Below are 72,089 nucleotides of genomic sequence, written 5' to 3' on the forward strand. Positions count from 1 at the left end.
TAAAGATGAAGCAGTGCCAAGAGGAGAAAAGATGGAGTTAATGGGCAATAGGCAGGGACTTGAGGAAGATGCCCATGCGATGCAAACACAAGACAATAGAGCTCATCAGAACAATTTGAAGGAACTCTGCCGCATCTGCGGAGTTTCATTTAAAACTGATTGTTACAAGAGGACTTACCCAGTGCATGGGCCAGTGGATGATGAAACTCTGTGGCTTCTGAGAAAGAAAGAAAAAACAGCAACCTCTTGGCCAGACCTTATTGCTAAGGTTTTCAAGATTGATGTGCGAGGGGATGTTGATACTATCCACCCCACTCAATTTTGTCACAACTGTTGGAGTATTATACATAGAAAATTCAGTAATACTCTATGTGAAGTATATTTTCCTAGGAACAGCACAATGGAGTGGCAACCACACTCCCCAAACTGTAATGTGTGCCGTACTACCAGACGAGGAGTCAAGAGAAAAAGCCAGCCCCCAAGCGTACAACGTGGCAAACGTGTCAAAACCACTGGGGAGCGTGCTCGGCTAAACAGAGGTGTAAAGAACCAGGCACAGATAAACAACAAAAATTTAATGAAGGAGATTGTCAATTGCAAGAATATACATCTCAGCACCAAGCTGCTTGCAGTTGATTACCCAATAGATTTCATTAAATCCATTTCTTGCCAGATTTGCGATCATATTTTGGCAGATCCAGTGGAAACAACATGCAGACACTTGTTTTGCAGAACTTGCATCCTTAAATGTATCAGGGTTATGGGCAGCTATTGCCCCTCCTGCTGGTATCCTTGCTTTCCTACTGATCTGGTAACCCCAGTGAAATCCTTCCTGAACATCCTTGATAACCTGAGTATAAGATGCCCTGTAAAGGAATGTGATGAAGAGATCTTGCATGGAAAATATGGCCAACACCTCTCCAGCCACAAGGAGATGAAAGATAGAGAGCTCTATAGCTACATAAATAAAGGTGGCCGACCAAGGCAGCACCTCCTGTCTTTGACGAGGAGAGCTCAGAAACATCGTCTGAGGGAACTGAAGCGTCAAGTCAAGGCTTTTGCTGAGAAAGAAGAGGGCGGTGATATAAAGGCTGTATGCATGACTTTATTTCTGCTAGCTTTGAGAGCAAAAAATGAACACAAACAAGCAGATGAATTGGAGGCTATAATGCAAGGGAGGGGATCTGGACTTCATCCTGCTGTCTGTCTGGCCATCCGAATCAACACTTTTCTCAGCTGTAGTCAGTATCATAAAATGTATAGAACAGTAAAAGCTGTCACTGGGAGGCAGATCTTCCAGCCTTTGCATGCTCTTCGCACTGCTGAGAAAGCCCTCCTACCAGGTTATCACCCATTTGAGTGGAAACCTCCCTTGAAAAATGTATCCACTAACACAGAAGTGGGAATTATAGATGGACTATCGGGACTGCCACTCTCAATTGATGACTACCCAGTAGACACAATTGCAAAGAGATTTCGATATGATGCAGCCTTGGTTTGTGCCTTAAAGGACATGGAGGAGGAGATCTTGGAAGGCATGAAAGCAAAAAACCTGGATGACTACTTGAACGGCCCCTTCACTGTGGTAGTAAAAGAGTCCTGTGATGGAATGGGAGATGTCAGTGAGAAGCATGGAAGTGGGCCTGCTGTCCCAGAGAAGGCTGTTCGCTTTTCTTTCACAGTCATGAACATTTCTATAGCACACGGGAATGAAAACAAGAGGATCTTTGAGGAAGTAAAGCCCAATTCAGAGTTGTGCTGCAAGCCCTTGTGCCTCATGCTGGCTGATGAATCAGATCATGAAACTCTGACGGCAATCCTGAGCCCCCTCATAGCAGAAAGAGAGGCTATGAAAAACAGTGAACTGCTGCTTGAAATGGGAGGCATCCTGAGAACATTTAGATTCATCTTTAGGGGTACAGGATATGATGAGAAACTCGTGCGGGAAGTGGAAGGGCTGGAGGCCTCAGGTTCCACTTACATTTGTACGCTGTGTGATGCAACCCGCTTGGAGGCATCCCAAAATCTGGTCTTCCACTCCATAACCAGGAGCCATGCTGAAAATCTGGAGCGATATGAAATATGGAGGTCCAACCCATATCACGAATCTGTTGATGAGCTCCGTGACAGAGTGAAGGGTGTTTCAGCCAAACCTTTTATTGAGACTGTTCCCTCCATTGATGCATTGCACTGTGACATTGGCAATGCAACAGAATTCTACAGGATTTTCCAGATGGAGATTGGTGAACTTTACAAGAATCCTGATGTGTCTAAAGAGGAGAGGAAGAGGTGGCAGCTGACTCTTGACAAACACCTCAGGAAGAAGATGAACTTGAAGCCTATGTTGAAGATGAGCGGAAATTTTGCTAGAAAGCTCATGTCCAAGGAAACTGTAGAGGCCGTATGTGAATTAATAAAGTGTGAGGAAAGGCATGAAGCCCTAAAAGAACTAATGGACCTTTATCTGAAGATGAAGCCAGTGTGGCGATCCTCATGCCCTGCCAAGGAGTGCCCAGAACTGCTGTGTCAGTACAGCTACAATTCACAGCGTTTTGCGGAGCTCTTATCTACAAAGTTCAAGTACAGATATGAGGGCAAGATTACAAATTATTTCCACAAAACACTTGCTCATGTTCCTGAAATCATTGAAAGAGATGGGTCCATTGGGGCCTGGGCAAGTGAAGGAAATGAGTCTGGAAACAAACTGTTTAGGAGGTTCCGAAAAATGAATGCCAGGCAATCCAAAGTCTATGAGATGGAGGATGTCTTGAAGCACCACTGGCTATATACCTCCAAGTACCTCCAGAAGTTCATGAATGCTCATAAAACATTAAAAAGCCAGAGCTTCACCATTGATTCAGAGGGTGGTTTAGATGACTCGTTGCCACTGGAGGTCTTGGAAAACAATGATTCAGCCGAACTCTAAAGGTACAGCACCTTTGGCTGGGTTTGTGATAGTGTCTTCCTGAAAGGAAGCAGATTCTCTTTCAGACCTGTAAAGGTACAGAGAAGTCTGAAATTTATACTCCCTGTTAAGGTGCTGAGAGGAGTTTATTTAATAAACACCATGTGTGCAGTTTCCAAGAGGCAATGCTCTGGTGCATTTACCAGTGGTTATATGAGATGAAAGCAGAAACAAATTGCAAAGAAGGGTCTTCATTTTGTTCTGGTCATATTGTTTATAAGAGATAAAATCAAAGCAAACAAGGCTTTATAGAAAGTTTTAGTTTGGAGGGAATATGATTCTGGAGAGTTATGACAGTTGCAAAAAAGGGAGCATGGCTGTTTGTTTTGTTTGCATTTTTAGAACTATTTTGCTCTTTACTTTTCAAGAGGGCTTGATTATTTTCTTGATGGTTCTTTGGGTTTTATAAGTAAAGATTTGTCAGTGAGACACTTGGATAATTGTTTTGGGATTAAGTGCAGTTATTTTTGTACAAAATACTTACTAAAGATGCAAACTTTGATGTCCCATACTCTAGAAATATTATTATTTAACATATATATTATAGTACTGCTTAGGAGCAGATGATGGTATCATCATGCTAATTTACTATATGAAGATATAGGAAAGGTAGCTGAAGTTTTTTAAAGTTATTTTTATCATAGCCTGTTTACTCTGAAATGCAAACTTGTGCTCCTAAATCAGGAGTTACAGTGCCTTGTGGTTATCTCATTATATAAAATACATTCAAGCTCTGCTGTGTAGCTTGTTATTTCATGAACATTTTAGACTTCTACGGTAACTTCAGTATATAGTACCATTTGCATTAGTACAGTTTTATTGAATGAGTTCCTGGCCTCACTGAAGTCACCAGTAAATCCTCATTAGTACTGACTGGTAGGTGCACAGTTTCACCAAGTGACTTTAGTCACAGCAGTCCCATTTCTCAGGAGGTGGTTATTACCTTGATCAGATACATGCCAGTAGGATATTTCCCTGACCGCTGCTGTATCTGAAACCAAACTTTTTCACACCTGGGATATACCACATGCACAGCCTAATTTTCAAAATCTGTAAAAGAAGGATCATATTTATTAACCTCAAAGATAGTTGCTTACATGACTAGTTAAAAAGCAATAAACTCTCTTGAAATTTCTGCATACTATATTTTTCACTATTACAGCAGTGTTTAGTTGGTATTTGTCTTTCTGAAGTGATATTTAGTATATTCATAATTCATAAAATTATGACTTTAATTCACGGACATATTCATAAAACATACTCAGGTACCTGAGATGCCTCCAAATCATCCAGCCTTTCAGATTTGCATCTGTGGCTAAGAGTAATGTTTCTGAAACAAGATTAAATGCAGAAACAATCAAAGCACAGATCTAAAAGAATCCACTTTTTTTTTTTTCATTTTGATGTGGCAGAAGTTGGTTTCTGAGTGTAAGTGCACAATGAATTTAAAAAAATTAATGGTCTGAGGTTTGTTTTGTAGTATCTTGTTCATGTTGTTTATTATATTCCTAAAGGTCTGGCATTTACCATTTATGGACAATTAAAAAATAGAGTTAAGTGCTAGTAATTAGTACAAATATTAATGTTATTCTAATTATGGCTTTCTTTTGGTTTCTATTAATTAAGTCACTATTTAAAAAATAGTCTGTAATTTAGGATTTTGGTTTAACATGATTTCTTTAAATATAATTTAACACAATGTCAAAATCTGCAGTTGGAAATAATGTCCTTTTTTCTAAGCAGTCACAAGGACTACAGCATCTTTTCTATGGTATATCATATATACCTGCACTTACTGAGTGTTCATTTCTAGAATAATTTTTTTAAAATTTCTTTGAAAATAAGTATTTTCTATATAGCATAAAAACTAGTTTTACATAAGTATCATTCTTTACCAATAAATGTAGACCTCAAATAGAGCTGTTTCCCAGGGAGTAAGAATAGCAGGTATAAAGAACACTCTCTAGGAGTTACAGTTTTACAGACATAGTTTTCATAGTTGGTAGCATATATTTCATTATACAAATAGTTGCACACTTTTATTTTTTCTCTGTATGTGTATTTGGGATAGGTGTTTTACCTTATGTTGTAACCTTGACTTTGCTTGAATAAATTAGGGTTTTTTTAACAATTAACTCATCTTACAGTGATTTTCACTCCATTTAAGTGGTATATATAGTTTTCATTGCTTTTTGCACAGGAATGAATTTCCACTCCAAATAATCCAAAGTCATCCATAGCAATGCATATGTGTCATGGAGTGAGGGACCAGACTTTGTTAATTTTGCACATGTACTTTCAGTGACTCTAGCTGAAACACTGTCAGATTCCAAATTCAATTTAACATACTGCCAATATAACAGCAACTGATTTGTCTCACTGTCTTCGTAAGGGCTGAGTAAGTTATCCTTGTGCATATGATTTCTTAAGACAAGCCTTATATCCTGGGGTAACTCATCAAAGTGAACAAAACCTGAGTGGGAACAGAGAAATGCAGTGGCACGTGGCAGTATTCTTTTGTGAAATATTTTAAGCCATAAAGACGCATTTCACACACTACCAGCTCTGGGCAGGATAGCTGACACAGAGAAATGCTACAGTTTTTTTCCTTTTCTGTTTTTTCAGACTTGAATCTAGTTTAATCTTCCATTTCCCCATTGCTGACATCTTCTGTAAATCAGTTGAGAATTTTGAGCTCATTAGAACAAACAACACTGAAGGGGTAGGTACCTGCAAGTGAAGCATTTGTAAACAGAGCTGAAATAACAATGCTGCACACACAGAGCCATGCACTGGAAGGCAAACAAATTCTGACTGCAGACAGGTGCATCATTTGCTTATGCAGCCTATTGTTAAGCCTTCTGACTTTGAAGAGGCTTTAGAAATACAGAAACACATCTATTCATGGTACTCTTTCAAACCTTCACATTCTCTTTTTTACATTAATTATTGGTACAAATGCTTCAGTAATTCACAGTAAATAATTACCACCTTGTTCTGAAATGGTATTGACTGTAGTTTTTATACAATCATATTATGTATTTTGTTTTGTTTTGTTTTATTCAAGGGCTTTGTATTGTGAATTGCCATGTTATAAACAATGTGAACTATGTTAGAAGCCATGATTCTGTTATCACATATTTTTTTTCCTCACAGGAATAATTCTATTGTCTTTAGACAAATCAGCTCTGACTTGTAGTCAGGTAGTTCAGAAACAAACTCTAGATACTTACAGGATCCTAATTTCTAACTACACTGTGTTATTTGCTTTGTTTCACTGCATGGCTTCATAATTTTACTTTTTCTTACTGTGTTACAGTTCCTTATTTCATTAAACCAGTTTAAAATAAAGGTCTTATAAATATTTAAGTTTCTGTGTTTTTATTTCTTACTGTTTTTAAACGATGCACATAATTTCCTGGTGGCAGTCTTAGTTTCATTCAAATTATAGATGCTTTTCCCAGTTAGACTATTCTAATACCCAGAGGCAGCTGAGATTCCAGACCTGTCCTGGAAGTCACTAAATTAACACAAATGAAGATTACTCTCTGAATCTCCGCAGTCCTTTCAGCACCCCTCCTCACAGGAAACTGTTTGACAGAACACTAAAGTGATATAAAACCAGTTTTAGTTAGTCTGTAAATGTCTTTTGGTTCATTTAAAAATACCATCCCAGATTTTATGTAAAATCAGCCTTGCACTGTTATCACCATGCCAATACATTGTATCTTTACTGGTTTCTGTGCATCCTTTGCATCAAAGTTTGGCTCCTCACTAGAGGTTGAGCTGTAATGATTGGTTCCAATCTACCTTTCAGTCCACTATTTGTAGCTTAGCTTTATTCTACTCCAGAAGAATCTTTCTTTCTTCCCTACAATAATATCTACACGTTAAAAGATTTATGTAAACCAACTGGTTTGAGTGGAACTAATGACAAGCAAATTAAGCTACCTGGTTTCTTGTGTAATGAGATAACCAGACATCTAATATCTGGACTTTATGTCACCAACTTATCTTTTTCATATGACCTCAAGTAAAAAAAAATGTTGACCTCAAGTAAAAAAAATGTTGGATGGAAAAAAACAAAGCCCATATAAAAGCAAAAAACTAAGCCTCAGAGAGTTTTCTGGTAAATTAGGATGATTTAATTCCTTTACTCCTAAATCTGTAACAAGCGACTGTATTTTACTTTCCATGTACTCCTATGGGTTAAGATGAAGAATAATGAGGCCTGTCACTGCTCTTCTTCTGAGTACTGTCTTAGGGGACTGAACATGGTGTAATTGTCAAGCAGTTGACCAGCTGCAACTCCTAAGTGTTTCCTTAAGTGTTTAAAGAGCTATTCTACCTTTTGCATTAAGCTTAATATGGCCCATGATACAAAAAGACACATTAGAGAGGATTTAATTAACAACTTTTCCAGCAGCATCAGGAGAGAGGTCCAGAGGTGCATTTTTAATGCTCTGCCTCTGGAGATGGGCATTCTGAGTAAGTGGACAAGGAAATACACAGTAGCTACCACCTCCACAAAGGAGGTCCTGCACATCTGTGGAGTGGCCAGTGCCCTGCTCTTCCTGTATATGCTTATGTACTGAGAAACTGGAGAGTTTATAGGGTTATCGTCTTGCTTTTTTCAAAGTAAAAATGGGCTTCAGTGACACAGTTTTTGAAGAAGAGTAACTTTCCCAAAAGTTAGTCTTGTTTGAAATGGAATAGGGTAGGAAATCAAATATGGAGGGAGCTACAGCCACCAATCATGAAAAAAAGTAAGCCAATCCTTCTGTCTTTATAGAATACATAGGTTCCAGGAGTAAATAACAAATTCCTTTTCAATCTGAATTCAATATTTTCCTTCTGCTTTGGGCTCCCAGTTGCGTTATGTCCACTCCTTTCAATGGTCTATTGGTGCAATGAGTCACTCTGAGCTATAACACATGCTTTAGTGCTACCAGTAAAGTTTGTGCTGTGCCTTTCCTGTAAATTAATCAAGTACTTCAAGGCCCAAGAACCTTTCAATAGCAGTAAAATCTGTATATTATTTTCATAGAGGCTGATAATAGCAGTACAGTGTTACTAAAATGTCTGGGAACCACGATGCTGCTTATTGTGATTACAAAACACATAGGTCAGTTGGATGCAGATACAATGGAGATTTACTTCTGAACTCAAATCTACTTCATTTTATCTGTTAATTCTAGCCTGCCTTAGGAAGAAACATCTTGTATTGATTAGCTGGTTTTAAAGACAATGAATGTGTTTAAAGTACATGACTCAGGAAATTAGGTACTTTCTGTAGTCTTGAATGCTATGTCAAATGTCTTCTTTCCAGGCTGAAGTTTGTATATCTCTTTATGTTCAAGTCCTTTCAAATGTTTTCTATTTTACTTACCATTTCTTTTTCCTGCAGTAGCTGCAGTCTCTGAGCTGTGATTTAATGCTGCTTGTTCAGCCTTTCACTGTGAAGCTGGGACATGGCTTAACCAAGCAATTTTCACCTCCTACTCAAATAAACCATACATTTTAAAAAAGCACAGCTCAAATACACAATACACTAATGTTATGGGCCCAATGAGGTATAACATAAAGTCTGACCATGAATTGCTTTTTTCATAGTCACACTATTAAAGTAAAGAACAACAGCTCAGGTAAGAACTGGAAGGGGTCACAATGTGTGCTTGTGCTTGCCTCTTGCTGAGCATCTGTTCTCACCTCTCAGGGGCTCAGGGAGTCACTGCAGCTGCAGCAGTCAGTTCTGGAAATTCAGAGTTGCTTCCAACATGGTGCAACCAGACCACCAGTGCCACAAGGCTTTATCTCAGGCTGAATGTCCCTTCTGCTAGGCCACTGTCAAGCTTTCCCTTGGCAAAATGTTTCCATCCTTTTATTTGTCTGCAGTAGCAGACAAATTTGTCATGCAGTGTGCTGTCCAAGGAACTTGAGATAATGACAGTAACTGAGAGAGGTAACGGGCAAAAACTCAGACTGGGTGTTGCCAGGGAATTCAAAAATTATAGGGAGCCCAGTAATTGTGGGGAGTCCTTTGTTGTTGTAAAATGGAAACAGGGTGGAGATTTTTTGTGTGAGTATATTGTCTCTTTTTGTTGGTGTTGTGATGATGTGGCTTTAATGTTGGTGTGAATTGTTTTTGTTGATGTAAATAAGTGCATGATGAAGATATATTTTAATGACAATTCAGATCCCTAAGATCTATGACTAACCTACAAAAGAGGACATTGACCATTGAATTTCATCAGCTTGCAGGGACTTTACATGAGCATGGTATTAACTTACTCCTTGGAAAAACATATAGCACTATATACATGAAGTAGCATGACAGCTTACATAAAGTAACAGGAAAAAGGAAATGGGAAGCTGGCATTGAAATCTATGAATTTATACCCATATCAGGCTGTAGAGAGGGGAATCAGGGTGATACACTTCCCATTTAGAAGCTCAATCCAAACTTCAAGCTCCCTCAGCACATGAAAAGGTTGTAAATGGAAACTTTGTATGGCTGCCCTTTACTTTTCTTTGCTGTTGACTTGGGGTGGTAAGGTTTTAAGGGGAGTAGCGTGCAGACACGTCTGTGTTGACAGGAATACTGTACTCCACACACTGCTTTGTAAAGGAGTGGCTGCTTAGGGTCTGCACACAGTGATCAAATAGCTGATAGCTGCTCCTGATTTTCTTTTTTTTATTCAGGCATCCAGCATGAGAGTTGGACTATGAATACTGAGCTGTTATTGTTGGCTCACAAATGTTGAGCTGCTGGTATTGATTTTCTGAAAAGATGTCTGGAGCAGTAACACAAATAAAAAATAAAGTCAAGAATGATGAGGCTTTATAAATAGCCAATAAAAGAATCCACAAAAAACTTAGTAAACTCTTGGGCTATTCAACCTTGACAATGTCCTTTTCAATTTGAATCCAATCTTCTCCTCATGTTTTGAGCAGCCAACTGCATTTGTTTCTACCCTCACAATGCTCCACTGGCTCAATGAATCACTCTGAGCTACAGTTTGCACTTCTAAGCTCTCACACTCTACACAGTCACCCTGGGAAAGCAGAGAAAGAAATGGGTAGTGGAGGACCTGCAGTAAATGATAAAAGTCCTGTTCATCAGAAGGAATTTCTTCTGAAGTCAATGGGAGTTCACAGCATGGGGTGGCTGTGAAGCTAGACCCCTTATCAGGCTTCATATGGACCTCCGAAGCATACATGCTGTCCTTTTGTAAACTTTAGGATTTACAGTGTTTGATTTACCATGAATACATGAAAAAATGCAGTCATTTTTATTACAAACTTTATTACCTTACTGAATTTTTAAAAATACAAACACAAAGCAGTTGATGATCACAGTAGTTTAAAAAAAGCAGTTTAATTTTTGCTGTAAGATGATATTCCACAAAGGTAGCCAAAACTGACATATAATCATTCCATAACTTTCAAAATAAAAAATTAATTATCCAGAATTAAATGCTCCATATGTAAGCTTTCCATAAATGAAGTCCCTGAAGAAAACTGACCCTCAGTGTCTGAATATTTCATTATTTCTGACACAAGGGACTTTTTTTTGTGTAAAAGCAGAATAATTAGTCTCATTTTATTTCATTACACCAACATAAAACTGGAGTAATGCAGCTATAAATTAGGTCAAATATTTCTAGAACTACTGACTAAGATAAAAAATTAAAATGGGCAATATAATGTTCTTTATGGACAGATGGTAACAGCACTGACTACATGGGATAATGTCTTATCCTAACAGCAGTTCCATTAAACTTACTGGGGAGTAAGTTATAGCATAAAATACAGCACACAGTTTACCAATATCTGGCTGTGTGTTTGCACAGTGCCCTCTAGGATGGGTTCCCTGTCTGGATATTACAAAAATACACATAAGGGACGGAATAAATTAATGTGCTTTGAAATGTAACAAAAACATTGAGATAACTGGAATAAGAAGACCTCTTTGAGCTCCGAGAGCCCACTTTCCTTCAACCATTGCTGCCTTTGCCTGGGATTCCATTTTCTCCCAGGTGAATACAAATCAGCACTGTAAATCTATTCAAACAATCTCCGAAGAAAGGACTTTTTCGCTGATGTTGATAACTTCATGGCTTTCTTTTTGCGCAATGGTTTCATGGGTTGCTTTTTCAGGCACGCCACCTTTTGGGGAGTCTGTAGCCCTTTATTAAGGTCAACGTGGTTGTTGCAGAAGTACTTGACATTTGCTTCTGAGAGATGGAGAAGCATGGTCTCTGAGAGATCCATACACTGCGCGTGGACCCAGTGGCCAGCCCCACTGGAACACAGGATCATTGCAGGCTTGTTGAGTTCTGTCGAATAGAAAGGGACCCAGGTGTTAATGTCAATAGTGCAACTGGCACAGCAGGTGATCCAGTAGCCCGTTTCTGATTCATCTTCTTCATCATCTTCATTGTAAGTGTCAGCATCGTCAACGTCAAAGCTATTGGCTTCAGCGCTAAAACAAAACTCCTCTGAGTCTTCAAATGGAGTGGAGTCTCCAGGGTCTTCACTTGATGTCTGACTGCAAATTTGTGTTATTGATTCTTCTTCCTTGTCCTCTTCTGCTCCTTTGCATCTCAAAATGTAAAAGTAGTTTGCATCTGGGCTTAATTGTTTGTTGGCCCCTGGAACGCCCAGCAAAATAGATCCTTTACCCATATCACAGCCAAACCACGTTCTGCAGTGTTTAATATCTGGTGTCCACTCTGGGCTCACACTTTCAACAATCTCTACCTTACTATCTTCCAGAACTATGGTGTTACACACCAACCGTTTCTGGTTGTCAGAATGGTAGCCACCGACAAGGACGAATTCAGTATCACTTATCTGTGTCACTATAGCACTTGACACAGATACCCCCCCTGGCAGGATGCTGCAGGTCACAGCTGGGCTGCCCAGGGGCAGATCAATTTTTACCTTGTACAAGTTGGGGGACCTGGTGTTATTTTGAAGTGAGTGGCCACCCAAGATGTAGATTGTATCATCTTTGGCAATTGAAACGTGGAAAGAAAGTCCATCCTGAAGCTCTGGAAGGATGTATGATGTGCAACATCCAAACTCAAAATCAATGAGAAACACAGATGGCAAGCAGTCAACTACACTGTTCCATTTTTCAGTGGTTCTTTGTGCAAGAGGAGTATATGACCTCCCTCCAAACAGAACACTCATGCTTTTACCCCGGCTATGAACTACATTAATTGTATGCCCATATCTAGCTTCAGGGACATCTCCACCCAGGTCTTTCTCAATGCATTGGAATGTCATTTTCTTGCTAGTTTTGCTTACGAGACTCATAAAGTAAATCTTATCAGACAGGTCATTGTTAGGTGTTTTACCACCATGGATGATATACTGGTACTCATCAGCCTTTGCATCGCTTCTGAGCATGCAAAGAGCAGGATAGCGGAGAGGGGGAAGGTAACACGAGTCTTTAGAGAAGAAGGCGGGTTTCATTTTCAGCTCATTTTGCTTTATATCGAGGAGGAAAACACCAGTGGGGCAGGATCTCTTTGGCCATCCTTTCTGACCAAAAAAGAAAACATGCCCATCAAAATTCAGGAGAGAGAAGCCCGGCTGAAGCAAGGATGAGTTACTGACGGTGGATACCATCTGCAGCGACATTTTGTCTGTTGAGTGTGCCATACTGTGGCTGATAAAATAAAAAACAAAACAAAACAAACAGATCAAACATGCATTAGATCCTATCACAATTATTTAACAGAACTTGAATAAATCGTATGTAAGTTGCCCTGCAGTTCGCACTCTGAGACCCAAAAAGACACGCTTGTCTGTGACTCGAGAGATGAATCAAGCATGAGGTTTGCACCGGTCCCGCGGTGTTTTGGGGACTTTGTGCACACTACGGGCTGTCGGCACATGCAGCCCACACACCGTGCGGCCGCAGCTCTGCGCCGGGGCGGCTTCCCGGGCCGGCTCCTATGGGAACGCGGCCCCGCGGGCTGCTGGGGCCGGTAGTTCCTGCTGGGCTGCCCGGCTCGGCCCGGCACGGCCGCCGCTTGGCTCGTCCCGGCCGCGGGGAATCGGGACCGGCGCGCTCAGAGAGCCGGCGGCGGTGAGTGCGGCCGCGGGGCCGGCGCCGCTCTGCTGCCGGCGGGGTTCGGCCCGGGGCGGCCGGGGAGGAGGGAGCAGCGCCGGGGATGCCACAAGCCGGGATTTCCTGCCCGTTTGTCGCCTCGAGGCGGCCGGGAATGCCGGGCTGGAGCCTCCCGGACGCCGCAGGCCCGGGGCCCCTCGGGTGCGGGAGGCGCATCCGCCCTCGGCGCCCCTCGTCCCGCGGCGGCGGCTGAAGGCTCCCGCCCATCCGCGCCCGGCCGGGAACGCGCCCGAGGGCACCGCAGTCGGTGCGCTGGAGGGCGGGCGTGCGCTCAGACTTCAGGTTGCACGTTTTGTTTACAGGGTAAACGTCAGGATGTGTTGACTGCATTTAGAAGCAGGCGGTGCCCGCTGCCTCTCCAGCCGTGCAGGGCTGCCTGGAGAGGCACAGGCCGCGGGTTCCAGGGCGAATCTCACGCTTGCGCTGAGCAGCCTGCTCGGGATCGGGGGCTTGCGAGTCCCGCTGCTGCGGGTCTTCAGTGTACTCGAATTGTCTTTCATCTCTGCTCTTTGCTCATGCTTTCATGAGTAGGTTTCAAGGGGTATCTTTTACTTTTATAAACCTGTTTGTTTGAAGACCGAAAGGAGTTTATGTAATCAGCCTGGATATTGACTGTGAAAGAGCTTTGGAGAGCACAGACAGCAGGGAGGGAAATTAACTGGCTGATTCATTGGCACTGGCCTTTGGTGACAGCAGACTTGTGTCCTTTAGTAAATGTCCGAGGTCTCTGTCCCAGCCTTTGCCAAACCCCCAGAATTTAAAAGTATGAACTGAATATTAGGAAAAAACCCACTAAATCCTACATTTTAAAATGTAATTACTTTTTTTGAAGTCTTTAGGAGTCATATTTTCCTTGTTCCTGCTTGTCATTTTGCTGTAACAACAAAAACAAGACACACAGAGTTTCTTTTTTAAGGGAGGATTGGGTGTCTTCTAGTTATGTGACATCAAAACCTGGGGGAATCTGAACAACATCGTGTACAGGAAGAGTCGCTGTAAAAACAGGGGAACTGATGACACTGACTACATCAATTGCCTTGTTGTATCATATTGCTGCACTGCCTGCCCTCAAACTGGAGTGCAAACTGGTGTGCTAATACAGGGATCTGCCATGGAATGTTTTTCGAAGGTGAGATGTTTTCAGGCCAGAGCACACGGACAGAGTAGGCATAGCCATTACTGAGTCTGTTTGAAAAACAATCCATGGAATGGCTGTCTTACATTGTGGAGTCATCCAAAGATCATGGTTGGGTTCTGTTCACTGTGTTGCCTAATACCTTTGCCCTGAAGGTGGTAGTTTTTTCAACATTTAGATTTCTTTTCAGAAGTACTGCACTGTAGGTGAAATTCAGTTATAAGTTAATTAAATTAGTGAACCCTTTTCTAAGCATGTCAGTATACACAGCAGGTTTTGTCCTTATTATGCATGAAGAAAGACTCAGGAAATTATTTACCTTCAGGTGATATGCTAAACAGGAATCTGCTGCTTGTTTCTTATAAGCATTCAAAAACGGCATCATCAGAGGAGCTTGCACTAAGTTGGGTTTACTGGATTAGATGTCATTTGTCTCTTCTTTCATATTGTCTGGTTACTTAGCTGCTTTGGTTTTACAGGATCTTTGGAAAAGTACAATGTCTTCCATACTGAAGATGCCATGAGAAAATTTCTGTTCTATATGAGAAAATTAAAGTTCATTGTTTTGTACCACTAGTGTTCTACATTTGACTGCTGGTTTATATTTGAAGTCTAATGAGAGTATTAAAAGTGGCAAACAATTTAATTAATATATTGGTATGCATCTTATATTTTTGCATACTTAAAGAATCTCCAAATATGACAATTATTAGTGTCCACAGTGCCACAAACTGTTTCCCAAATACTGAGCAGTACTCAGTTCTGAGGAGTTTACTGTCTGAAGAGTCTGCAGATACAGAGAAAAATCAGTGAAAATGATTTGATTGATAGACACACAGAATGTACTGGTTAAGCACATTTAGACACACTTCCTTGTCATCTTGTAATATTTCTTGAACTTTACATAAGCAAGCAGTTTGGTAAGTATTGGAGGGAATATTTATCTGAGATTTTTGGACAGAAGTAGCTGCTTAGGCACTGACTGGAATTGCTTTGGCTTTCCATTTTTTAATTTTATTTAGTATTTTCATGCCAATTACAGTGTGTTAATACAATGTGGTTGCTCTTTGGCTACGCTGACCTCCACCTCTAACCTTCCAATACCACTGATTCCTTTGGGCCATGGCTCATCTAACCCTGAACAGCTTTGGGGAACCCAAAAGGTAAAGATCTAACCTTATAAGCAAAGAGTTTAAAGTATTTTTTTGTGGCTTTATGCTCAAAAACTGTCACTGTGGAGTTGGATTAGCATTTCAGCTAGTGCAGAGGGTAACAGACAAATGCCTTTGTTGTGGTGCAGCACAAGATACTGGGGAAGAAACACTACAGGGAGTAAAGATGAATAAAAAGAGAGCGGGGGAGTTACATAAACAATTGCCAGTTATGATGACTTGAGTCATGCTTCATCATATTTGGTGTTTCTATAAAAGGTTAAGATGTAAGGATTATACAATTAAATGAGAATCTCAGCATTACCTTTATAAGCCCCCTATTTGGGAAGCAGTAGAGACCTGAGCTTGAAGCTAAGCTAACAGAAAGAAGAAAACTAATATTCTCCTCGTGTTTATTTTGAAATCAAACAGTATTTGGAGCAGGTTTTTTCAGGTAAGAGTTGTTTATATGTCAAGAAGAGATGATAAGGAATTCAGATTTAGATAGCTGCATTGGGAGATGCATGTATTCTATACATGTATAGAAGGATCAAATGAAGAGAGAAGGTGTTTTTTAAAAGCAGTAGCTAATGTAGTTTGACATGTGCTTACTGTGGAAATATACAGACATAGTTACAATTTTTGGTGGTGTACCATTTCAGAAACCATATTAAGTGTTCACCGAGAAGTACAGGAGGAACATCTTTTAGAGACAAGGGGTAGCACTCAGTGACCTAAACAGCAAGTGACATTACATACACCTCTGGATATTCTTCCTTCTAGCTGCTCCTATGGAAGCAAGTCTCCCATTGGTTTTGTGTCCTAGGTTCTAGTAAATCTAGGCTTTATAAAATGTCACTAGATGACAATATTAAGGCACTGAGTCACTCTCAAACTGTGTTTATTACTTCTTGTCCTCTTTGACTGTATGCAGAAATTATTTATTCACCTATGTGGTTTGCCTGTTACCCAGTTAGGCAACAAAAACATTCTAATCAGGAGAACAATGACTAATCAGTGCTGCTGTTTAGTGTGACATCTCATATTTTTCAACACTGAAAGTATTATTTGTAATAATTTCACAGTAATTTGAATGCTGTGAAATAATGAATGATGAATGAGTTGATCTTATGAACTGTAGCAACCACAAAGAACCTTTTTTCATTTACACAAAAATAAGATTTTTCAGCTGTACTGATTGGACACTGAGAGAATGGAATGCAGGATAACATGGAGGCTTAGCTGGTGAACAACCATTGCTGACCATTAAATTAATTAGTTTGCAGTTACTTTGGCGAAAAGTAAATTGATTTTGCAGTATTTTTTTTCTCTGACAGATCTGTTTTTTCATTTCCAAAGCAGCATACCCCTGAAAAGCAAGTGCTGTTTCCAAATTCTCCACAGTCAAAATCATATCCCGACACACAGAGAGGTTTGAAGTCCTCCATAAAGAAGCTTAAGGAAGGCAATTTTTTATATAGTATTTCTCAAGGAATTTTCTAAGTGTATCAACCAAGTTTGTTTTGGGCAAAAGAGTAATTTAGACATACCTGGCTGATAGCAGTTTTTTGCGTCCTCCGTAATCTTTCTGTGTAATTGGGATTCAAATGTGAGCAATGTGAGGAGTCTTCTGTGACAGCACAGGGGGCTCGTGGCATGGAGAGACAGCCTGATGGAGGGGAATCTATCTGCTTAATTTGCAGATGTGCTCCTGAGAACTCGATCCACTGTGGCTAACTGGCTGTGACTGGTTTTTTTTCCTTTCCTCTCTTGTCTTCAGATGGCACAACAAGAAACCCACCAGCCTCCAGAAGCTTTAACTCTTTGCAGTAGAAGAAGCTCAGAGTGACAGCAGATGCCTCTTAAATTGTAAATATCTGCAGCATACACTTCTTTATGGTTGAATTTTTTTACACTGTAAACCTATCAACCTTGTGATCATCTTCAGAATTTTGCAGTGCTATTTTAAAATGTAATTTAAAATATATTTTGAGTTAAAAGAAAAAATAATTTCAATAGGTAGCAAAAGAAAACAACTCTTGCTGATTGGCACACTACTTTCCCCAGGAATGCTCTGCTGCAAGCGGGCAGTAACACTGAAACAGAGCAAAGGAAATGACAAATGCATGCAGTTCACTGAGTGAGGGCTGACTAAAAGTCCAACTCAAAAGTCCACTGAAGTAATTAGAAATGTCTTTTTTTCTACTTCAGTGGCCTTCTGATCAGACCTTGAAAGACTAATAAAACTTTGCATCCTTCTGTGACATTTTTCATCAGTTTCGCAGTGCTTTTCTCCAACAAAAAATAATGAGACGCTGGGAAGTCCACTGGGAACATATCCTTTCAACAGCTAGCAGTGCTGGGGCACAGAGGATAAGCCACTTGCATTACACAGCACAACAAATAAGCAGAAAAACCTGAAAACAATTTACTCTTCATAGCTCCTGCTTTTGTTTTCCTGGCCCTACTTCACCCACTCCTGAGTTACAACATCTGCTGCACAGTATTTTAGAAATGTCTCAACTCCCATTTGAAACTGCTGTGAGAATAGAAATAGAAGGAACTTGAAATGGAATTTGATTAGTACAGCAAAGCAAACATACCAAATGTTTGCAAGAATTGTCTTGAGACATTGAATAACTGTAATGCAGATAGGATGTGGTGATGTTTCTCATCTGAAATACAGCAGTGCTAAGGCACTGTGCCCTGTAGCATCCATATGGGCCTTTTACTTCTCTACTGAAACAAAGAGAAAGGGAGACTGTAGAGCAGAGTTGAATGCTGAAGAACTTCCCACAAATTTAAGGGCGTTCAGATCACATTTATTTGTATTTTCAGCAGGGCCTAGATAATACTTGACAGCTTCTTATCTAAGTGTTTGACATATTCTGACCCTCCTTTGGGTCTGTGATCAAAGATCTACTGGCAAAAAAGATACAAATATTTAAGTGAAAAAGCCGGTCCCCCAGTTGTGTCACTTTAATATTTTACATTCATTTTACTCTTTTTCTACCAGTTGACATGCCTTATCTTTAGAAATTCTTTTTCCAATTATGTGGTTGAGAAGATGGAGAAATTGAAGTTTTTTGGCAACAGCATGTCAGTTTTGGATGAGGACATGGTCTGTCCAAGCTGCTCTCTTTAACTGTCAATGACAAAGTGCTTTGGAGAAGCTGCAGCAAATAGCTTCAGAATAATGTATCTACACGGTAGGGAAATTATGTTCAAAACTATCCAGGTCGTAGCAAGAAGATCTTGGATTTCCATCCTGAATTTAACTGGCAGAGAACCCGTGTGGAAAGGAATAAATAGACTTTTCCTTCACAATTTCTATTTTAATAACATTGACATAGGTAGTATGTTTTCAGCAGATTGCTCACTGTTACGGAAATGCTTCATTTCACTTGGTTTTCTTCTTCTATAATTAATTTCTTAAAATAATATGTTGTTTGCATCTTCTTCATCCCAAATCATTCCAAATTGCATTGAGATATTTCCAGGCTTTTCAGCATATTTTCTGCCAGTAAAACACAGTCATCTCTGAGCTGAAATGTAGCTGGCTTCCTGTGGGTTGCAGTAACGCACTCCAGCTCAGCAGGGAAAGGGAAGGCTGCCTTACTCATTTGTGTAGTATTTGCCAGCCAGAATGCAAATATGCTGGATATTTAGCCAGGACGCACAGGCTGAAATCTGTAAAAAAGGGCACAGGGAGTCCAGCATCCTAGTCTTCAATTTTCTGTCTCATCTAAAACTGACAGTAAACAGTATTTAACTTGTGAGGGAGAGGGCTTTATTTAGAGGTCTTATCTGAAATATCTGATTGAGTCCAGCTGTGCTTTGACTGTCAGCTCCCAGACAATCACATTCCAGGGGGCAGTGGCTACTGTGGTTCGGATGAAATGTTACCCTTGCTGTGGGCCTCCAGGTTGTCTTTAAAGGGAGCAGTACTCTTGAAGCCATTGGAAATTCATTAAAAGAAAATTCTGCTCAGGTATGGGGCTGGCATAATAGCACTGAAATCCAAGAGGATCAATATGCTTGCTTGCAATTAAAGCCCTTGGATATATCCTTTAAAAACTCATGTGAGCTGGGCATGAGAGGCACATGTTTTTGTCCATCTAAAGGTCAGCTCTCAGGCTCAGTAATGCACTCAGGGAAGCAGATGCAGCTCCCATCCACACAAATTGCTGATGCATTAAGTGTGTGCCTCCTGCTGAAGGCAATGGCAAACATCCAGTTGATTTTAACAGGATTAGCTGTCGTAGATCACATTGAATTGCAAGATGTTGGAAGGAACCTCATCTGAAAGTTTTTGTCCTTTGTGACTTTTAGTTTGTTCCCCCAGCTGGGTTGACCTGCACCTGCTTGAGGCCAGAACTTGGTGCCCTTGGGTTTGCTCCTGGAGCTCTGCCTCCCCACAGGTGGTGGTGGTAGCAGGGAGGAGGAGGAAGAAAAGTAGGGCAGGAGAGTAAGGCAGGGAGGGCTTTCTTCTGCAACTGTAGATTTGCAGATGTCTAGACAAGCAGGAAGCAGTTTTCTGCCTTCAGGAAAATGGGTAACCTTCCTCTGCTGTCTGACTCAAAATGCTTTATGTCTTTCTCGAGTGGCAATTCCCAGAATCACTCCTTTCACTTGGCCTACTTTTAAAGCGCCATCCTGGGATGTTTGTTAAGGCAGCAACCATGGTCCATAGCTAATAGCAAGCACTTGTTAAGGCCAGGCTGGAGTTCCAGCTTTGCCTGCCTCTTGGCACCGTGGGGGCTGGTGAGCTGCACTGCAGAGTCCAGCTCAGCGTGGTGGGTGTAGGAGTACCCTGCTGCCATCTGCTTTTGCAGTGTGGAGGAAGCACAGCTTTCTGGGCCATTTGTGAGGGTGTTTCTGATGAGGCTGTGCTTTCATGATTGCATAAGCAACTATGACAGGGTGCCAAAAGGGCAGTCCTGTATCCTTCTGTTGCTCCCACTGCACGGTCCCACTGTCCCCTTGTACAGGCAATCACAATCATGCAGCTGTAAGGCGTATTAGAATACATGTCTTTAAAACAGCATGTATGCATTTGCTCTGATTACTCTCAAGTTTTGTACTGATAGTTTATTTGGTCTGCCCAAGGCATGGACTGGAGTGGTAAACCAGGACGTGAGGAGGAAGTGAAGGTGGTGGTGGTGGCCTTTTTGGGAGCAGCCAGAACCTCGAGAGACTTAAATTGAGTGTGCTTGTCTGATAAAATCTCATTCTTTTTGCAAAGGTGCTACCTCATTCTTCATTGCTGTAACAATATTGTTAAAGGTGCAGTTACTGTGATAGCTCTGTGGGGAAAAGAGATGGGGCATTGTCCAGTAGTAACAGAGTATAAGATTTAAAGATAGTGTATTTATGTTCAATCTGATTTTTGCAGACATAGATTATAAAGTATTGATAACAGATATACCTGATGGATATTTTCCATGAACCTATAGATGAACTATAAAAAAAAACATTTATTAATCAGCCTCTTTTTAAAATTGAGAATGATTTCTAGGAGAGCAAATTCATAGTGTGAAAACCTGACTGGAACCTATGCCAGAAATGCTAGTGAAGTTTTTTTTTATTGCTGAAAAATTAAATTACATAGGATTTTATTGAGTTTGTAGAGGGGATTAGGTTATTGCTCTTTCCATTTAAAAATTCATAATCTTGATATTTCTTTCATTGCCTCTGTTGTATTTTTAAAAAAAACATGAAGTTCTTAAAAATGCAGCATAAACCAGGAAGTCTATATTCCACCACATTTTGTGTTGTTTAATAGAACTAATCACTGTATAATTGAAAACATGCTAATACTCACTTGACCTGCTTCTGCGATTCAATGCAGAGATTTCTGATTTGTCTTAAACTGCTTGGAAGAAGACAGCATTTTGAGAAATAAAATTGATTTTGCACAATCTGCTGATGATCAGCAAGGCTTAATGAATGATTGCCTCAAGTAACCTCATTAAAGTCATTTGGATGGATGACCAGGAGTGAAATGCAAAAAGAAGAAAGCGTAGTTGCTGCTTGAATGCATCACTTACTGATATTTGACTCTAAAAGTCTCCAAAGCCAGAACAAGGAAAGGATCAGATACCCTTGCTTTACTTTCCTTGAGACCTCCAAGTTAGTTTGATTCCTTTTGGGAAAAAAGAGTGTAAGCTTTTGATTTTAGTAGTAGCTATTTTTTAGCAGAACAATGCAGTAATTTCCTTCCTAGAAGTGTCATTGTACCCACTTCATAAACTGTGGAGGATTCCGATCCATTATTGTGTATTTTTTCATTTTCTCAGGACAGTTTAAAGAAGTCATTGCCTTGAGGCTGTGGATTGGGTGATTGCTGAAGCCATTTACTTTCATAGAATCTAGTGGTTAGCTCCTTAGCAAAGGTGAGAGTCTTCTAGTCAGCCTGGTTTCAGCTGTTCACCTCACTAAATTTCTCTGCAACTGACACAGTGTGGTGATTATTTAAGAGAGACTCTGAAATAAAGTAGGTGGGAAGCAGCAGAAAACGAAGTGGAATGAAAATGAAAAATACCAAAACCTTGATGGGTTGAGATAAGTTTTTGAACACCCCTCTTGTACCATCTGTCCTAACCACATGTTCAGTTTCAGGGATAGTAGGTATTCCCCACATACCATCCTCTGCACTTGCTTTCATTTAGGGCCATGTTACAGCATTGGGCAGTTCTTCAAAGTAATTGCAAATGGGGGGACGGGTAGTTCTGGCTGCCAGTCTCTCCTCTCTGTTGTTTGAGAGAGTGGCTGTTTTTCTGACAGAACCTTGGCTTTCATTAGGACCTAGCTGGTTTTTCCTCTCTGTGAGGAGATGATTCTGTAGACCTGTAATAATAACAACTGTGCAAGGGAGTATCTGAAGTGAAGTTTCCCAAATTCTGTAGGAAGTAGAAGCTGCACAACAGAGTAAGAATTGAGATACATGATTTTGGTGTGACCTGGTCTGGATGCTGAATCTCAGGCTGATGATCTGGTGGCTGTAGAGCATGGCATTCACTGAGAAAGCTGTCATGCGGCTGGTTAAGGATACAACTATGCCCCCAAACTGCATATTAATTTTCTAGTTTCCTAGAGCATTTTAGAGTGAATTAATCTAAGATTTGCTGTCAGCCCTCCACTAACCTGTTTTTAAATCATTTAAGTTCTTGGTGACTGGATGTTTTAACCTGTTATTGGCAATAATATTTATTTGCTCTTCCTTTTGGGAATATTTTTAAGTTTATTTCGTTAGTGTTTGTAAGGGAGTTGGATATCCTAGACACCAGACTCCAAAGAAAAACAAAAAGTTTTTCTTGATTAGATATATATTTTTTTCTTTTACAGTAGGCTTACAAATCACAGCACTATTTCAAATACTGGTTTTAATAACTTAACCATAATGAGGAATAGAAGGCGCTGCTTACCTCTCAAAGCCCTGTAATATACATTATCAACTCTGAGAGTCTGGTGAGTTATATTCTGCTTGGCCAGTCCACAGAGATTAATAATGGTTGAATTTTTGTAAAGCATTAGGAAACTTTAGGCCATGTGGGTGTGCTTGTATTTTGATATCTTCAGAACATTAGTCTTCTTGGAAGCAGGCAATTCAACAAAATTGAGGTTTTATGTTAGGAGTCACACTTTATTTTCTTTCTGTTCTCTGAACAATTCTCTTTCGATCTTACTTAGCTTCAATATCAGGTTGGCAGCTTTTCCTTAGAATAGTTGATTTGAAGTTTTGCTGAAGAATTAAGCTTTCATTCCCAAAATCCACTTCTTAGTGTTGTGGTAAATCAAGAGAGGAAACAGAAGCACATGCAAATCAAACACTTAGTGTATAATGCATTCTTGCATCTTGATCAGGTTTATGTGTGCGAACTGATTCTGTTAGTGTGGACCTATGTGTATAAAAAATAAGTAATATGGGTAAGTGTTTAGGATCATGCAGCTATTAACATGCATTTACACAGCTTTTATGAGTAAGGGGCAAGGTTAACTTCAGCAGACTTCACTGAGGGATGCTTCAGGGCCAGGCTCCCATAGAGCCTGGTTAAGTGATGAAGGTAGTTTGATTCCTTCAAAGCTGTTGCTGTATGACTGGAGAGTGGAGCTTCTTCCTTCAGCTCTCAGCATTTGTTCCCTTCTCAAGAGTGGGCCTCACATTCCTGTGTGGCTGTCCAGCTCCAGCATGCTCTGCCTGTCCTGTGTGCTGCCTCAGAGTACACACACACAAGTGCCATTGTGATTTAACGTGTGGTCCAAAATCTGGGTTTGTGGCTTTGATGGTACAGTGAGTAGTGCACCTGGAGATGATGGATTCAGTCCAAGTTTTGAGTGTACAGGTGTGTCCGGGTTGTCAAGTACAACATGCTGATGAGGGGTGTCGCTGTTTCTGCAAAGAAGGCAGGGGTTGAAAGACTGAACAGCTTAAGGGAATGAACACCACCAACAGAAGCTGGCACTTCAGTGGCCCATATTACCCAAGGTCATAAATGTCAAGCATAAATGATCACAATTCCTCCGTTTGTACTTAAAAGTTCTATGTCCACCTGAATTTTTGGAGAAATGTTGAATAATGTTCCATAGACAAGATCAGAACTTCCCAAGGAGAGAAGAAAAATTTTACTTTCTAGTGCCCATCTATGTGAACTAGAGACTTTTCTGTTGATTTGGTTTCTGCCTGCAGATATATATATAGCTCCTTACTTTCTATTGCAGATATACCTGTTCAACTCTCAAGGTGTGGATGATCATGGGAGAACAACTGTTAAAGAACAGCATCCTTGATCAATTTATTAATAGCCATGAGCAGTCATATGAAGAGTTTCTAAATACGTTCACATATCTTTTGGAAGGTACGTAATTTCCCAAATCTCTTGTTAGGTACCATAGACAGAAGGGAAGGTAAAAAGAGAAGCAGTAGTATTCAGTGTCTTTGTGCTACTCACCTGCTTTGTGACTTTAGGCAAATCCTTGTGATACTTTTGTTTTTCCACTCAGCAGTGGGAACCCTAAGGACAACTTTTTACAGATTGGTTCCCAGGCTGCTGTGTCTCTACAGGTGGTTAGCCATTTATGCTTGCTTTAGGGAGGAGGGGAAACATGCACTGTTTGGAAGGATAGATGTTTCCTAAGTACATCTTGTACTGTTTTGCTTGAGAAGTCTCCATAAAAGAAGAGCCTAAGGAAACTACTGAATAGTGATGCCTTAGGATTTTGGCTTTTATATTTTTCAGATCCTGTACTGCTTTACTGTGTAACTCTAAGACTCCGTATAGCCTGTTAGCTACTGTTCTCCCGTTCTGGTCAGAAATAACAAATCCTCTCTAGGCCTGGATTCAAGGGCCACCTTACTGTCTCAGGCCTCGAAATATGTAAACTAAGGCTCTGAAAAGGGGGAACAAACCTGGGGTAAATTACTTCATTACCTGAAATTGTAATTGGAAAATTAACCCTGATATTCAAATGGACCAAACTTATAAAAGTACGAGAAACTCGTGAGTGTGTGATGGCTTGAGATTAGGAGTGTGCAATTTAGGTACTTTCACAGGTTTTCAACACTAGCCTGCTCTGCTATGCCTGTGTGTGTGCCTTCTACAAAGTGATTGCCTTCTATGATGAAACAGCTATCTGGAGGGATTTGGATATTGTCTAAATCGACTTCAGCAAGGCTTTCAACACTGTCTTTCACAACATCCTTGTAGGGAAACTCAGGAAGTGTGAGCTGGATGAGGTGGATTGAGAACTGGCGGAGTGGCAGATCCCAGAGGATCGTGATCAGTGGCGCAGGGTCAAGTTGAAGGCCTGTCACTGGTGGTGTCCCCTGGTGCTCAATGCTGGGCCCAGTCTTGTTTAACTAATTCATCAATGAGTTGTAGGAAGGGGCAGAGGCCTCCTCAGCGAGTTCCCTGCAGACACAAAGCTGGGAGGAGCAGCCCATACCCCAGAGGGCTGTGCAGCCCTTCGGCAGGCCTCAATGGCTGGAGAGATGGGCAGAGAGGGACCTTCTGAAATTCAGCCAAGGCAAGCGCAGCCTCCTGCTCCTGGGCACCAGGACAGCAGCTCTGTGGAGGTCCTGGGGGGGGTCCTGGTGGACAATGAGCTGTCTGTGACCAGCAGTGCCCTTGTGGCCAAGAAGGCCAGTGGTGTCCTGGCGTGCATTAGGAACAGCACTGCCAGCAGGTCGAGGGAGGTGATCCTGCCCCTCTACACACCCCTGGTGACACCTCAGCTGGAGTGCTGTGTCCAGTTCTGGGCTCCTCAGGACAACAGAGACATGGAGCTCCTGGAGTGGGTCCAGCAGAGGGCTACAGAGATTTTTGAGGAACTGGAGCATCTCATGAGGAAAGGCTGAGAGATTTCAGCCTATTTACCCTTAAGAAGAAATGAATGAGAAAGGACCTTATCAATGTCTCTAAGTATGTGACAGGAGGGTGTCAGAGGATGGTGCCAGGCCTTTCTCAGTGGTGCCAAGCAACAGGACAAGAGGCAATTGGCAGAAACTGATGCACAGAAGTTGCACCTTAATATGAGGAAGAACTTCTTTAATGCTGAATGAGCACTGGAACAGATTGCCCCGAGAGGTTCTGGAGTCTCCCTCACTGGAGATATTCAGGATCTGTCTGCATACAATCCTGTGCAAGGTGCTCTACGATGACCCTGCTTGAGCAGGGAGGTGGGACCCACTGTGGTCCCTTCCAGCCTGATCCATCCTGTACCAAGCTAACAGGTAACTTGGATGAAGGTACATACAGCAGGACATCAGATAGATGATTAGGCTGAAAAGATCTCATGCTCTGCAGATGAAATAAAAAGTGGAGCTTAACTTTGATCTGAGCATTGCTGAATTACAGAATTCCAATTCTGCAGCTCAGGTTCAGTTTTTTTAGCCATGGTAGGTCAGGTGCCATAAAAATGAGTGCAAGCTACGTGTTACTCACAATTCTTTTTACCACTGCTTTGCACTAAAAGTTGTATCCTCCTATTATTGCAGAAGCACTATATTTTTCAATTACAGCATGTGGCATGCCCCATTGATTGGCACTCAGAAGTCTGTCCTGTCCTTATCCTTCAGGCAGAACTAAGTGTCAGTCACAAGCATTGGGCAGAAAACCACTGGGGGAGTTGAAGCTGCCACAGAAATAATCTTGTGGCAACTTTCTCTCTCTCCTCCCTATAAAATATAGAAGAGGAAGGAAACACTGGGGGATTAGATAAGAGGATTGAAAACCCAATCTGGTCTTCTTATGTATGATTGATACACTGGGGATAGCTCCTATCTTAGTAGCATGCTGCATATCATGATGCTACTTGCAAAAAGCCTCAGTGTGTATTTCAGTCACTTTCACTGTCACTGTAACATTTGCCACTAAAATCATATAAAAGGTAGAGCTTTACCTGAATCAAATGCTTAGAAATACAGGTTCCTATGATGCTGTGAACTGAACAGCTCAACTTGTTTTCCTCCCACTTCCATTTTCCTTTGAAAATACCCAAAGTGCTGGTTTGCATTATAAACTAATGACCTGCAAAATATTCTACTTAAAGCATAGCACATACATTGTCATCTGATAGACTTTTGTCTGTCATAACATTGGAAACAGAAAAAAACCAAAACTAATTGGGTCCCGTTGATTTCACAGAGTAACATATTTACAGCAGGTGATTTTCACTTGTGCATGAATTATACTAGGTGTGTAGTTGGCATTGCAAGGATATTTTCACCTGAAGTTTCTATGTTATCCTTGAAAGCATCTCATAAGAATCTGATATCCTAGTGATTTTTTAGTTTTTATTCATACGGTAAATTTACACACAGTAAAGCTGTAAAGAATGTACCTTGAGTAGAAAGACCCAAGCATCCTTGACTGTTCTGGCCTAGCTAAAAAGAACCCTTTGAGGCTATAAATAGCCTGGTATGACCCCCTGTGAACACATTAGGATCTTCTGCTGAGAGTATAGTTTCATTCTTACAAATGTGGGAAACAGGATTAATGCATTTTTACGTTCCTGACTTCCATTGGACTTTTTAAGAATTGCTAATATCCTAATCAAGAAAATCACATTTTTAGAATGTTGTCTTTTTATTATATCTGAATGTGTGATACTGTGTTTGACTACTTCTATTCTTCCTTGTGCTGCTTGAAAAGATATTCTCTTAGTTCACATAGAACAAGATCTGGAGTCAAAGTAAGTCCTTCTAAATTCTGTGTAATTGGTTTTGTGATGTGTGTTTGGTTTTACTAGCACAGAGATATGTTATAACTTAGATGGACCATAAAATTACATCTTTGATATGGGATTTTAATGTTCCAGATTTTAGTATTCCTAAAAATCCCAATGGTTCTGTTTTTTAAAATATGGTTGGTGCAGTGAGAAAAGGAGAGTTCATAGACTAATTGACAAGTAAATACTGTAGTAAGACTGTTACTTCATGTCTACAGATCTGATGGAAAATGGATAAACATACATAAGTATATTTTTAAAACTCTGACCTCAGCATTTAAAACATACCTCTCCAACAGAACGTGACCTATATATATTAAATAAATAATATTCTAAAATTATAGGAGTACTCCCTCCATAAGTGGAAAAATTTTAAAACTTTTTTTATTGATTCTGTAATGGACGGACATTTGAGGGCTAGGTTAAGATTCTAGCTAAGTCTCTTATTTTTCCTATTTAGAGCATCCAAAGTGTGTTTTTTGTCATAGGGATATTAACAAGACAAATATATAGGTGAAAGGGCTGGTGAACTCATGGGAATGTAATTTGGCAATTAGAGCACGAGTCCAGAAAGATGGAATTTTTCATACTTGCTGTAAAGCTTTGCGGCTGAAGGAGCCTCAGAAGAGCTAAATTTACAAAGGAGTGGATGATACAGATTTCTGTAGATGTGGTCAATGAGTGGTATGTTCAGAACTACACACTTCCTAGAAAAACTTTGGACAAAATCTCATGGAAATGCATCCAACCCCGCTTTTGAAAAAAATTGCCACGGAGGACAAAAGTCTCTTTCAAATCTTAGGAAGAGTGTTTGAAATCTGGTGCGGAGAGCTATGATGCTCAAAATTAGAAGGCAGCATCTGCTCATTTTTTAAAACTCAGAGAAAGAATGGGAAATTTGCTGGAGCACAAAATACCTCATTTGCCCTTGTATGAAAAATACAGGAAAAAATCTCCAAATGGTCCAAGCTTCAAAATTTTGATCTAGATTTTAAATTACTCCTCTCCCACTTCTAAAAATACAGGATTCTGGATCATTCAGCTGCATACAAAAATGCCGCCATGAATAAAATTCTTACCCAAATCTAAGTTAAGATTTGTATTTCTTTCATGGTTCTGGGCATTTTACCACTGGGATTAAAAGAGTTCCATTCCTTCTGTTAATTTTCCTCTATTTCATAGCCCTCCCACTGCCTGGCAGTGTGTTGAAGTCCAGGGACCTTGATTAGACCCATCTAAGCAAACCACGCCTGGGATCGAAACTTCGTAGCCTCAGTGCTGTTGTTTTGATGCTTCTGTGCTGAACAAACTGTCAAGTGGAGGAAGTTTGGAAGTGACTGATCACTTCTGTGCTTACAGGTGGCATGCAAGAGGCGTATTCTGTGTTGTGATCAGATGAACTTAATTCCCCAGTGAAAGCTGGGCAAGGTATTCAGTTCACAGTCCATTTGACTGTAGCTGTCTGCTTCCTTTTTCATTAACCACATTTAGGAAAAACAACTTTAAACATCCCATATAAGTGTCAGTGGAGGCACTTTACAAATGTGAGTCTTCACAGCAGAAGGCATAGCAGAGAACTATATAAAAGTGACAGTAAATGAACTTTTATTTTAAAAATGGACCAGTAGGACAATGCTAACCCCAAAAGGAATTTCAGCCTATGAGTAGATTTGCCAGTAAAAAGCAACTAGACTCAATAGAGTTCAATAAAACTAATCAAATCAAATTAATCTGTCATCCCCAGGGAACTTAAACAGGGCATGAAATAGGCAAACAGCTTCAGAGCTTTTTATTGATGTGCTGTGGTGGATCATTTGATAGAATTGGTTGGGAGGCAAAATTTGCAATTTTCTATTGATCATAAATTCAGTAGCTATCTCTATGTAGCCTTTATTCAATATAGAATAAAATCAAATATCATAGAGAGCCCCTAAATGTAGAAAAAATCCCAGTCATAGAGATGCAAACTTAATAGATTATTCTTGAAATAATAATAACTGATCTGTTTTATGGATATTTGTTGTCCTGGTATTTGCTCTGCAAGATACTTCATCTCTATTTTATGGACAGAAAAAAATAGGCCTAAAGAAGGGAAATGACTCGTGTGCATTTGTGCAGTAGCTCAGTGGCAGCACCAGATAAGTACAGAGGCACTCAGACTCCTGGAAACTTGGACAGCCCTTCAACAGTAGTGCTTCCCTGACAGCAATTCCTTGTTCTTTCTGTGATGCCTTTCTTATTAAACAATTTCTAAAGATTATTTCAGATGGGAAAGAAAAAGTATTGTCATTCTGTTGCATAACTTAGATTTTCTAGAACATAGGGAAATGCTTTGTAATTTTGCTGTTGATACTTTGGTACAGGTTCTATCCTCTGGTGGCATATTGGCAGTGATTGGATTGTAGTGCTGTAAAAAGCAGTAACACAGAGTCACCTGTGCTGTACCTCATCACCTTGTCTAAAAAGGCATCGAAGTGCACTAAATGCAGCTGTTGGCTTAGTTTCATGCATTGCAGTGGGGTGAGGAAGCCCTCTTTCCATACGTGGGAATGACACAAAGCAAATAATGTCAGAGATCAGAGCTGTGTGTGATTCAACAGGACAGTCAGAAACAGAAGTCAAGTGACCTCACTTCAAATTTGTACTGAGCTCTTTGTAGTACTGGGTGCTTTTTAGTGTTCAGTATAAATAGGAAGGCCTCATTTAAAGAAAGTATGTATTTTCCTTAAAAAAAAAGTCAGGCTTTTAAAGGATGCCTTAATGTTGTGATTATAATGTCCAAAATCAAGCATTTTAAAAACTCTTGGGCTTTCTGACATTTTATTTTGTTCCCACCTGCTGTCATCTTTTTATACTACTTGTTAAGAAAGGAATACTTTGTATGGAGATGTCAGATGCTTTTAATTATATACAATTTGCTTGTTTCTTACAGCACTTATCTACCTGCCTATTAGTGCTGAATTCTTCTAGGATGCAAGCCCACAGAAAGTTTTCATAATTGATTCTGCCCTGATTTATTAGTATATCACATGTTCTTTTAAAGTGCTCCCAACATACGTATTTAATGTAGTTTCCTTGTGTTGAGGAGAACTTTAAGCATATTTGCAGTTTCTTTGACTGTAAAAAAAACCAAAACCAAAATCAAGTATTTAAGAAAGAAATTCAAGTACATTCTGTTTTTCTTAGCTAAGATTCAAAGTATGGCTTAGTATAACCCAAACTCAGAAAGAAGTCTGGAGTTCTTGTACATCTGCTAAAAAAAACAGGATTTTGCTTGTACAAGCTACTGAAATGATGAAGTGCACACTTGCCTTGTTATTTAACTGACAGCATTAGTATTCAGATGGAGAAGGTATCCAGCAACAACACTGCTGAGCTGTGAAAGAACCATATGAATTTTTAAATGATCAGATGGGGTGAATGAGGAATAAACAGGAAATACTGCCCCTTTCCTAACACTGAGACTATCAAAAGCACAACAGAGACATAGATACTGATACAGATAAACACTACATAAAATCAGAACACATAGGTCCCATTAAGTAAAAAGGGAGAGATACAGTAAAAAAACAGTTGAACTTTTGAAAATTAAGAGCTGTTAGTTTCAGAGAAGTATTGCTGTACATTAAGCTAGAGCAGGTGTGTGAGAGTGGCTGAAATATACTTGAGAGTAGCAGTTATTCGTCCTTCCCCTGAAGGAGCACATAAAAAAAAGTCCTTTCCTGATTTATTTTTAAACATACTACAGTAAGTATCCAAAAATGGCAGTCAAAAGTGACAATTGAGATGTAAGAGTTTACCCTTTTAGATTAGAAATAGTGCCACTGAAATTACTTGTCCCAGTCCATGGAATATGTATTTATCCTAGCTGAGGTGATGATATAGTGTAATTTCCTTAAGAAATTAGTAAATTTAAATTAAAGAATCAAGCCCGTGTTACTGATGATAGTAGAGCTTGACCTTTTTTTTTTGAAGGGGGAAAAAAAAGCTAAAAAATCCTTTGTGCTGATTATTTGTCATTTGATCAGGATAAGATCAAAGACATTAGGGAAAAAGGCTGCACCGGCTGTATTTTTGTATTACAAATACTAATTTGCACACTGAGGTAAGTGTTTTAGGCAAGTTATTTTCTCTGCTGTAGAGGAATTCTGCTTGCTCAGTGCTACTGTGAGATCACTGCCCTCGAAATTAGTGTGGATTTTGCTGGAGTAAGATTGGAATGGGCCTTACAGGAATTCAGATAGTTATGGGATAGACAATTCAGATGCTGAGTGTGGGCAGATATGGTACACTATCTTTAAAACATCCACAGCCTTTTTGGGTGGCAGCAGGAGGCTAAGCCCTTAGACTCTTAAAGCAGGACTACATGATGAAGTTTAGGTGCCTGAATTACACCTGAATTGCTCTTGATTTTGGATAGGCGTAGGACTCTAATACTAAAATCCTCTAGATACATACTGTATGGGATAACTGGACCTTTTGTGTTGAAAAGTTGGACAGACTTCATTTATTTACAGCAATTTATACATAAAAATACATGGAAACAGAAAGGTACCTGGTGAGCATAAATCAGAATGGCTTTTTTGGGCTAAGTAACTTTAAAACTCTATGTTATATCCCCACCAGGACAACATACAAGCAGAGGGAGGCTGCAAATTTTGGTTGGATTACTGCAGAAAATGTGGGAGTTGCTTTGGTTGCCAAAAATTAATAGAAGGCTTTAAAAATTATCTTCTCAGTAAACTGGATTTTCAGCCTTGAAATTTCTTGTTTTCCTCTTACAGCTTGTCATTTAGGGTAAATGAACTCAGCGTTGTACAATGGTTTACATAGCTGCACAAAAGTAAATACAGGTAGTCTAGAGTATGTTACCACCTTGTGAACATGTCAGAGTGGTATTTTGTGGAAACATTTCAGTGACAGCCTTTTTTCTTGTTTTAAAATGTTTGCTGACAGTGTGTTTGAAGAATGGAGAAAGTGAATGAACATGACATTTGTACTTGTGACCTCTGTTCAAGACAGTGATTATGGTACTGTGAGTAAAATTGGATTTTTTTCTTCAGGAGTCCTGCAGAAAGTCGCTGTAATATTTGAATTCCAGGTTTTCCATCAAAGCATAACTTGGAAGAGATTTAAGGGATTCATGGGCCTTCTGCTGGCCCTCAGTCCAGGATTTGAGGACAAAAAAGTAAATTGGAACTTCAAATAGTACCTTTGCTATATGGGTTTTTTTTTTTATTGTTGTTTTATAGTTAAAGGGGCCTGTTTCTAAGTGTCAACCAGTTTTTGTTTTTGAAATGAATTAATTCAGTTGAAAAAAGGTGGGAAGTACCTGGTAGTTTGAATTGTTTTGTCCAGTGTATTATCCCAAGCCGGGTATTCTATGTTATGTTATTGATTGCTGTGTCTGGTCTGGCTTTGAAATGTTTCAAACCATGAGAATTTTATCATTCTTCTGGGGCTACTATGTCCTCTTAAGAGATTTCACTGACAGTAAGTTTTTCCTGATAATACAGGTAGCTCTCTTCTCTGGTTTTGTGATAAGTGACTCCATTATTCTTTGAAATATGTGGGTAATCACTAGACATTCTCAAAAAATTCCCTTTCAAACTGGAAGATAAAGAGAATTTTAGGCAATATGGAGGATAGATAGCAGGAGTGAAAAAAATTTATCAAGTTGGATATCCTTTCTGATTGAAACACGTTTCTTAAGTCTGCACCATACTCTTAGTGACACACAATTATGATGGATACTACTCGTGAGAGACTCAGATGTACTTTTCTAGAGACCTAAGTTGGCTTGTTATTTCATTTTTAAGATACTGACAGTGAAATGACTAAAGAGTGAGACAAAATCTGTCTGCAGAATAAATATGTGAATCTTTCCATCATTTCAACTTTCTTCCTCTGCTACATTTTGTTGTGTTTGTATCCCTTATTTTTGATTTTTATCACATACTGTGAAGGCCAGTGTTCTACAACAGGATCTTGGCAGGTTGAGAGCTGTGACTGTGAATAATGAGTCAATTATCACTTAGTCAGGGGAAAGGCAGAGTGATCCTCTTGCTGTCTTGAAAGTGATCTTTCCTTCTTCCCCTTCTCTTTCAAAAGTGAGGACAGAAATGGTTGAAATTCAGAACACTATCAAAGAAATACTCTGATACTTGTCTGCAGATTGTATTTCTTTAACTTCAAGACAACTTATGTGTGTTTTTTTCAATAATATTTTAAAGTTCATTACAGATACTGCTTCAAGGGAGCCAGTTACGTGATGCATGCATTGGGAGACTATGGGTGTCAGTAGCTACTTTGGGCAGCTGAAGTTGGCTCTTACTGGTCCTGAGGGACTGTGCTCAAGGCTGGCAACATGATGTTTAAATCACCTGCCCCCCTTTAATTTATATGGAATGGCCTCATTATGCACATGGTTGCATAGCTGATATTCTGTCCACAGAATAGCATTTAACAACTGCTTTGGGTTGCTTAGACATTTTTATTCTGAATTTTTCTTCACAAGCAGTCAGGAATCTAGTGTCACATTGCAGTGGTGAATGTTTCATCAAATGTAAGAGGGTTTAATATTCTCTAACCCAATAACTCTGCAATGGTCTTAACCAGGAAAAGGTTTCTGTCAAAAGTTTATGACTGATCTCTTAGGAAAAGGGATAGTGCTTCTAAGCTGTAGTCTGGAGTTGGTAAATGGCACATAAGTACTACAAATGCACCAGATTTCTTACTAACTCATTTAATCTGTCTAGGTTTTTAGCTGTGACAATAGCTCAGGTTTCTTCAGCTCCAGAAAATATATAACCTAATAAAGCAAGTTTGTCAGCTCATATGTGCTGCCTAATTATAACTGCTCAACTATGTGTCATAGGTCTTTTGATGCTAAAAGTGGTATTATTTTCTCTGGAGAATTCAGAACCTGTATTTTTGAGAAGGATGATCTGGTTTATATCCCAGAAGAATGACCACAGTGGTATACAAGAAAAGCATGGGCTAGTGCAGGAATATCATGTTTATTCAGAGTGTATTGGCTGTATGATTTATGCTTCAGATCATTCCGGTGATGATTTCTTGTGTCTCTCTGTTGGTCTGGTGAGAATCTTTTTATCACTTCTCATATGTAAATGCTCCTGATGTGCACAGGGAGGATACTGGGTTGGTCCTCAGGCCCTGTTGTTACTCTATAGGTCTGCAGGTGTTGGGCTGCATTATTTGCATGTACACATTTACCCCAAAATACATTAGTGTTCTTTTGTGGCTTGTCAGTCTTTAGGATAAAACTTGCAAGTTCTTAGGGTAAAACAGGAAGCCCATCCTGTTTTACTACTAAAGTAAAAAAAGATTGAAGTTTTTTGAGAAAGCCATCTAGTTCTTCCTATAAAGTAGGGTGACAGTAAAATTATCTTCAAATATTGGGTGACTGTTTTACTGGTCAAGAATTTAAAAGAGGGTTTCATGTCTAATACTGCTTCGTTTCCATGGCTTAAAAAGAGAGTATGTTGGAAAAGTGGTGGCTCAAATGTACTGCTGTATCCAAATACTGTTTTAGGAAGGTACTTGCTAAAAAAGCAGGGAGAAGCAAGATGTTACAGAGACCTGGGATTTAGGAGTTATTCAGAGGATCCATCTGTTATCTGAGCATTAAAACCTGTTTGCTAGATTGCTCTGGTGTGGTGCAGTTTGCTTTCTATGAGCCGTGATTCTTGTAAGTGTGGACTTCAAGTTATGTCCAGCCTGCCAGCCCCTTTCTGTGTGTCATAGTAACTGCAGCACAGAGCTGTCCCAGGGGATTAATAATTCTTTGCTGTATGGCTCAGTGTAGTAACCCCAAAGGCATCATTAAAACTCTCCACAACAATTACTTCAATGCTTATAATACATAATTATGCTTTGGAAATGCAATGTGGTGTTTCTTATTGTTGCAAAGTAAATTTTTCAAACTAAACCCAAAAAGCTTCATTAAATGAGCATTTCTTTTTCATTAAGAACATGTGGTGCAAAGTTCATTTTAATTGATTGTCCTATGGCTGTTCCTTATTTGATAATGGGACTTTTAAAATAAAAAGTACTGCATTTTTATTTTGGTCTGATTACTGTATTTTTTGCCAGTGTGAAGGAAAAAACCCCTGCCATTCAGCATGGGTTTGGAAATCCATACTTCCATGCATATACTTGTCTGTAATTAGCTTCTAGATTCTGTCTGTATTGTTGAGATTTCAACTGATGATGACCTAGCTGTATCCTAATTCTGCTGGCTGCTTTGTGCTCCATGATCCTGGCTGGTAGGATAGTCAGAAGCACTTACAGTTGTCTTAACTTTGCTCTTGTTGTCCAAGGAGTTGTTAAAGGTCTGAAAGATGTCAAAAGCTATCATTGAAAGACTCAGTTCTGTTTCTGAATAGTTCCCTATTTTCAGCGAGGACTCAATATACCACTATTAATGTACAAAATAAGCCCAAGAGAAGTTATTCTGATACTCTATCAATACACTGGAAATGCGTTTTTCCAGTTAGTCTTTCAAGACCAAAGGAATCCCCTGAGGGAACAAACCCTGCTTGAACATCTGTATTTATTCTTTAATCTCAGATCCTAAACTTTGGGCAACTCAATATCACTGGCATACTGCTGTTTGTTAGTCTGATCACAATAAAAAAAAATATTTATTTGCAAAATTTTCTCACTCACATTGTCGACATGGGGAGGAAATCAAATTGGTGATAAGGTAATTCAAGAGCATTCTATAGCTGCTAAACACTGGAAGCAGCAGTGTGTAAAGAAATCAGCTCAAATGAGGTGTTTTACCAACTAAAAATAGGGGGGTGAGATTATAGGACCTGTCAGTGCATCTCATCACGTGGTCCTGGACTGGTGGAGGTTCTGGGAGTGGTGTCTGTGGACACCCAAGGGCTCTGTGGATGCTGGCCCTGGACCAGCCAGTATCAGTATCAGCTCTGACAAGAACTGCCAAGGCTCACTTCTGTACTAGACAGCATGGGCATTTGCTCTAGTGGTTGTGGTTCACACATGGGGCACGTGTTTGTGCTGATAAGCAGTTTGTGCTGATAAACAGGGTGATACCAAGATACTGATGTACAAAATACAAGGGTTCCTCCATTTTTGGCCCAAGTCATCACTGTACTGTGATCAAAATCCCAGCCCTTTTTGACAAGAAGGTACACCCTGGATTAGGTATGTAAAGGAATAGGTGTGCTTGAACTCCTTGAGATGTTGAGTGATTTTGTGGGCACAGATCCCATATAAGCACAGTTGATGGGCTTTTTAAACGAGAGCTGCAGTGTTGGGAGCGTGTGTTGGTGTTGGGGAATGAGGGTTATTTTCTGGTTTTAGTGCTAAAAGTGTACATCCAGAATATCTCTACTGACTGGGCAGTTGCTATTGGGCTCCTGTGTAGTGGTGTCTCAAAGAAGAGACTTTCATCATATATGCTGGTGTTTGCAGTGTCAAATGAAGACATGGGCACAAATGTTATGTGCATTTTCCCCAGAATTCAGAGAGAATTTAAACAAAGTTTTAAAATAAAAGCTAAGGTGCAACTTACTCTCTCGCTTTTTGGGGTATTTCAACTCTTGGTTGATTTTATAAAGTTTTCTTTATATTGCATAAGCTTTTGTGATAATGAATTCTTCAGTATTGAGGAATAGGTGGAACTCTGGGCACTTGAAGTTCAAACTGCATATTCAGTTTTATGGTAAAGTTTGCAAAATGCATGTATATTTTGTACATGGAAGCTTTCATGAGAGGAAACATGAATGTGTAAAAAAGTCAGTATTAGATCTAATGAAAAACATGCTTTTCTTTTTCTTGGATAGTGCATTATGTTTTCTGATCTGGTGCGGTTCTCCTTGCAGAGAAAGAGGGGAAGAAAATCCAGGGAAGTAAAGTGGACTCCTTAAGAAAAACTTGTTCTACCTCTGAATTACCAAACAGAAATAAACAGGATGGCTCACCTGAAAGAAGCAAAGAAATGTGGGTGTCATTTCCACCAGAGATGCCAAATGAGAATGAGGTAATGAGTTAACATTTGTCCTTGTGGACAAGCACCACATTCAAACAGATGAAATATGGAGAGATACACTGTCCAAATGTTAGAGGCTAGTGGTATTTATCCAATTTGAGGCAAATATTTAAAATACTACCTAAGTGTCAAACGCTTAGAGGGGCACCTGCAGGGATCATGTTTGGCAGTGGCATTTGCCCTGCTGAAGAGCTGCCATAATCTGACTAACAAATAAGGCACCCTGCAATGGGCTATGTAATGCTTTCACTGGAGAATGCAGTTAGTGGTAGAGGTTGGCAAAAGGGAAAAAAAATCCTGAGAGTATGAATGCCACCATGGACAGATTTAGTTTGTTTCTTGTAGATTTTAGTAAGTACAGAGTTCTGTGTTACTGAAGCTATGTTACTGCCTGAAGTAAACAGTGGGCAGGCCAGGGGCATTTTTGATCTTCTGAAACATAGGGGATTAGGGATTTAATGTGTAGGGACAAGAGAACAGCAGACATCATCTGGAGGGAGTGAGATGGAAGTCTGAGTCAATTTGTTAAGAACTTCTGCCTTCCTGCCTGAATAACAAATAATTGAGCTGTGATCTAACCTGTACTCAAAATTTCCCTTCATTAAACTTTTATTAAAAAATAAGTAACAGGTCCTTTTGTGAAATACACAGAGCAACACACTGAAGTGCTTTCAAATGATGGGCCTGCCAGGCCTCTGAGCACAAGCTGCCACTCTCCTCCTTACTAGGACATGTCTTTGAGGTAGCATCAAGCAAGGCTTTTAAAACAATTTCATTCTGTCAGTTGATTGTATAATAATAATGAGAATATTTTTGCCATTTTTTTCATAAAAGGTATTGTTTCCTCATTGGTATAATTTGTCTTTGTGTCTCTTACTTTATCCACATTGAATTGTCTTTCTGCCACATAAGGCAGTGTACAACTTCCATTATCCTTGTAATGGAACTTCCACAATCCTTTATGTATGTCTTTGTTTCTAAAGAAGAAAAAGCTTCAGACACGGCTGCACATTTTTGTCACATTAGCGGTTTAAGAAACAAGTACAATAATAGTAGAATGCATCAGAAAGATTGCAGTGTAGCAGCAGGAAGAAGCCATAATGCAGTAAATAGACCACTGTAACCTTTAAGCCTGCCCTGAGGAAGGAAATTGGGGAAAAGACAGCTGTTGAAAACAGTGCTACTGTTCTAAGTGCTGCTTTTTAGGCATGCTGTGATTACTTGCACTGTTGTTCCAAATGATTCAGTCTAGTCCCGTGTAGGTTTTCAGAGAACCTGTACCTGTTCTATTTTCAGGAGCACTCCATTCACATCTTAAATATTTTTCTATAAAACATCTATAAAGCTGTTTGAACACAATCCTGAGTAATGTGTTCAGTGGGACTCTTCTTGAGCAGGGAGAGTGGACAAGGTGACCTGCTGTGGTGCCTTCCAACCTTACCCCTTCTGTGATTCTGTGAACTGTATGTATAAATCAGTAGGAGCCTTGATTGTGATTTTGATTCTGTTTCATGCATGTAAGTACTTCTGCCCATCTATCTACAGGCAGTGATGAGTGAGAGCTCGACAGCTGGTGTCTCTGATAGAAATAATCTCAGTCTGTCTGAAAGAGTGAAGGTGAGGTTTTCTTTGATTTTCTTCAAAGTGGGGGTTATGAGCGGAACATGACTGATTTTTGCTGTATTAATTTACAAATTACTTGCAATTTGTTGATGTATTTCTTTTCCATCTGTGGGAAAGAAGAATGAGAGCAATCCAAAATTTTTTCTAATGTTAGTGAGTATGTACTTTTAAAGTGTAAAGGTTATGTAAGTCTTGATGAGAATGTTTTCAAACCAAGTTGGAAAAAATTATCTAAGAGCATCTTTAATTACTTCATGGAGAAGCCAGGGCATGTAGTAAATCCTCCATGGTAACACTATTTGCAGATAGGTTGGGAAAAAAAAACCCTTTTGCTCTGACCCTGTGCGTCTATTCAGTGATACCTGAAATGAGAAATGTCTTGTCTTTTGTACGTTTTAAATAATTTAGATTGTTCAAGGGACTTTAGCCTGAGAAAACAGTAGAGCAAAGCCCCAGGTGAAATACTAGATGTAATAATTCTTAGGTTTTTTTTGCTTCCTAATCAATTCACCATTAGTGTCAAAACAGAAGGATCAAGCTCTAGTTTGCCTACAGCATGTACTGTCTTTGTGCCATATGAAATGAGCCTGCAAAATTGCAAAGTAACTTACCATGTATCATTTTCCTATGAAAATATTTTACTTCTTCATCTTCCCACTAAGTTCCTGAAAAAGTTACTGTACAGCTTGAGCTTCCTTCCCATCACTTAAGTTGATATGCAGCAATTTTGGCAGTAAATCTTTGCCTATACCTAAAAGTATTTCCTTTGGGTTACACATTTCAAAGAAAACTCATATGCTTTCTTGGAAAAATGCAGGGAAGAATGGAGAAGATGAAGCAGACAATTTACTGCATTTTTGCTTTGCTCTAGATTGTACTGTTAAGGAATGGAACTGATATATTTTAACCTATTTTCCAATTTGGGTTTTTATGGCAGGTGGACAATTACTTAAACTTGGAAGATGTAGACACAGATGAAGAGACATACAGTGGTAGGTTCTCCCCTTCATATTCACTGTCATTTTCTGTCTTTGAGTGCAAGTGTGTGAACACTGATTGAAGAACTGTTTCTCCCCTAATGGAGATGATCTTCCTCAGTTCTTCTATTGCTAGAAAATTCCCCACATTACCCCAATTCCCCAAACTGAAGTACTAACTTCCCCACTCTAAGAGGTAATAAGATAATAAATTAAGAGGAATATTTATTGTACTTTGTGCTGGTGAAGGTTTTTTTTTCAAGCTTTTCTAGAAGTGCAGAGCGCTTCTTGTTAGCAACATCTCTACATTTTTCCGCATTTCTATTTTGTATCAAAATTACTTTGATTGCAAAAGTTTTTTCGCAAAGTATTGTGGGTGCTAAGAGACAGTTCTGTAAAGTGGAAATATTTAATGAAAATGCTGTCCCTACCTATTAAGACAATTTGATCCTGGGCTTAAAATAGATGAGACGAATTTTGAATTCACAGTGAACTTCTTTAAGAATTCTAGTTACGAGCATTTTGAATTGTGTTGAACTGTTCTGTACATCTATAGTAATTTTAACTCTCCCACCTCCAAAAAGTAAGTGGAATACTAATGTCTGTAATTATAGGTCCTTGTGTGGTCTTTATTACAACCAGAACTGACAACCTTTTAGCATTTAAATTCATTTTCCTCATCTGTACCTGTGATTGTCCAAGGAAACCAAGCCACACATATTGAGGGATTTGCTTGAGGTCACAGACAGAAGCTGCAGGGCTTTGATGCTTGGTTTCTTAGTTATTGCTACTTGATTGGTCTCTGTACTCTAATAGTGTAGTTTTGATTAGTCTTTCCTTTCTGTGTGTTCCAAGTTCCTATGAAGTTTGAGGGCTTAGAGACTTGCAGTATCTCACAAGAAAATAATAAACCAACATAAGTCAGGTTTATGGCAAGTATTCTTTCTTCAGCCTTTCAGAAAGGAGGTAGTAAAACAGCAATCCCAGATCAGGTACAGATGTCAAAGATTTCTTTTGAGTGCAGTGTTCATATATGCCCATTTTTCCCTTTGTAGGGCATTGTTCTGTGTTTATGTCTTAAATTCTGGTAATATCTGTTAAAAAACCCCTGGAGCTTGCTGGTGGAAGCACAAACCCACATTTCACTTGTCTCATAATGAAATGAGAAATGCCTATATCTAGTTCATTAAAGTATTGTTAAATATCTCTAGTTCCGAACAGGCCACAAATTGGTTGATGAGAATTAAGCCCAATGCTCTAAAACAGAGCTCTGTTTGACATTTTACCTTTAGATTTTTAGGAAAAAGAGCTCTGCTTAAGCTTGGGGATAACTCACTGCAGTCAGTACTGTGACAGACCTTGCCTCTCTCCAGCTTTTGGGTCATTTCTGTGTATTTGTGTGTGTCCAAGAGTAAATGTTAATCACATACACGTGGAAAGCCCTGGTAAAACATGCTTCATTTGAGGCAGTCTGCCTCAGTGCAGAATGAGGCTGTATCAACAATGCTCACTAACAACATTGAGCTTTTAGATTGTATTTTATAACATTGAAACACTGCCTAGCCAGAAACTAATTGCTCCTTCTAAATGCTGCAAGGAAAGTGAACAGCATCCAAATTTATACCTGGGAAACCCACAGCCTGGGTCTTGCTCAGGGCTTCTATGGTAAAGGTAGTCAGGCTGAAAAATTTCCCCTTGAGTCCTAGGTGCAGAAAATAGCACTTACAGTTTGGTAGTTATCTTACACATCAAAATCCACTTGATAGCTTCATACTAAGAGAGTTAAATCTTAGTCCTGCAGAAACCATGGCAACAAAATGCAATTTAAAATATAAAATTATGTCACCTATTGTTTGTAATGATAAAGTAATCTAGAATAGTATCACTAGTGAATACCTTAATAAAGGATTAATTCTGAAGAATTCCAGTTAGTTTATAAATGAGGCAAATTGTGACACAAATTAGAAAGACATTGTTGTTGACCTTTTTAAATGCTGCCACCTTATGTCAGAACAAATGATTGATTTAAGACTTCGTATTGTCAAAACAAGCTAAAAAATATCATAGCTTATTCTACCCAGTAAAAAATATCATACCTTGCTAGTATAACTGCAACAAACCTTTATCTCTCCTTGTTATTGGCAGCAGTTCAGTATCTCTGTGCTTCACTTGGCTTTAAAGGGCAGATCAGTTAGCTGAGTTAGCAACTGTACATAAATACAATAAATATTCACGCTTAAGAGCAACTAGCTCAAAGCTGACAGTATGAAAAGTGTGATAGAAAATAGGTGTTAAAACATCCCGTCTAACCAGTGCTGTCTGGCAGATGTCCTGGAAGAGTCATTCTAGTGAAGGGTTTTTTGTTGTTTTTTTTTTTTCCCAATGTATCTTGCAAAGTTCAATGTCTTTTAAGATGTGAATGAATGTGACTGCTTCTTACGAGTAAGAAAAGCAGCCCACAGATTTGGCCAGTATGCAAATTCATTGTAGCTGTTTTTGTTTGACAGCACTGGGCTGAAAGCTTGAAACAAGGGCAGTGCTTTGCATTGTGGGACTTTGGCACAGAGAACCATGATTGGCAAAGTGAAATTGGTGCCCTAAACCATGGCTTTAATGCATCGTGCAGAGACAGCATGGGTACAGTGTCCTGCCTAATCGCTCTTTCTCCCTGAATTTAATCTCTAACTGTAAGTAGCTTAGGGCAACAATGGAGATGATCAGGCTTCCTCCAGGGATGGATGGAGGCTGCCTAGTGCCTGTGTTTTGGCAACAGAATTCCTTTCCAGGACTGGTTACAAATTTCTTGCTGTAGGGCTTGAGGGATAGCTAGGTGATAATAGGTAATATTTGAATAAAGTACAAAATATATAAAAAAAAAAGTCTGAAGATCTCGAGTGTGCTATTGTTTAAATAGAAGAGAAAATTAAAACAGGACTAATTAAATGTATGGGCAAGGCTGCATAGCCAAGGATATAATTGTCTCATCCTAATCCAGTTTGGAGTACTGAAATACTGCAAACTTGTCTTTTCAAGGTCCCAGTTGTCTGTAACCCCGCAGAGGCTGAGGAGAAGCCAATTGACTCAGTTACTTTGAAGCTGAGGCCAAGCATAACTATTGATAATTAAAAAAATTCTTTAGGCATATTGTATCAACATCTGTTATTTTTCATAATCTGTGCCTTTCCATTTATATTTTGAGCCTATGTTTATATCCAGAAAAATCAGGTTGAGGAAGAGGATTGAGAGTTAAATGAAGTGGATTTTTTAAAGTATGGGGCTCCCCCCCCAGCTGGTGAATCCTTTTCTTGTTTTTCTTCTGCAGTCTCTGCAATCCATTTAACACTGCCTTGAGATGATTTCACACTAGGCAGCTCTTTGGGACTAACAGCCTGAAGCATGAGAATTAGAGGAGACTGCAAAATTTAGCTTTTAAGCTTTTTTTGTTATCACTCTCTTCTCAACTCCCCATCAACAGCATTTTTGTGAAATGTGGTGTCTGAAAGTGGTAAAACCTGTGTCAGTGTATATATAGCTGTCAGTGTATATATAGCTGGGCATGGTTTGGCTACAGTAAAGTTATAGACAAAACTTTGAACTTCTTCACTCTTGAAAGTTAAAAGCAGACTTGTGCCAGTAGATTATTTTTTTCTATACTCATACTTGATGTCTATGGTACACCATAAGCAAAAAACTCCAACTCAGCAGCATTGACAGATATAGTAATCACTTTCTGGGATGTGGTAGGGAGGGACTAAAGAGAATTGTTCATTTTCCAAATATGCTGTCATTAAAGTATGCTGGACTTGAGTAAAGTTGTCAGCCATATCATTCAGGGAGTTGATTCTTCATGGTGTGAGAGGTGCATTTCAAAATGTCTTCTCGGTTTTTTGGTATCACTGCCTGTTCAGTTATCTCTATATATGGTGCTGTTGGCAGTATCCAAGGCTTTCCTGTTGCTAATTAATCACCTCCACAGAGAACATAATTAGCAGCTTAATTAGGATCATCATCCAGTAGTGCTGTAGCAGCAGCCTAAACAGGCTGTGAGGTACTGGCTAGAACTTACAATAGCCTGGAGTTCCTTTGGGTGCTCCCACTGAGAAGGAGGACTGTCAAAACTCTCTAATTTTTCTCTCTGAAGGGGTTTCTTTATTAAACATTATCAGGGAAAGCAGCATTTACCAATTAGACTTTCATATGCTGTCACACAGCCAGGATAGAGAGAGACAAAGCTCATTTCTGGCATGTCACTGGCAAACAAAGGTTGATTACATTCTTACGGGGTGATTGAAGGGAATTTGAAACATTGTTTGCATTACTAACAAGCCTTAAAAAGTGGAATTGACATTCTGAGTATGACAAGCACTTGCTAAAAGCAAAAATAATTTTCCTTCTGTTGTCCTAATTTTTAAGAGTTATCTTTCTGAGCCGTTGCCAGGCTGTTGCATAACAGTGCTTCCTCCTCATCTCTCTGCAGATTGGTCTGTTGAGGGGGAGAAGCTCTTAGTGCAGAAGTAATCAGTGTTTATATCAGTAGGTAATAAAAACCTCTTGATGTCCAGGCTTCCCTTACTTTAGTAAGGGTATAGGTTTAGGTTGCAGGTTTGAAACAATAGTGAAAGATGCCATTGTCTTTAAATGAGCGTTTACATCTTCTTTCTGTCCTACAAATACTTTTGACCCAAATTATGAAAAAAGCAGCTGCAGAGCATGTGAAGACATAGCCTAGATACCCGTGAACTGTGCTGTCCTTTTCAGAAAGCTTTCTCATATAACTGGTGCAGAATCAGAACAGATGCCATGCTCAGAACAAGGACTGAAAGCACTTAGATGGCTGGAGATAGACATAAGCAATCAAGAGACTAGGGATGAAAACAAACCCACTTATATGTGAATCATGAACCAAAAGACAAAAATCTAGAAATGAAGTACCCAAGGGAATTAATTCAACTCTTTTTAAAAGAACATTCTACTTTGCAATTTGAGGCCCTGTTGGCTTTTAAATGTTACACTATTCCCAGAAGAAAATTAAATTAAGAATTTGATAATGTATTTTTTACAAAGACCTAGCTAGGAAATCTTTATTTTCAAATGCAGATTCACAGGAAAATTAGAGGTCCATAACTCCATTACCATGGTAGAATTGTGCAGGTAGAGATAAATAGCCAGTTCATCCTTTTCACCCTGGATCTATGTACTCTCTTGTTGGTTCCATTAACTGACATTTAAGCAATGCTTTGAAAATTTATTCTGAGACAAGAGAAATGTAAATGCAGTATAAAACTGTAAAGAAACTTGTGTATCAGCTGAAAAAAATAGTAGGTAGATTTACATAATGGTTTGACTGAATTGCAAGACATATGGTCCCCTTAAATTCTTTCATAAAAACATTACTGAGACACGATGGACACATCTGTGCTGTGGCAGAGCTGAGATTGATTCATGTTAAAAGATATTTCTAAACCTAAGGCATATCCTTCTGATCTGTCACAGAATGCAAACCCACTAGTCCCAGTATGAAGGTTTTGCTGAAGTTTGTAAAGGAAAAGTGATTCAGAAAAGCTGTGCATTTGTGAACTGTGGAACACATCTTGCCCGTATGGAAAGGTTACGCGTCACTCCATCCCAGATATGGGGAGGTCCTCTCAAGTACCTCTTTTTGGAAAGATCAGGGAGAAACAGATGTCTGTGAAATACCCTTAGACAAGAGAGTCATCTGGCACTGTAGTGGGGCATGTTAGTAGTTCTACCAGGTATTTTTACTTAATGTCTTATGAGAGTCATACGAAGATGTTTTGCAATGATTCTTTATGCCCATTGTACAGATGGTGAAGTTCTAACAAAAGAGAAATGAATGAGCCTGCTCAGCTCATCAGTGTCAGATGAGGTATCTTGTAGCTTCTACTATAGGCATCTGTGCTGAGGACCTTCCATCTTTGTTCTGAAAGAAAGATGGAAGGTGTTCTCTGAGTTTAAGAGCATGTGCATCCAGATTTTAATTCAGCACCCTTAAGAAAGAAGAAAGCTGTCTGTTTTCAGCCAAGTTTGATTTTTCCTTAGTACAGTATTACTATCTACATTTTAGCTCAGGACTCTATGGATCTGTTTTAATGGTAGCTTATGCAACAATAAGTACATCACACTGACTAAAAAGCTACTGTCCATGTCTGAGCACTACAGGATTTTAACAGGATTTTTCTAATTTTGCATTGAGTGGAAGGTTAACATTGACTATTTTTATTCAGCAGGGTCATTAGTTCTCCCAGGAGAGGTGGAAGAGACAATGACTTACTGTACACCCTTCTTTGATAAGCCTGTTCAGCCGAAGCTCAGAGCGTGGTCAGTTCCCCAGCCATCAGACAGCAAAGCCCAAGAGGTATGAGCTCAGATGGAGTCATTCAAACTTTGGGGCTTTGGCCTATTTGTTTCTTCCCTGTTGGCTTCTAATGTTATTTTCACAAGAACAGAGGGATATAGATGGAAGATGTGGAACTGCTGTGAGTTAACAAGTCATATTATTAATTTTTAAACGAATAATGAATTCTTAAATTATGTTAAGAATTGAAATAAACACTATGTTATCTCGCACTGCAACTATATAATCCTACATTTTCAAAATGTGTACTTCAATACTTCAAGTGGTATGTGGGATTTTTAATGTTTAATTTGTCTAACAGAATACTCAAGTAAGCTCTCGCACTTTTAAGCCTTTTAGCAATCCTTACATAGAATGATGGACCATTTCATTTTCCAGTGATCTCATGATCTTACGGCATACTCATTGGCTCAATATAGGAGCCATTTTCTGCAGCAGGGAGGTAGTGAATGATCCCTTTAACATGACACTTAAAATTAAAAAAACAGTTTTAGAATATATTGTGGTCAGAATTAAGATCTGGTCCCTCAGAAATGAGTAGTAGCAAGATGCTGCTGAGAAACTGCATTGTCAGGGTCTGGTGTGGAGAGGTTTGCTTTATGGACTCTGAGCCTTTTAATCAGACACAGTCAGTACAAGCTTTAATTTAGAATTGCTGTCTTCCTTCAGAAATCCACTTCTTTTCAAACTGCAACAGAAGGTGTGGATTGCTCACAGGCTTATTTTAAGTCATTAAGCTTCCTATCCAAATAGCGTGAGCATTAACTTTTGGGGGTGTTTCTATTGCAGAGAATTCTTCACTGCTCTTTTCCCCTGCCTGGTCATTGCAATAGAGGCTGAAGTTAGCTTGCAGCTAAAGTGGGCCAGTTTTGATAGTTTCATGTGCTTATTGATGTTTCCGTGAGGCTTAAATCAAGTTTATAAATGACGCGTGACCAGTGAAGGTTTGGTGTTATAGCACTGCATATGGTGCCTCCTTTCCTGGCTCAGTTGTGTTTAGTTCCTTGCAATAAACTCTTTACTATAAGGAACAAGTCTGCTTTGGGAAAAAGTAGAAGTTCTAAAATGACCTTTCAAGCTTTAATACCCAACATTCTGTGAATAAAAATATTCACTCTTTTCCCTAAGGATTGACATAATTCAAGGTTTTTGCCTTTATGTTCCATTGGACACAAAATAACACTGGAAAAACTAGAATGAGGTTTTATAGCTTTCTCATTTCATAACTTCTGTATGAAACCAAAGAAGAAGGAGGTTTGTAGCAGCCTGCAGTGTTCATAAAGGACTGCATATGATTCTTTAAACTATAGTTCATGAAAAATAGATAAAGATCCGACTACATGCAAAATTCATTTCCATTTGAGAGAAAGTTGGGTTATGAAAGAAACTGAGTATTATTACATTGGCTATGAGTTGCTGCATTTTTCAAGAAGAAAGACAATTTTCACAACCATTTGGTTGGTGCCAGGCTACTTAAAATGAAGGCAGTCTTTCCCCTAAATTATAAACATATTTTTGCCTTCATTTAGATAATATAACTGTGGCCTGATTTTTAGAACTGTCAAGATTGAACAGGTCCATTTTAAAATCCCTCAGTGCTTCAAATTGTCATTGCCTTGAAAATTAAGTCTTGCATTGCTTATGGCAGGACTAGTTCAGGAAGAGAAAAAGATTTTCCCTGGAGACATCTCTGCTTTAAAATGAGACTGTTCTCTGTCCATCAAAACAAATCTGTTAGGGAAGGGCAACAGAATGTGGCTGCCTAATTGGTTTTCTTAGAGAATGGAAGACCATTCTCTATGAAAAATAGCAGGATGAGAAATGTCTATGCTATGGAAACACTTGTGAGGCACTTCAGGGTAAATTGTGTATCTCTCAACATATTGCTAGGGAAAATTTAAAAAAAGAAGCTCTGCTAAGACCCAGTATATAACTTGAATAATTGTTAGAGAACGACTTGTCTCCCTGAAAATGTTTTTCTGTCAAAAGGTCTTAGAAAGTGGCTTAGTGAATGACACAGAAAATTATTTCTGTTGTCCACCACTGTTGCTTCATCTTTCTTTCCTCACTTTAGACATAAATATATTCCAGGATATGAACATTGACAGTGGAGCCACAGGCCACTGCAAATTGAACCAGCATTCATTCTATGTTTGAAGTACACTATCACAAAACATTTCCCTCCCCTACCCAGAAATTTATTTTCTCCTTTAATTCTAATTAATACATTCTTTCATAAAAGATATCATAGTATTTTTATGTCTTAATGCCTGCTTCCTTGCATCTTTATTCGTTATTGCCCTCTCTGCATACATGAGTGCAGTTGCTGCATATTTTCCATCCACTCGCTATAAACATGCATTCAAAGTGGGATTCATCTCACCTAACTTCAGCTTTAAATGTAGTTTTAGTCCTCCAGTCACCAAGAGGCAGAGATAAGCAGCTCCAGAAAGTGATTAATCCCACTTGCTGTAGGAATTTGTTGGAAGATGTAATGTATCTTCATCCACAAGCTCTGGCTGGGCCATTTTTGGCTAATTGACTACCTTAGTCTAGAAACCTGATTTTTTGTATGGCTAGGATTAGGAAAGAAGAATTCTGCCCTTCTATTCTTTATTTGTCTGTAGTTTGAACATTCAAAAAAGTATTCAGCATGTCTGTTATTTTATCTTAATCTGTGGCACAGCAGCGTGTATCCTGTGAAATACAACTTCCTTTGAGTTCCTTTAGATTAAGGTTTTACTGATAGGCCTCAGCTGAGGTTTGTTTCTGCCACATGCTATGCATAAATGCAACAAGAACACAGAAGAACTTAAAAGACAGCATTGACTAAGTGAGAGAAGATGGAAGAGTTATATCTTCTCAGAGGCCAGTAAAGACACAGAGATTGAAGGACTTGTCCAGAATGATGAAGCAGAAGTAGAAAATTGGTCAAGATTTATTGACTTCCAGTCCAGTCCCCCAAGCTCAAGACAAACTTTTTTTTCTCCTAAGTACCCCAGTATATATTAAGCTTATGTGAGACCATCATAGCATAAAGCCTTCCCCCCACTTTTTTTAAATTTATTGTTAGTGAACTAGTAAGTTTTCCCTTGAGTATGCAGTGAAATCATTGGTGAGTGTATGTGCATACTTCACATAATTTGAACAAGTGAATCATAGAGTGCCATAATTACACAGAAATACAAGTTTTAGAAGGACAGAGACAAGCTGTTCAGCTAAGTGTAACTCCACACAGATTAATAAAAGAACTGAGTTGCCAATTATTAATAGATTTTTGAAAATGTCAACTTTAAGATATTCTATTTACAATATTACTTTGTAAAAAAACCTCTAGCAAAATACTTCTGTTATTAATATGAATATTACATTCTTTCCCTCCTTTAATTTGGACATGTAGGAACTGTAAATGAAAGTGATTTTTCTCTTCAGAGAGTAAATCACAGAAGCAATCTTAAGCAAACTGGCAGTTTTCTAATAGAGCAGGATTCTATTCCCAGAGAGCTCTCAAAAAGATTTCAATTAGATGTTAAATTAGACACCTGAAATTCAGATATTTCTCTCAGCTCCTTAGGCGAAAATAACAAGATAATAACTTGATCAGCTCAGAGGATTCAGTGTTCTTTTGTAAAATGTCTTCCTTTTGACATAGAACAAAATTGCAGTTTGCAGTATATAAGTTTTAGATTGCTTGTCTTCGTGGAAGTTTGAAGTCAATGGCTTCTTGGGAGAAGAAGAAAGAAAGGAATCCCTAATGCTTTGAGTATTCATTTGAGAGATGAAGCACACTGATAAATATTCAGTGTGAATAAACTTTTCAAATGTGCAATGAGTGGGTAACAGAAAAATTGTTAACAGGGTGAAGTTGGGTATGTTTTATTTTGGCATCTTATTTCAGTTAGCATTTTGGGGTTGAGTTTTGTAAACAAAAGTTTTTCCAGTATTTTGCTGCATCTGCATAAAATGTTCCTGGAATTACATGAAGGCCAAGACAAGGTCAGAGTGGATGTGTGTATACTTTCTGTAACTCTGTTGACAGAGGAAAATAGATTTGCTTTTGTAGAATCCTTATAAAAGCTTACTGTAGTTTGAACTCTTCTTAGCTCAGTTACCTTAGATGTGTGTCCTGGTTTAACCCCAAGCAGACACCAAACCCCACACAGCTACTCACTTGCTACCCACCAGTGGAATTGGGAGAGAATGGGAAGAGTAAGCAAGAAAATTCTTGGGTTGAGATAAATGCAGTTTAATAGGGGAAGCAAAAGCCACGCACTCAAGCAAAGCAAAACAAGGAGTTAATTCACTGCCTCCCACAGGGTGCGCAGCCATCCCCAGGAGAGCAGGGCCCCGCCATGCGTGACGGTCACTTGGGAAGACAAACGACATCACTCCAAACTCCCCTTTTCTCCTTCTTCCTCCCACTTTATACACTGATGGCGTACGATGTCATGTGGTCTGGCATATCCCTTTGGTCAGTTGGGGTCACCTGTCCCAGCTGCATCTCTCCCAACCTCCTGTGCACCCCCAGCCCCCTCAGCACTGGGGCTGTACAAGAAGCAGAAAAGGCCTTGGCTCTGTGTGAGCCCTGCTCAGCAATAACAAAAACATCTCTGTATTATCAACCCTGTGTTCAGCACAGATCCAAAACACAGCCCCATACCAGTCACAGTGAAGGAAATTAACTCTACTCCAGCCAAAACCAGCACAGTATTGTAAAAAATATTGTTGCAACCAAAATAACTGGAAAATATTTGTGCCTTGCATTGTATTTTGGAAAAGTGCTTTGGATTTCTGCAAATGAAAGGTAGTAGAACCCTGGTTGCTGCTACCATTTGTTACTCAGTTGCTGGTAACCTTACTGACAAGGAATTCTATGAGGTTCTGCCAGTGGAAAAGATGAAAATGAGCATGAATATGCTGAGGAGGTCAAGGCTTTATCTTTAATGGGAATGAGAGCTTGTGTACAGGCTTTATTTCCTGTTAACATTTTCCAAATGTGCTATTTATAAAAGTTAATGTTGGTTTACCTGAAATAGTATATGGATATAAGCAAGATAATCTTTGTGTGCAGAATGAATAGTGTTTTCTAGACCAACTCTATCTGCAAAGTTTTTCCCATTTATAAATGCCCATGGTCTACACATCTGCGTCCAGGATTATTTGGATGGTCCAACATCTAATGAAGCCGATGTAAGCCAAATCCCTAGAAAATTGGGTAATACAGATGACTAATAAAATGATTCTACCCCAGAAAAATTATTTCCTGATTATTCATGCAACATGATAGTTTATTAATAAAGGATGTAGATACTACCCAGATTCTCTCTGCCCTGTCTATCAAGTGCTCCACCACCAGAGAGGAATCCAGCTACCACTTCTCTGACCTATTAACTGTGTCAATGCTACTTGTTACAAAATGTCGCATCAAATTGTGCAGGATACTGTGCCTTCTAAACTGAGCAGTGATCGTAGGATGCTGAGTGTTCTTCCTGCTTTTCAGCAAATACTTGTGTTCTTAATTTCAAATACATCAGTAGTCGTGGAGGACTTGTCAGAAGCTTGGAAAAATAAGCATGTGTGTAAACATTTTGCTGATTTGGTGCTGAAGTGCTTAAATCTTTGAAGCACGTTTCTAGACATTTTATATTAACTTCTCATGGGATAGGGAGCATTCCTATACGGTTTTAATGGTGAAGATGTGTCTCTTGTGTTGCCCTGGAATTCATTTTATGTAACTGCTTACCATAAACCTTTCATGTCATGGACCCTGCAGCTTCTTATCAGCATGGAACCTGCCGTAGTTATTTGTTTTCATTATTTTATTTTATAGGCAGAGTGTTTATTCTGAGATATTTCAACCAGAAGCAATACAGAAATGCTATACAATATGTCAACAAAGCACATATTGGCAAATGTAGTACGATTCTTATGTTCATCATGCAAGAAATTCAAACCAGCCAATTCCATGTCTCTGAGATGGTGAAAAAAAATTATTGGAGTCTGAAAATTGATTATGTGTCATTTTGCTCATTGCAGGCCTTTCCTTCACTAAAACTGTGTTCTGGGAAGAATGTTACATTAGTATCAGGTGCATGTATGCTGAAGCTTTAGGTAATACTAACTCAAATTTTGAGGATATGGAATCTGTCTTTGAAATGTAACATAGCTGCATATAACATGTCCATATCCCCACAGTCTTGCTGCTACAAGTGGCAGGGATATAATAGATGTGTGCAAGAGAGGTTTTTAGATTCCTTGCCTTGAGCAAAATTAGTTAATGATGTTCATTCAGATACAGTACAGTACAAATGGGGCGCATTAAATGACTTAAATTAGGTCAAATTGAATAATCGAATTTATTCTTTTACTTAAAAAGAGCTTAATCAGCTGAGAGTGTTAGAGTCAGAAAAAATAGTTTAATTAAATATTAATTAGAAGTTTACATTTTGAGCTTCCTTATTATCACTTGCAGCAATATTATTTATGTATCTGTTTTTCCTCATTACAGCTACTGGGCGATGATGTTCAACCATTCTCACTTGATGAAGAATTTGATTATGACAACGTGGCACTGACGCCTAAGTTCTCTGAAGCTGAGCTGAAGGCCATTGTAGAGTTTTCTGAGGAGAAGAAAACAAGTAAAATGTCAAATCAGCATGAGCTAAAGACTGAGTGAAAGGTGTCCTGTGCAGGGCTGTTGGAGTGATCCTTTTTATGGGACGAATGTAGCTTCTCATTGTACCCTTGTTTAGTGTTCTTATCTGCACAGGCAGTAAATGGCATTCCTGAGATTAGTTGTTTGTTCTGCCAAGGTGCCTTGGAGCCTGTATTGGCTCAGGATAGGTGTGCTGGAGTGACTTCTCCACAGGACCAAAACAACAAAACTGGTTGATTTCAGAACAGCATCATGGCTACTCTTGCTTATATCTGGTCTTGACTCACTTCCTGAGTAGTACAAAGCTGGTCCTAAAGCTGCCTTTTACCTCCTTCTTTCAGTAATGCAATGAAGAGCTTTTTAGCAGCTGACAAATCGGTCTATGAACTCTTTCCTTTAAATGTATAGAGATACATGAGTGAATAAATCTGGGAATTTTTTTTTTCTCTGTCTTTTGAGTTACTTCAGTTCTGCAAAAAAATAAATATTCCTGTTTCCAACAAACTTTTTGTGTTGATCAAAATTGATGTGGTACAACTCCTAAAATTAAAACAGTAACTTACGCTCAAAAAAACCCCCTCTTCCACACAGAGGAAAAAATAGCAATCTCATCCATTAAAGGAATTGGCATTGAAAGGCTGTCAGATTTTACATTTTTTCACAGGAGATGATTCCAAATAACAGCTTATAGCTTACACTCTGCATCACTGAAATACAGCAAGCTGGAGTTGAGTAAAGGTCAGCTATATGGGTGGGAGAGAAGAGTGTGCATCTCTGTGTCCTTCTCTTCAGAGTTTAGCATCCTTTTTTTTCAGCTGACTGTAGAAGCTTTGCTATTGAGGCTTGGTTTAACATCACAATGCTGCATTGTATTATTGGTCATTTTCTGGTATAACTGCATTCACTAAAGTTTACTGACCAGCATTTTGTCCTTGGCCTCTCTCTGTTATTTCTGAAGTGGGTGATTAGCATGATAAATATGAGAAGAGTGCCTGAGCAGACTGACAAGGCACCAAACCATAGATTTGTTTAAAGGCTGTGGATGAATTCTCTGTGGCCAGTTGGCTGCTTCATTGTCAGTAATTTATAAAAGCAAAGAAAGGTGTTCTAAGGTTCCAAGGGAGATTTTCTGGATCAGTGATTTTGTAAACCATAATCATTCTCCACTGAAATCTGAATAGCATTGGTTTTGAGGAATGGTATTTACCTTGATTAGGGGATATAATTTAAGGGTGAGATTCAAAAAAACAGCAGAAAAGAAAGAGCTCTCACAGAAGATATTTAAGGAGACTGATACAAAATTACAAGTATGTTGTATAGAAAAACTGGTTTGTACGGGACCTTGCTGGTAGAAGGTAATGAGAATTTTTTTTTAACACTTACACTCACAAAGATGCCTGTGCTGTAGTTAAAATGGTTTTTAAAATGCAATTGGCTGTGTAGCAGATTCTGCTGGGTTTTCTGAAACTTTTTTTTTTAATGTGAATTTATTTTAATTCAATGAAGTGTTTTGTTGGACCCGAGATATTTTAAATTGGGTGGTTTAGATCCAACTGGAATTTTCCAGTGAAACCTTAAAAATTTCTGAACAGATCTAATTATTAATTCATCTTCTTCTGAAGGACGCAGATAATGTGTATACATGAGAAGGATAAGAAGTAAGTTCTGGAAGAGCTCCATAACAAATCTGGGAGAAGGAAATGGAGAAGTGCTGTATAATGATAGCAAGGTCAGCCTTTGAAAGCCTCAACAGAAAAATAAGGGAGACTACCTCATTTACATATGTGTGTATAGCAAAGATAAAGTAAGGAACCTTCTGTCTGAGAGACCTCTCTGTACAGAGTTTGCTATCCTGCAGACAAAGAATCAGCCGTAAAGGTGAACTTCTGTGGCTTTGTGGAATGGTGAATTTGGTGTTTCTTGTGTGTGGTTTTTTAGAAAGGTGTGAGTCACACAAACTATAGATCAATTCTGTGGGAATCCTACTTCCAGTAGAGTCAATGAGAAAGCTTGTCTAGGGGTTTATAATATTCTTCAGGCCAAATCAGCTCTGGAATCTCTTAAGTGCATTTTCTGTTCATTTCATTATCAATTTTTTCACTGTACATTAGGGATACAGCCAGCCATTCAGTTCCTTCTCTCATAAGCAGATGATTCTTACCAAATGTTCAGAGTACCTATTATGCTCCATAAGTGTCATTCAGTATAGTCATTATATGGTTTCCTTTGATATAAAGAAACACTTTGCTGCAGAATACCCAACAAAATTGGAACTCTTTAGTGACATTCATCTTACACAGAGAAATGGGAATAATTCACTTACATTTACACCACTCATGAGTTAGATTTTTACTCTTTGTTAACAGACATGAATATCACAGTGAAGATTAGGCAATAATAGGCTACATTTTCTGAACATGACATTTTATTGGCCTGCCCCTGTGGTTGTTTTTGGCTTGTACCTTTCATTTGATTACCCTTCACAGAGGAGGCATATTTTCCTCTTAGCCATTACCAGGTTGTCATTTTAAAGAACATACTTTATGTGCATGTTAAATTTTATACTTGCTCATGGAGTTAGTTACCTGGAATTGGTTTAGTGTTTGTGAGGTGGTTTGAAGTCTGAATAATATATATCTTTTCCTCTTGTAGCTTGTATTCTCTTTAATATTTAATATTTTCAGCAGAGGTTGGAAAGGGACATTCATCTTTTCTATTTATGGCCATTTCTAAACCTTTTTCCTGTTTTCCAAAAGAATTAAAGGCAAAACTCTCACATGGAACAGGAAACTTGGAGTGCTGCTTGGGATTGACTTAGGGGCTGCTGCAGTAGGGGACAGTTTTCTCCCTACCACACTGACAAGGATTTTGAACTGCAAAATCTCTGACACTGGGTGAACCCATTGGAAGTGAAGGCTGTGTGGTGCATCTCCCTAATCCCTTTGTATTCATGACTTCATTGATGTCTAAAGTGCAGTAGACGTGCATCCCTATCAGTCAGTGAGCTTATCTGTGCTGAGCTTGTTGCTACTTTTGGTGCTGCCAGGAGGATACTGACTGTTTCTCTCCACAGTCTTGGTGGATCCTCAGTTATGGAGAGGAACTCTTTTGAATTTTAGGAACCCTTTGAGTTTTATGGGAAGTGAAATAATCCTTCCAGTGGGGCAGGAAACTGAAGGGTTGTTTCCTTGGCTGGCTGAGGTGAAAGGTTGGATATTGTTAATGTTCAGGGTTAATGTTCACTTTTCATGACTGTAAAAGGAACAGTAATTATTTGTTGAGATAATGGTTGTGGGAGAACGAGATGAAGACCGAAGAAATGAAAAGAGATGTAGACAAACCCGACTCAGACGTTATTATAGGTATAAATATATTTCTATTAATGCACAGAGGTATCCTGGTATACACTTGTATACACACAATGCCACTGAAGGAAAATAATTTTAGTATGGAGAGTACCCACCAGATAATTCAGAACCTTATGAAGAAGATGGCATGGAAACAAATCCCTGCTCTTATGGAAAAGACTCTTTGATCCTCTGGCCTTGATTTTCTGCTGCTATAAACTGGCAGAACTCAACTGAGGCCATTTGTATTCATACAGAGCAGACAGGAGTCTGGTATTTACAGTCTTAGCTGAAAGAATATGGAGCCAAATCAATTCCTGATTTAACTTCATTGAATATACAGTTATATATATGACCCATTATCATTATGGGAAAAGATTTAAATGAAGAGCCAATGGAAATGAGATGTAAAAAACATATCTTGTAACTGTTCAGATACTACACAGGTAATTTTGGAGTTTCTGTAGTTGTGTGTGCTTAGAACATTGCTTTTTGCTTTAATAAAAATATCATATATATTGTCAAGTCCTGTGCAAATCATGAAACTTGATTACATGCATAACTACTAAAGATTTCAACCTCCTTTAATAGGGTTTTTATCCCTCTTCATCTTGGCAAGGATTGGAAGTGGACTTTGCTTTATCTTGGAACTGTTTTTAAAATATATGACATCCTTTGTAAAAACATACACTTTCTTATAAAGGTAGACTCAGTGATGCTACTTTAAATGCAGAAGTAAAAATAGGACCAAATCCCTGGTTGCTCAGCAACTTCATTTACATCATAGTGTGGGTAAACAGACATTTGGTATCAAAGTGTCTGCTTGGATAGCAAGCTGATTTATGTCCTGTTGTCCTCTACCTTGATTTTTACCCTGGAGTCTAAGCAGTAGCTCAGTCCCACCAGGGTATGCATTTTCACAGCCCTGCAAAGAGACCGTGAGATAATTCAGGCACACTGACCAAAGGAGCTGAAGCAGCAGTCTTGTGCTGGGGCTCCATGCGCACTCCTGTATAGTTCAGCCAGGTGTGGCTATTCACCTCTGTTCAGCACAAATTTGTGTCACATCAGTAGTGAACGTTCTGCTTCTGAAGATGTGCCTGACAAATGTCGGGGCAGAGACTCCTTGGACCCTGTTCCCTTTCTGGGCCATGCTGAGCAGCCAGCTCGCCACCCTCCTTTCCAGGCTGCAGCTCAGCCCCTGCATTTCCAAATCCCTGAGTGAGGTGAGGAAACCCTTGCCCAGGTTTCTGCTGGCCTCAGGAAGCAGCTCCCTGCCCACAGAGCCAAGTGCTGGTGCCAGCACAGGGCATTCCCACCGTGGAGTGCTTTCTTGTGGCCAGCAGTCAGTTAGCACAGGTGGGCCTGGGGTGCCACATCTGTCCCAGGCTCCTGTCGCTGAGAGCCGGCTGCCTTTGCCAGTCCTGGGCATGTGCAGCTCTCCCAGGTGCCAAATATCTGCACATCCCTTGGGAAAACAAGGCAGACAGTTTTCTCTGTAATGGTATTAAGTTGTAGAACACCTCAAAAGATGGTGAGTTTGGTAAATTTTTGACTGGTGGCTGTTGGAGGTGGCACCTTGTGTTTTGCTGGCAAGATACTCTAAGCCGACTTATGTCGCAGGTGTATGGGCTGTGAATACCACAAGTTAGACTGAAGATGGTTTTAGTGCTTGTCTGCGACAAGTTTGTAAGAAGAAAAACAAGTGTTAAAAGGTACTGTCATTTTTATAGACAAGCTACTTTATCTGCAGTTGCAGGGCCCCACAGTTAAAATGGAAATCAATTTTAATGCCTTATGAAAATGCAGAAATATTTATCTCATTTACAGCACTTCCAAAAAGGACAGATAATAAAATTCCCCTGATTAATGATCTATAATTTTATGTACTCTGTGCTGTCTTGTTCAGTACATCTCTCCACATACACTTTCCAAAAGAATAAGTAAAGATAGAACAAGATTCCTGAATCTAACTTCACACTGAATTTCAGATTGTAGAAGCTCTTTCTCTTTGTATTCAAAGCTCTCTTTGATCTGAATATTCCCAAGCTTTGGGGAAGTAGATGCTTAACTTTAAAAATCACTAAGCAAACATATCTCTAGCAACCACATACTACTGGTATGAGCTAAAAAACCCAAAGCAGTGAGGAACCTGCCTATAGAAAAAGAACCAATGAAATGTGAAAACTGGCATAACTGCACTCTGTAGGAAGGTAATGGGTAAAAGGACTCTAAAGATAGTAGAATTAAATGTCAGATGTTATTTTTCTAGAGAGTGAACCATACTAAAATGTTCTGTTGACTTCATTCAATTCTTGAAAGCCTCTGAATGCCCAGCTGAAAAATTAGAGTAATCATTTTGTAATTCATGTGGATTTACAACACAGTTATCTCTTGAGCCATTAAAATGAGATAAAATTTGTATGTGATTCTTCAGTATATTTTGTGGCAGTGCTAACACCATAAATTAAGGCTTTAGCCTCATTCTATCATATGTTATGACAGAGTTTGTTCTTATGTGGCTGTTGTGGTTGAGGGTTCTGGTGGCAGTTTCTGGAGAGCAGGTGTGTACTTGTAGCAAGTAAGCTCTAAGTTTTCTTGAATTTGTCTGCTTTTATGTCCATATGCATAAAAACTTGTAAGGTGCAATATGAAGTGCATAATTCTTAGAAAGAAGCAAGTGTTATTTATTATGTTGCTTATGCTCCTCAGAATAACTTAGCAAGAGGACAAATTCTACTGATTACCTAAAGTCTTGATTCTGCCATTTAGATTTGCTGCAGATTGCACATTTGGTGTTTGAGAGAGAAACGCTGGAATGCATTTTTCATCCTCTTTTCCTTATTTTTGATTTTGTCTTTCCTATGTCGGTTTTGCAACTAGCTTTCCAGAAGTTGACACTACACTAATCCGATGAGCTACTTTCCTGGTGGATAAAATTTTAAAGTAAAAAGATGGAAGGCTGGTGTGTGGGCCAGGAAGCATCAAAGCACGGTTAGAATTTCATGCTCAAGCTCAGCATTTGCTAAGCTGTCAGAACAATCAGGAAAATACAAATAATGGTCAGCCTACTTATTGAATGAAACTTTAATTCCAAATTGCCTTTGTTTAAATCAGCTGCTTACACTTTGTCTCCTCTGCTCACCAAGGATTGTCTTAACTAACATATTTCAAAATCCAAATTCAAAAATACCGACAGCTTTCATTAGCTGAACAACGTTTCCCACAACAAAATCATGATCCTTTAAGGCTCTTTGTTTCGGGTTGTGACACATTGCCTGAATCCCACGGATTTATTTCCCATTCATGAACATTAGTAATGTAAACTGTACAAAACCCCAATGGCCCAGTGGATATCCTTCTGCTTAGAGCAGGAAGAAGAGAGGTAGTGGGAAGAGAGGTTGGCTGAGCAGCCAAATGTTGCTTGTGCTCAGAGTGCGATGCTTGATATTTTGCTTTTTGATTCCTTTGCAATGTTTGTGTGAGAAGCTTGGTTGTGAAAAGAGCCAGTTGAATATCACCCCTCCCCACTGCACCCCCAAACCCCCATGTATGAAGGTGCTGGCAAGCAAGCTAACCAAAACTAGTATTCATTATGGGGTGTGTTTTACAAGGTGCTCACAACTGATAGCATTTACTAACTGACGGGATTGGGCTCTGCTCACAAATGTGCAAATGAGTGTTTATCTGGCACTGCTTGTAATCCTATACCTCCCAAAATTTAGTTTTAGAAATGTATATTCTTTTGATACTTTTCACTCTCTGCCCCAGAATCAACAGATCAAAGACATCCTTCAAAGGTGATACTAAAATAACCATGGCTTTGAGTGCTCTGAACAGAAGTGATTAAGAATGAAATAAAATTAAGTAATGTTAAATTTAGGAAAACAGCTTGCTGAAATTCAGATTCACTAGACTCTGCAAGTATCACAAAGAGAAGTTGGTGGAGCTGATTTGCTAAGGTCAATTAAAAGAAATTTGGAAATAAATATTGGAGAACATGCCATAGGGACAGAGTAGTGCATCAGCCAGCAGCTGGATTTCATTAATATTTTTCCTGCAAGATTAAGGCACATGAGAATGAATGGTTAAGGTTTGAAAAATTTTGCTTATTGAGATTGTTTTGTCTTGAGTTCCAATTCCTATAATGGAAGAAAGGATGGTTCAGTTTAGTGAAGCAGGTTCAGTCTGGTTGTTTTAGTTCCGGAGCATCTCTACCAGCTCTTGATTTGTACACAGGCTGACAGCCCATTTACGAAGCATCACTGCCAGCATTTGCAAAAATGAACAATGATATATTATTTAAATATTCTGCTTTTTTTGAACAGTCTCACTGCATTACAATTGCACAGTAAGATAGGAGAGATGGCTTTTTTTTTCTGTTCTTAAAAAGGTGACTTAGATTAGAATTTGGAAGTGGAATGTTGGATCAGAACCTCATAAGGGCTTTGAGAAAACCTGTGTCTGTATGTAGATCTTTGGCTCGTGACTGCATGGCTCAGCCTTGAGCTCTTTGCTGAAGTAATTGACATGACATTTGATATTACTTTGGAATAAGTGAAGTTAATTTTTTTTCCAGGATCCTAAAGCTTTGTAAGATCTATATTTGCAGGGCATGCTTCTTTTACTGTTTTATCTCCTTGCCTTTATTGGTCTCAGCTGCTGCTATACAGCAATCAGTATAATATAGGGTACAGAGAACAAGCTATGGCATTGCTACATTTCTCAACAGGAAAAGGGAATCTTCTCCATACTGAGAGCTGAAGAAGCTGTCGAAACCCTTTGGCTGACCATCTGTCAATTTCAGTAGATGCATACTGGGGTAAGCTGGTATTTTCGTGAAGCATTTGTTCTACCCAAATCAGGGAGGTGCTGCTGGTTGAAATAATTCAGAGCAAAACTCAGTTCAGGCAACTTCAAAATAGTCTGTCTTTTGGTCACTACCAATTCCCCTTGATACTCCCATCCCACTGTAGCCCTATCAGAATCAACACAGCAAACACATGGACACTCCTTATCTTCTGTAGCTGGGCTTTTGTATAATGCTGCCAATTCTCTGGGACACTTCCAGGGAGCTGCAGCTTACCAAGAGACTCCTCCGAGGAGAATGGAGTTTTTGGTTATTTTCTGTTCCAAAACAAGCCTCCATGTAATCCTGCCTCACCCTGCCCTCCCCAAAAGAACGACTAGGGGAGAATACCAACATCTAGATTGATTACTACTTGTTGGTGTGACAGTGTTCAATTTTGCTTTTCAGTTCACCTTCCCCAACCTTTCTTTTCCAGATGGAATTTTTCCTCTGGTGCCAAGCGCTGAGGAAACAAAAATGTGTGTTTCTTCAAACTGCCCCTATACTATTAAGATTCAGAAAGATGTTTGCTGATGTGTTCAATAGGAGAGGAAACTGATTTCCACCTCACAGTAAAGTTTCTCTGTTATAAATGTTAATTGTTTTAAGCACTCTGGGGTTTTCTGTGACCTCTAGGCAATTTTTCTTTTCATGATTGTTGATACAATCTCTCAGAAGAAGGAGAGCAAAAAAGTACTTTGCTGGCCTAGTTTCAGGTAAACTCTAAAAGTTCAAGTGGACCAATTACATATAAAAGAGCAACAACTTTTGTAAAGCTTCATTTGAATCCCAAAGGGGAAAAATGATAGAAAATCAATTAACTCCCCACATGAAAAAAGAGCTCATATTGCAAAGCTTTCCTTGCATAGTTTTCTGATTATGTTTGGAAGAAAATTGCCTTGATTATACCTTTGACGGGAAGGAAAGTCTTTTAATTAATGTAATACATGCTGTAGCAGTGCTAAATTGTATCATGGAACAATTAAGTGGGTCTACACTGATATTTTTGCCCTGTTGAAAATGGATATTGCTCACTTAGTGAGTCATGCTCTTGCTGGGTTGACGCAATTATCCATTCACTGCAGAGCATGTGACATAAAAGTTATTAGGACCTTTTATATGGGAGGGAGGCTGAATAGAGTAAACAAAAAGCCCATTTCAGTGAAGAGTCAGTGGAATTTCAGGGTTAGTACCTCACTGGGGGTTGAACCCAAATCCTCAAGCCCTAAGACAGCCCCTGCTTTGGAAATATTCAGGCTTCAGATGTATTTTCTATTGGTCCTGGACTGAAATACGGAGTGGAAGTGATTGTCTGTTAGTCATGTACTGACATGATCCTCAAACCCATGTGCAGCTAAGAACTATTGACAGGAATTTGTCGTAGCATCTAGAGTAGTTGCTGCACTAGCTGCTTCTGAAACCAGTTTTTGCATCAAGCTGAAAACAATTACATTTGTAGTGTTTGCTGCGAAGAGGATTTTTAAATGACAATTTTAATTCAAGTGTTCTAAATATGACAAGAAACAACACATTTGATTTTTTTTTTTTTTTTTTGCAAATCATGCATGTTCTATAATGATGCTACACTGTATTGTCGAAAGAAAATAACGTTAGGAATCTTCTTGATATGTCTGTTTGATATTGGACATGTTCTTGTCTTGCTGAACTAGTACAACTGGGTCACAGCACTTTCCCTGATGGATCTTGTCTGCTGGGAATGTATTTGCCTGCATCCTGCTTTTCATGCTGAGGTGGGCCAGGTCTTTTCTGGTGAGCTGTAGAGTCAAGTATCCAAGAGCTAAGTAATAAAGACTCCATCACCAGTGAATCTCTCATGAATTCACTCATAACTGTCTAAACTCAGATAAAATATTATCACACATTTCTCGAATGTCTCAAGGCCATAAACAACGAAAAATAAAAAGCTGTACAAATGAGGAACAGTATTCTCATTGCATGCTCTCTGTTCTTTCAGGTTTCTTAGAGAAGGGCCAGCTGATGAGGGATTTTTTTATAAAAGGGAACTAGTAACTATGCTTCTGGAAATACTTGAGATGGGATAGGAAGCTTTCTAGCAGCAGTGTGAAGGAAAATCTGTACTAGAAATGAATTTCAGAGGTGCAAAATCATGGCTGTGAGCACTGTACCACAGGACTGGTAAGTTCTGAGCTAGTACGTTCAGCATTACTTAGACATTTAATTTAGTTAGGGGTCTTAGATTTCATAATTAACATTTTGAATTGTGACAGAATTGGGCTGGAAGACAGCAGTATGCAAGGAGTGCTGTCAGATGCACTCTCTAGTCTTGTGTACCAATAAAAAGGTTTCGTTTTGACCAGAATGGCAAAGCCAGGAACCAGAATGGCTGCATGACACTGCCTGGCATTAGGTAGAGAAGTGCAATTTGTGCCAGTTAATTCAGTAAAGATTCACTGCCTCGAGGATATGTTTCAAATTTGCTTGTGGCTCACTGAGGGTGTCAGTAGGGTGAAAGGGCCAGCTCAGTACCTGCCCCTTCCTGGTTCCAGCAGGTTTGCTGCCTGTCTTCTGGACCAGCTGGGGACTGTAGCTTCAGTGACCTTGACTGTGGTGGTCAGGCTTGATTGACTGTGTGTAGTCAGTAAATGTATCCACGCTGCTGGTACAAACACATATTTGCTTTTTGCATCTGTGGCATGAATGTAGCCCTCCACCTTCCCATCAATTCAGATTATGAAACAAAAAATCTTGTTTCTTCTTTGTTATTTAAATTTGTCTTTCCTACCATCACAGACACCATATTTTTATGTACTCCTTTAGTTCTCCCAAGTGAAAAATACCAAAAGCATAGTATGCCTTCACTCTACTGTAGTTTGATTGCACTAAGGTCCTATGTTTAATGTTTAGCCTTTTTCATCAAGAAGGAGAAAAAACATTGTAGCCTTGTTGAAAGGCAAAGATAGATTGTTTGTGAATTCTATTAGTGCTGAGATCAGCATCACACTTAGTCAAGACCTGGCCTCTCTGAAAAAGACCAAGGTTGTGTCGAAGGTGATTGAAAATGTCACTGATCCTTAGAGGCAATCGTGTATGGCTAATCATTCCCACTGTAACTAGAATGTGATTTTCTTTGGATTACTCTAAGAAAGATGCTGCTTGGCAGTTTCAGCAAAAATGTTAAAGAAGTACGGTATTTTTAGAAAAAAACCACTCCCTCCTGATCTATTTCAGTTCTTGAATTTTCCACTTAAGCCTCGGATCATTAATTCCTAATGCAATTCGTGTGCCCCACGAGAACAACAGACCAATAGGGGACTCCCAAGTGTGCTGCCTGCTGGCTGACTCTCTAAAGAGACTGGTGGCTGATGGGCAATGCTCCAGACATAGTTTCCCACTGCCTAAATCCACAGTAAAACAAATTTTTTTGGGGGGAGAAATGACTTACTTACCCTTAATTTTTTTTTTTTTTCTTTTTCTCTAAAATAACGCAGACAGGAGGGTAACTGTGCTGACTCCATAAAACCAGTTCTCGGTGCAGAGCACATGGTGGCAATGTTGCACCGCTCCTGAGCAGCTCTCACGCGGCACTCACCCAGCCCATATTCATTTACTGTGCAATAAATAGATAGATGCAGTAGAGTGCTGCTTTACCCAGGGAATATTATACTTGTACATGGTAGTGCTGATTGTGTTTTCTGGTAAAATAAAGAGTAAGGTATAGGAAAATAATTTTTCTTCCTTTCTTTTTACCACTTCTGCATTATTTGCATGCATCCTAGGCACAGAGAAACAGTTTAAGTCTTGCAGAAATAATGTAGCTGGTATTGGAAAAAGATATGACAATTTAGTTTCATTCCATAAACCAAGTACACCTGCCTTAGAGGAGCACTTAGGATAATGAAGCACTCTACCCATCATGCACACAGAGGAATCAGAAACTGAAGGCTTCTCTCTTTGAAAAGAAAGCTTTACTATTTAAACAAGTTGGCCGTGAACTCACTCTTTCAAAAACATCTCTAGCCTGAGTATAAGCTTTCCTAAATGTCTTCAAAGAAGTGGAATGAAACTGGAGAAATTCTAGGCACGTGTGAGTTCCTGCGTTCAGTGGCCATGGATGGCTCTTAGCGCAAAGCCCCTGAGAGCCAGTGTGGTTTGGCTGAACTCTTCAGTGATCACTGCAGCAGAGCAGCCAAGGATTCATGTACCTCTGGCTTTCTTCTCTGTTCAGCCTGACAGGAGGGCCCTTCAGAGGCAGACTGAGTAGGAGAGTACTTGCATTACAAAGCCAACACTGCTGAGTGTTTCAGGTCTCTCAGGCTGTTTTCTTTCATATTTGTCCTGCTTTTGGTGTGCTGTTGCAGATCTAGCAGCTCAGTTCCCAAGCCACGGTCTTCCCTGGTGTTCCTCTGCTTTTAATGATCTCTGTGCCCTGGCAGATGAATCTTTCACTGTGCCTGTCGTGGCTCACCTGATTTCCATTCCACCAACAAAAAATGGATGAGGTTTTTTCCCCCTTCTGTTTATTCAGCTTTCTAGATCTAGACAAGTTATCAGCCATTGCCCGGTTATTCTAATTCTCCTTAAACAGTCTGGATTCAACTCCAGATGTTGGTGGCAGGAGCAATGAAGTCAGAAGGTATCCCAAACTACCTCCACATGGCTTCCTTGCTCTCTGAGAGGCCAAGGGGAAAAACAAAGCTGCAAGATGTCAAGATGCTGTCTTATAGAGCAAGAAGGAAAGTACAGGTTATTTCAGCTAATAAGCAATATCGTGCTTTGTTCTCTTCTCCTAATTCTGTCAGACACAAATGTAAACTAAAATTTAAAGAAGCAAATGTCAAAGTGTGGGAGCAAGCACTCCAAGTCAGCCACACTCAACCAACTACTTAGATTCATGCTTGGGAGACAAGTGTATTCACACTGGTTCAGATAGGTTGATTTTTGTGAGCAACACATGTTCAGTTTAGCAAAAACTACATATTAGGAATTAAATAAGTATTTGTATCATATTACTGGTAAGGTTACTGTAAATAAAAGCCATCTAAAACCACCGAAAATATGTTGAAGTAATTGATGCAGTGATAGCAGAAAAATGCAGTGGTGGTTTTTTCAATGTATAAGACCATTTTTAGGTGTACATTTCCAGGATGAAGATAAAGAGCTGTATAATTCAATGTCTTCTTTGTTGATTCACAAGAGGGATAACTTAAGTGCTAGTGGAAAAGTTGGAATGAAATTGGCCAGCAACTCTGCTAATCAGGAGTCTGGTGTGTCTTGCCTCTCCCTGCATCCAAAACCCAAAATGAAGGCCTTCAGAAATGTACTGAAGGAGGAAACTTAAGTGTCATACAATTATTTTTCAGATGTGTAACATAGCCCATATGTTATGATCATTATTTCTGCTGTCAATATTTTTTGGAAAGAGAAATAAGAAGAAATGACCATGGTAATGCATTTACTCAAAATGTGTCATCCTCGAGGGATTCAGCTGGAGCTGTAAAGGTCCCACTTCAATCTGTGCATGTGAACCAGACCTGCTGCCCATGCCACTTACTGCCTGGGCCAGACTGACACAGTTACTGATCTTTCAGTGCTGTTACCCACCCTCTCTGTGTTGCTGATGAAGCTTCTTGCAGCTCTCCATGTTCCCTGCCTCAGAAATGCTATGATAGCTCCTGTACCATGCTTATTTTATTTCATTTCTCCCTATTCAGCCTCTGCCAAGTCCCTGCTTGCCCAACACTTGTCAATAGTGTGTTGGGATTGTACTACTTTGTGTGATTTTCTATGCTTTTTGCTTTACAGCCCACACTGCTGGAGATTAACAATGCAGTGATATTTCATTAGGAGCCCTTGGCCCAGCTGCCTACAGTCAGAAGGCAAAGAAATGCACCACCCTGCTTCCCTCAGAGATTTAGCTTACCTTCATCTTTCTGTTTGGGTTTTAAATCTGAGTTTCAAAATGACAGAAACAAACTCAAACACTACTAGTAAGAAAATGATAAATCCCTTCTGTAAAAATTATCATCTGAGAAGTGCAGAGAAATAGCTAAGCTAAACATTTGTAATTTAGAAAGAAGGATATTAGGATCCTTAAAAAAATCTTGCTGGCTTTTGCAGTAAAATATTTGTTTTCTAATCTCAAACAAGTGCTAAAAGCCCAAACATTTGCCAGTTGCTCTAAAAAAATTTGCTTTTGGCACTCTGTATAAATGGCATGGTGATCTTCTGCAGCATCTTCTGCCAATCTTTTTTAAAAGCCAGTACAAGTGTCATTTTTGCAGTGGAGTCCTGAAGTCCCTGGGAGTCTCAGCAAGGTTTCATTGGTGTGCAGATCTGTTTCCACTGAGCAGCCAGAGGTATTTCAGCAAGGGAAAGGTGCTGAAGAGAAATGCAATAGCTAGAGATAGTAAAGGCAGACGCTGTAGAGTACTGACTGAGGGCTTGAAAGTTACAGAGATTGTGATATTTAATGCTCATCGCTAGTTCAGAGCTGATGTATCTTAGCTGATGTATCAGGATGCTCTCCTACCCTGATAATATTTTACTTGGTCAAGGTTTGATGGTAACAAGCAACAAAATCCATAGTACAGCATATATTTTCTCTTCTGCAAGAGCAGCACATGGAAAAAGTTTGAACATCACATTTACATGTTGAATTAAGAGTCCTGCTTTCATGAAGTGCATCAAGAAGGGATTTATTGTGTGGGTTTCAGATGTAATATAAGCTCCTTTAGAGGCAAAACCACAGAGTAGTTCAGACAGGACCATGGAAATACAATTGTCTGCAGCAACTAAAACCAGTTTGTCCTCATAGGAAGTGACACAGGCTAGAAAATGGTTAGTGGAGGCAATGGCTCTGCTATCCTGATTATCTCACTTTATTCTTCTCTACTACCCTGCAATCACTGGGCAATCTGTTTTGTAGCAAACACCATTTGAGATTGTCTTTGGGAAACTCCCTTTTCATGTTTTATTACTTCTCAGTGGAAGATCCTTGTTTTGGGTGGTCTGGGCATCTGCAGCAGTATAGGAGAGCTCCTGCAAGATGCTTGAAGTATATTCCAACATGTTCCATGCTGTTCTGTGACAGATGTTTTGTCCTGTCATATTAACCTATTGTCTTGAAAATAAATTCCTATTAAAGAAAATGCAGACCTCATTTTCCCCCCTTTTCCTTACTTCAAAAATCTGTTCCAGTGTGTTACTTAGGTCAGAGTAGTGAACTATCCATACCATGCAGTAATTTTTACCTCTTCCATAAAGGTATTATATTTTTGCTTGCAGTCATATAATATTTTCCAATTTGAAAGTTTATTAAAAATCCTTACTACTCAGTTTGTGTCTCAATCTGGTTTTTTTTCTTGTCATTCTGGGATTAAGTGTATCTGGTTCACTTTACTGAGATCACTGGGGGTTTGTTTCTTCCCCAGAAGTCATTATTTTGAGGTTCTCAGTTCCAGGAGCAATCATACTTTTGCCCTTATGTTCACCGTTTTTGTTGCTACTGGAAAAAAATTAGGTTTTACTTTGTGGACTATAAACCCAATGTCTTTGGCCTCCCTGCCAGATTCCTTGCCTACTGCATGATGATCCAGTTTCTTCTCTAATTAGTATCTGTAATACAAAAGAATGTGTCTGATAGTGAAATTTACTGGTGGCAATGCTGGGAAGTGATTTAAATATAGAAAAAGGCTGGAACATCATTCAGAGGACAATGTTTTCCCTTGAAAATAGAATCATCATGAATTAGATGAAATTCAGAAATACAGAGGGAAAGGAAATTCACATGAGGAGGGATTTGCCAATAACCAGCTCTCTGGGGGTTCACCAGACTTCTCTTAAGAAGAATGGGAAGGGGACTTTGACATTATCAGCGTAACAGAAATTCAGCCCAGCTGCAAGTCCAGTCTTCTATCCCTTTAAAATGTAGGCTTCCTCAACAAATAACATCTTGGCCAATAACAAAGAAATAATGTATTTTTCTCCATGGTACTATAAAACCCCATATCTGTTAATTTAATTTATTAATATCTTGTTGGTGTCTTTGCAATAGAAGATTTTTGCCATTCCAAACATTTGAAAGGCAGAAAGAAAAGTCAATTGTCTAAGTTTTTCTTTTCTTTAAATGTTACCTCTGAAGGTACATGTATTTGCTTGAAAATTATTGCAAATGGCATAACTCTGATTTAAGCCTATGTGTCACCTGATGTTAAGGGGTAGGAGCACTTAAGTTGCTGGTAAGCTCCAGCCTAGAAATGCTCTGGCCTTTTCAGTTCCTAAAACATATTTCATAAACAGTATTTCCCTTCTAGCCTGCAGCAACAAGATTTGGCATTTATATATTGCCCCACACATACATCACATAATATTGCCAGATTCTTTATGATTAACTGATATAACTGACTTCTGAGCTAAAAAGAAATTTATGTGGGAGAATCCACAGAATAAAACAAAGTTTCGATTGTATTCCAAAGCCGAACTAAGAAAGGGAAGAAATAGATCTTTCCTGAGGACAGCCATTCCTTTAGGAAAGCGAGTGTAAGAAAAGCCACTGCATCAATACTGGTGAGAAGAAAGGCATGCCAAATTTATCCCACACCTTGGCAGAGTATCAGATCAGTGTAGCACAGGGAGTGCAGGAAAATACAGAGCAGACGTCAGGGAGGTCACATCAGGTAAGTAGCATTGTCCAACTTGGCAAGAGGTCTTCTGCCCTTAGGAAGGACTGACTGCTATTTATTCTTTGGACTAGACTTTCACTGCTCAAGTATTAGGCTTAGTAGTATCATTTTACACATTGGTCTTAATACACCTGCCTTGCAGATGTATTCCTGCTATTAAAAAAAAAAAAGACTTGAAAATATACAGTGGATGTGAACATCAACAAACTTGCATCCAAAATTTCAGATCTCACATGATCTCACAGATCTCACAGATCTCACATTCTTTTACTACCTAATGTGTTGAATGGGCTTGTGTTGCTGTTACTACAATTTAATCCCACAACTAAAGCTTTGAGCACTGCTCCTAGCAAACCCTTTTAACTTGCTTTGAAACCACCTGAGCACCTCTGGGATCACAACTGCAGATTTCTACAAGAGCTATATTCATTCAGCATTTTTTTGGGAATTTGACAAAATGGGAAACAGAAACAGCAACCTTCAGACAGTGGTGTAAGCATAGCACAAGAAATCAGACAGGAGAGCAGCCATTTGAACGTCAGAAATATTGCAGCTATGATGAGAAAAGGCTTTTGTTGGTGTCCTGAAGACTTTATGGTTTTGCTTGCAACTTTTACCACTGTATGCCTGAATAAAAGACTGCCAGGATGAATGCAGTTTTCTGTTTGCTTGATGATGAAAGGGTTTTAAATTAGTCAGAAAATAGCTTTTGTTGAGTAATTTCTTTTTCCCACTGGAACATGGTGTCATTCTAGAAAACTTATCTTCCTGACAAGGACAAACTGTGAGATCCCACAACTCCAGAGAGAGGATCAGTGAGGCTGGGGTAATTTGTATCCAGGGAGTGGTGTGTTGTGCCTTCAGTTTGAAGGGTAGAGGAAGTCTATCTAACTTTCCTCACTGCATACATTAAGAGCTCCTCATTTTGTTTCATATCGCAGCTGCGGTTTGCAAGGAATGACAGACACTGCGTGAACCCCCAGCTAGTTAGGTTTTCAACTCCAGAACTGAGCTGCAGCAAAGGGAGATAAACAAGAATACTTCAAAACCTAAAGAAACCTGTTGTTCTTGTGTTAATAAAAGAAAACTGAACAAAGGAAGGAATAAGACAGGGAAGATTAAGTGACTCCTTATCTCATAGCACAGTGACATTTCCTTATCCTTCTTAGAATTCATGGCCAGCTCTAGGAGTTGTGTTAGTAAACTTATATATTAAAATTCCAACTACTTGCTGAACTTTAAAATATTTTCCCTAATGCCCATTAGATTGAAAAGAACTTCATTATTTCTCTATTTATGAATGGCTTCCTTCTATCAATGCTATTTTGTGAGGCAGCAGTAGCTGAGGCATTGCTTTACCTTTATTTATAGTGGTTGGAAATACAGAGTTATACATACTATGAAGTATGCAATAATTTATGACAAGGTGTGCAGCATGCAAAATGGCATGTAGTTTGCAGAGATTAATGCATGAACCAGGTGCAAATACATTAACTTAACCAACTATCTGGAAAGCAAGCTTAATGTAAGAGGGAAATGAATGGAAAATATGAAGAAAAAGGTAGTGACAGAAAGCCCCATATAGCATATGTATTAAATATAGGGACCTCTATGAATTAATAGCTCATCTCTGAGTCAAGTACAGAGATACTTGTCTTGATAGGGAGAGTCGTATAAATCAGAACAAGCCAACAAGCCAAAAACAGCACTGAAGGCTGACTTCAGCAAATCTTAGCCTGTTCTTAGTCTGTTAGGGCTGTCACACATCAAGGTATAGTATTTCAAAGTGAGTTTCTACCACATTTTAAATCAAGTGTCCATGTCTCATCCTGCTAAGTCCCATTTCTGCAATACAGATTAGTAGAAAAGTTAAAGCAACTCAGTGTCTTTGAGTCTGTGCATTCCTAATGAATTGCTGCATGTTGTGATCTTTG

The 72,089-nt window shown here is 39.2% G+C and overlaps 3 protein-coding genes across 6 annotated transcripts in view; 2 read left to right on the forward strand and 1 right to left on the reverse strand.

Moving 5' to 3' along the window:
• RAG1 (recombination activating 1) overlaps nt 1-2,926 on the forward strand; it is a 6,186-nt gene extending 3,260 nt beyond the window's left edge. The window contains exon 3 of the mRNA XM_042038873.1: nt 1-2,926. This exon is cut by the window's left edge and continues 41 nt beyond it. Within this exon, the coding sequence (XP_041894807.1) occupies nt 1-2,926 (2,926 nt within the window).
• A 7,392-nt stretch (nt 2,927-10,318) lies between these two features.
• Nucleotides 10,319-12,808, reverse strand: RAG2 (recombination activating 2). The gene has a single exon (XM_042038581.1). It carries the CDS (start codon nt 12,635-12,637, stop codon nt 11,030-11,032), a length of 1,608 nt encoding a protein of 535 aa, XP_041894515.1. The 5' UTR covers nt 12,638-12,808; the 3' UTR covers nt 10,319-11,029.
• A 94-nt stretch (nt 12,809-12,902) lies between these two features.
• LOC121669519 (intraflagellar transport associated protein) lies at nt 12,903-54,220 on the forward strand. 4 transcript variants are annotated; one of them, XM_042038584.1, is made up of 8 exons: nt 12,980-13,067; nt 17,176-17,264; nt 24,117-24,253; nt 37,499-37,656; nt 39,211-39,282; nt 40,226-40,280; nt 46,511-46,641; nt 53,150-54,220. In XM_042038584.1, the coding sequence occupies exons 2-8, from the start codon at nt 17,251-17,253 to the stop codon at nt 53,315-53,317; spliced, it is 735 nt and encodes a 244-aa protein (XP_041894518.1). In that variant the 5' UTR covers nt 12,980-13,067; nt 17,176-17,250; the 3' UTR covers nt 53,318-54,220. The 4 variants fall into 4 exon arrangements, with proteins under 4 accessions (XP_041894517.1, XP_041894516.1, XP_041894518.1 ...); XM_042038583.1 differs by lacking the exon at nt 17,176-17,264 and having other exon boundaries at nt 12,903-13,067; nt 46,514-46,641; XM_042038582.1 differs by lacking the exon at nt 17,176-17,264 and having other exon boundaries at nt 12,908-13,067.
• Nucleotides 54,221-72,089: the final 17,869 nt, after the last annotated feature.

Source organism: Corvus kubaryi, unplaced genomic scaffold (genome assembly GCF_017639235.1).
Source record: "Corvus kubaryi isolate FWS band 111438036 unplaced genomic scaffold, C.kubaryi_AGA036_p1.0 37392, whole genome shotgun sequence".
NCBI classification, from domain to species: domain Eukaryota; kingdom Metazoa; phylum Chordata; class Aves; order Passeriformes; family Corvidae; genus Corvus; species Corvus kubaryi.

Excerpts from the sequence above, each read along its gene's own strand:
- LOC121669519 (XM_042038582.1), top strand. The coding sequence starts at position 12,934 with ATGGGAACGCGGCCCCGCGGGCTGCTGGGGCCGGTAGTTCCTGCTGGG. Across the intron at positions 37,657-39,210 it reads AGATGCCAAATGAGAATGAG|GCAGTGATGAGTGAGAGCTC; the intron begins GTAATGAGTTAA and ends ATCTATCTACAG. Across the intron at positions 39,283-40,225 it reads GTCTGTCTGAAAGAGTGAAG|GTGGACAATTACTTAAACTT; the intron begins GTGAGGTTTTCT and ends TTTTTATGGCAG.
- RAG2 (XM_042038581.1), bottom strand. The coding sequence starts at position 12,637 with ATGGCACACTCAACAGACAAAATGTCGCTGCAGATGGTATCCACCGTC.